The sequence below is a fragment of the Papaver somniferum genome, chromosome 3 (genome assembly GCF_003573695.1).
Source record: "Papaver somniferum cultivar HN1 chromosome 3, ASM357369v1, whole genome shotgun sequence".
In the NCBI taxonomy this organism is placed as follows: domain Eukaryota; kingdom Viridiplantae; phylum Streptophyta; class Magnoliopsida; order Ranunculales; family Papaveraceae; genus Papaver; species Papaver somniferum.
This window is the reverse complement of record NC_039360.1, coordinates 19,714,940-19,787,028: the sequence shown is the minus strand read 5'-3', so window position 1 is coordinate 19,787,028 and position 72,089 is coordinate 19,714,940. Positions and strand designations below refer to the sequence as shown.

Sequence of the window (72,089 nt, the reverse complement as noted above, 5' to 3'; positions counted from 1 at the left end):
TAGTTAATTTATTAATTATGAAGATTCCGTATCGATGTTCACGTTTGTATTGTCTATAATGCCATAATATTTTCAGTGTATTGTTGTATAATATGATTGGCTACATAGTTAGAGACTCAAAATTTTGAAAGTTGTCGACATAGACCCTCTATATAAATATTGAAAAGCATAAGGGACAAAAGACTCCCTTACCTAAGTCGCCTATGGCTTTTCGTGTAGTAAAAAACTACCATTCATAAGATCGAGAAACTCACATTTGAAAGCAAAAGAAAATCCAATCACGCCATTTATGGATGAATTCCATTGCTTTAAAATATCGAATCCAACCATGACTAGCCGAGTCTACCAATATTTTTCCATAAAAAAATTAATTAAGAGATCTTGAACTTTATCTTTCATTTGAGCTACGAGTTCATTTACTAAGAGAGGTCTGTCTCGAAGAAAAATTAGAAAGTCATGAATTACTATTATTTTTGTTAAATGAACAATAACCTACTAAATTGGTGAAGCAAGTTGCTCAATTAGGTAAGTAATGAAGTAGAGTAATCAGTATCAACTCTAGAGGAAATAGTAAGTTTAGTAGTGACTTAAATTTCAGCAAGTACAAGAATAAACTATATTGATATGACTTGATCGTTGAGCACTGATGATGCCAGCCACAAGCATTGAGTAATCCAGGTACTCAACAAGAATATGAATTACCAATGGTGGTTTTTTAAGTGATCTTATCTGAGAGGCTCACTTGTAAAGTATGGTCGACTCATGACATCTAGGAGACTACTCAGACTCGAAATACATATGAGTACAATATAACTTCTTTAAAATAATACTCAATTGTATAATATTTTTCCTTAAAATAATAACATTTCATGGTCCCGACTTCGGCCTTTAGTGCTAAACAAATAAATTTAATAAAACCATAAAATAATACATTGTAAAAGTTCTCCTTAAGTCATACATATTAAATTTTCTCAAAATACGATTCCATAGCTTTGTCTTTCTTTAAAATTCAAATCAAGTTTTATTTTTTACATAGCTAATAGTTTGTAGTGCACTTAAAAGATTCAGAATCACGTTGTTGTATTGCAACAGAAAGTGTTGAAATGTAATTGATATTTGAAGTGCTTGTATTTGTATTGTAATTGGTCAATAATATGATATCTTACAAAATTAGTCTATATTGACTTACAATCTACAAATTGTAGTTCAACCTCCAAACGAGGAATCATTCTTTGAAATAAAAACATATTATTTAATTATAAAATAATAAATGATAACATAAAATCTCTTTAAAATAATAAATTTTCTTGGTCGCAAGCCTATTATTTTAATGAATAACAAGGGCTTGAAGATTTAGTAGTATACTATTTTATCTTTTTTGGCATGTTCTGTAATATCCTGTATTTTTAGCCACTGTTTCGGGTCGGGTTATACCCGGATTAATTAACCTCGTGTCTTAGGTTGTTGTTCCTTGGCCTTAGCCTAGATGGGTTGATTGAGCTAGAAAGGCTACAAGTTAAGATTGAAATAGAATAATTAATGATAAATAAAATTAGGAGAAAATGAATAGACAACTAAAAGAAATAAACATTAGTATTATTAAGATTTTTATAACAAAAAGTTTAGGAAAAGAATTTTAGGGAGGAGAAAACTAAAAGTTATGGAAAAGGAGATAAAACTAGGGTTGTTTTTTTAGAGAGGGAGACTATGGAAAATCAGTTGAGGCTTAATAGAATTTAGGTGGAATGTTTAATCCCTTTTCTCTTTGTGTTTCTTTGTTATACTTTGATTTCAATTTTGTTTATTTTTACATCATTAGGGTTCTGAAATTTATCTATTTAATTCGATAAATCCGATTGATGATCAACTTTTTGATATTGGTAGATAACATTATTGGATATCGCTAGTTTAAATTTGAGAATAATCCACTGTATATTCACAGTTGAAAGTTTGTTTGAATTTGGATGATAGTTTTTGAAATTCTGGACAGTTTCATGTTGCTGTGGTTTTGATGTTCTTAGGCAGTCTTAATGATGTCAAAATGATTTTAGGTCTTAACAATAGTTATAGATAAATGTATTATCTTTCATTGTGATTTGGATTTTATTAATTTGAGACTAATTTGAATTTATGGCGAATTGTTTGATAATAACATGTAATCTGCCCAGTTTTTAGGCTGTCATTATAAATTCAACATCTTTTGTTTGAACCGTTGGTTTACTATGAAGTTTTGGTATGTTGTATATTACAGATTCATGTATGTCCTTGTAAAGTTTGAAGATGATCGGATAAAGTTATCACCATGGAAAATAAAATGTTATATGGTTGCAGTTAACTTGTTTGCATAAATGCTTGAAAGAATTTCATGTTGTTAAGCCATGATTGCTTGTGTTTTTTGTGGAAATGATTTTATAAAAGGAAATGATTTCATGTTTTACCGTTATAAGGAACATGTTTCATGCTAATGGCGGATAATGATCCCCGAGTGCTAAATGAGTAATGATCCCCATAGAAACTTGTGTATCCCGACCATCGATGGCGACTGTCTGTGCCAGTAAACGATAGGTGGATGTCTGAACCAAGGTTTTCTTACCGTGAATGAACGGGTAATGATCCCCGAGAGCAGATGGGTATGATCCCCGTATGAACTTTTGTTCCTGACCATCGAAGGAGGTTGTCCATGCCGATAAACGAAAGGTGGGTGTACAAACCAAGGTTTTCGTACCGTGAACTCATGGTTTCTCTGTGACTGTATTAATACGTGAATAAATGTGTTGAATCATTGATGAATGACTTGTTGACAATTATTTTGGTATTGTAAACTCATGATTTATTGATGACAATATTAAAAAATGAATGATATGTTGAAACTTAAATGGATAATTTGTTGATAATAATATTATTATTGTGAACTCATAGACAAAATACTAGAGTGGATAATTTATCAAAAACATTGTTGGTATTGTGATTGTTGAATATATTATTGATTCGTTGAAAGTTGTACTGTGTTTCTTGTTATATGTTTTTCCTTGATAAAATGATTGTGTCTGTGCATCTTTAGGGAATTGGGAATGCATTCTACTGAGTTGTCATCTCATCCCAATTGACAACCTTGCAGATTTATCAGAGTTGCGCAGTGGAAGCTAGGAATGAGTAGTTTAGTGATTGCGTTGTTTTCTTGTAATTGTTTGAAATGTAAATTTTGAACTAAAATGCTATTAAAGATTCCTAGCTAGTAAATTCAAATTCATCAATTTATGTTTCATAAAACTTTTATGTTTGGTATAAAATTTAAGTAAGACAAATATATATATGCATAAGTCTCTTTCCGAACCGTAACGCTTCGAGTTCGGATCTCCAAATGGGTTTGACCCTGGTCCGAAATTTGGGCTGTTACATGTTCGTTTGGTACCATTTTGTCTCAATATGACGTTTATAACTTTGGTATTTAATATGATATTCAGTCTTTTGTAGGTTGTGTGATATTGAATAAGATGGTTTTGTTATTCGTTAATGAATAACAAGGGCTTGAAGATTTAGTAATATACTATTTTATCTTCTTTGGTATGTTCGTTTGGTACTATTTTTTCTAAAGAGGACATTTATAACTTGGTATCTAATAAGATATTCTGACTTACAGTTTGATTGTAAAATAGTACGTGCTAGCTTCTTTGGATTAGCATTGTCAATATTACAAGATCAGCTATATTGGACATATAAAAGGAGAAAACAATAACTGTTCTAGTTAATAATTTGTGTTATTACTTCTGAATCCTCCAACTTGTTATGTTGAGTCAAACTCTCTGAAAATACTACATATGAAGAATGGAACTCCGGTATCAAATCGATCTATAAAGTTTGGAGGTTTACAAATTCAATAAAGAAAGGTATATTAGAAAACGTTCATATCGCTTTGTCTCTTTTCTGAACCAGGATCAAGCTTTGTTTTTGACTATGATTCCTTCTTTTACTTTGAGATTTTCCTTGAAAATGGTGGGACCATAGGCGTACGATACCGAGGCCCGGATACAATAACAATAACAAAAAATAAAAGTGTAAGTTTAAGGAAATACTTCTATTTGTTTGTTTAAATATGAATTGTGGGTTGAACTGTTGTTGAATAAGATTTACTTGATAAATCATGTGATGGGAAACCAAACTTTGCAAGTATTCTTATTTGTTACTTATTAGATGGCACTACTAGTTGTTCCATATTGGAAAGAAAGACATTGAAAATTTTCTTTAGATGAAAAGATAACATTTATCGAGCAAACTGTCAAAGGATAATCCATGTTTTTTTTTAGATGCTCTCGTAAACACGAGGAATTGTGTTTCACTGTTTTTCTATTTGATATCTTAATTAAATGGAGATATTATTATACATGGGGATTTAGTAGTTTTATAACTTGAGATTTCCCTTTATTTATTATTCTTTATAGTACTTTACAGAACTAACTATGAGCAACTCTTTTGTGTGAAGTTATCATATCTAAATGAATTGAAGAACCCATTACTGCTTGTATAGTTGGTATGGCATATGTATCAGATTTATATTGGGTTATAATATCATGAGTACGCCATGCCAGATAATCGGAGTTAACGGTATAACACTTGTTAGTTAAGCTTTAAAATAATATAGTTGAGATTCTGGCTTTCGTAAGCAAGATCCCGTCTTATGTTGCCATCGAGTAACAATTAGTCTAAGGAGTTGAAACGTGTTTTCACTAGATTGTTGGGTGTACTTACCTTGATGTATTAGTAAGTATTAACTATGGTTGGTCCTTTTCCTTGTCATGAATTGTTCAGGCTTATGCTAGATCGACGGTTGGTGAGGACGCTAACTAGTTAATTGACCATCTGAATTAGACCAACGTGTGATTAATTAAGTTTTCACTTCCAAAGAGCAGTCAGGGAAGAGCTCATTGCTAAAGGTTTTAAATAATATATTATTATTTGTGTGTTCCCTCCTTAATAGTTGAGTGGGAATGCAATCTACTTCTTACTTGTTTTATTTTAAAGTACTGGATGTACATCGACTCTAATCCTAGTGTTATTCATCTTCCTATATGGTTGTGAATATTTTACTTGTTCCCGCAGTGCCTATGGGTGATGCTTTCATATGCAAATGGATGAGACTAAGGTAGTGGTTGTAGTTGATAATGTTGTTGTAAACTGGAAAATTGTAGTTCATTTTGGCTTATAGCTTAACTTGTATGCATACCATTGTTTGCATATGAATTTCTTGCTTGCCACTTTCTTTATTTACTGTTTTATAAGTATTTTCCTCGGATGCAAATAATATATTTATCTGGTTAGTGGCAATTCAGGGTCTTATATGTGTACGTGCATACTTATCAATTCCTTTGAACTTTGTTGAAGTTGCTTTTCTGGAACTGAATAGGTGATTGGCTTAATCCGAGTAGTGCTCGATCTACTCGTTCTTCGTTATGTACACTGCAAGTGCAATCAGTTTACTTGATAGATGATAAGAGATAGTTGCTACTACGGGTAGTTCATACTATTTAAACTAAAATGACGAACTACTGTCGTGCTTGATCCCTTCGAGCAACGAAAAGGATACGTAGGAAGCCGTTATGCGGTTCAACACAAACCTACAAGGTTGGTTGTTCATATCATCTGAAATTATTGGTTGTTGTTTTGGAAGTTCATACCATCTATTCGGAGATAGTTGCAACTCTGTATTTCCGATAACTGAAAATTGGCCATGTTTTATTTTCGGCAACTGGTCATATATGATTTTGCCAATTGCCATGTTTTGATTTCGGCAATTGGACGTATGTTATTTTTGGAAATTGGTCGTTTCTTATTTATGGCAATTGGCCGTCTCTTATTTTCCGCAACTGGACGACTCTTATTTTCGGCAATTGGCCGTCTGTTATTTTTGGAAATTCGCCATCTCTTATTTTGGCAACTGACCGACTCTTATTTTTCGCAATTGGAATCCTTGTGAAATTTCTGTGAGTATTATGGTATGAGACATATGCTCGTAGAATTCTTACCTTGGGACCAATGAGATTTCTGTTCAGCAGAATCTCCAATTTGTTGTTTGGTTGAAAACAATTGTTACCTACTGAGATAAGGATTTTATCAATGAACTTAATTTATTTTATTTTTCACTTGAGTGCCGTATCAGAGAGTCGAATCTTGCCAAGCAGGTCGTAACCCGACCCGTTGGGAACGAAAATTCTATGGTCTGTCAGACTAATGCTCTATCCTCTTGGATGTAGCATTTCTTACTGGTAGAGCATTGCTCGGTTGAGAGAGGGACCGCATTTGTGAGTGATGGATCGACCACGTAACATCTGGATGCTGGACTGACCATTATTTAATTTTGCTTGAGAGAGGAGGGACCGACCAAGAGGTGTGAAAACCAGCCCTTGATGGTCGTGGGACCATCTAATGGTGAGTGGATCATGATTCCCAGTTGCAGGAAGGAGTTTGAACCAAATACAGGCTCTGGATGATTAATTAGGTCAAAAATCATCAAGAGAGGTGAGACTAGTTTTGTCTCGGTTTGTAGATCGAGCAAAAGAGACACACCGAGAAACTTTGAAAAAGTTTTAATATGGATAAAGCTTACCTTCTTAGCACTTTTATGGTAGTAGGATCTCTTGACACTAAAAATGACCATTTTCATTAAAAGGTAAAAAACGAGGTTGTTCTTGGTCCAGAATTAACGTGTTCGAGTACAACTGGAAAACAATTAATCTTGCCACAGACATGACATTTCTTTCGCAGTTAATTTGTTAGTGATATTCGGCTCTGCTCCGACAAGGAAACATTGGGCAAGTATGAAACATCAATGTTCTAAGTAAAGGTGGTGTCTATGATGGACAAAGGTCGGTCAAGATCTTCTCTTGACGGTAGAGATTATGTTAAGACCCACTCTAAGCTAACCATAATTTAAAGGCCATACAACATGCAGTCGCCTAAGTCTCAACGCAGAAAACTCGTGGTCTCTTGGGTTTTGTTCGAAGGTCTAAGACAATAGAATCAGTTTGGGTTAAGTCCGAAAACCCGATAATGGTTAAGTCTGGAACGAAAAATCAGTTGAACAATGGAATAGGTTTAAGATTGATTTCGTTTGTTTTCTGATTGATGTCTCGATTGTTTTCATTGGACAGACACATTGTTCTTAGTGCTCAATCATGGCATAGTGACGATTCAAACTTTGTTTCAAGGTACAAGCAAATTTTCCAGTATGATATGTTTGTTGTTTTCTTTGGTCTACTCTCTATCGTCTCTAATTGATCTCTATCCTGATAAACAGATATGTAAATCAATTTAACGTCATTATTACGCTTTAACAATCACAGCCCATTATTGGCACTAATACAAACTAATCTTGATTAGCGATTTATGCTGATAGATGTTTAAGTTTCTGAATTCAAGTAGATTAATTTACTAATCCTGAAAATTCTCACTCTTCCGTTTTTTTTGTTTCTGTTTTATTGGTTTGGGTGATGGTGTTGTTTAGGTGATCATGTTACTTTTCTTTTGGTTGAAGTCGGGGTCTGTTGCTTACGGTGGTGTTGACGATTGTGGTAGTTTTGGTTTTTAAGGTAACGTTAAGTAGGGTTAGAGTGTTTTTTCATAAAATTGTTGACTGCTTCAAAGAATTAGGGGTTTTGGTTTTTGGTCTTTACAACCTTCATATTCTCTTGGGCAACTTATATCTCAGCATTCACCGCATTCTTTTTTTTTCTGTATTGTTTGGTCTTCTCTAACGTGCATGTATGTTGTTGGACTCATTTAAATATACATGTCACTGCAGGGTGTGCTTTCCAACGGGATAGGGATATATTGCGGTTTATATACCTGAGGATGAAGCTGTTCTTTTGAATCGATGGGGAAAAGTACCTTACTTAATATGTCATGAATCATAGATCTTTGTTCATCGATTGCTTTTGCTAATCTATTGAGGAATGGATGTAGTGAGTGTAATGGTCTCAAGACTTCTGTTTTAATTATAGGGAAGATATACTGATGGGATGCATGTCTGCATTTTACAAGATAAGGCAGATATGTGGGATTGAACCTTTGAATAACGGTGAGTGAAATCACTGAATGAGTATTGTGTTTTTATAATAGAGGGCATCAAACTTGGTTTAAGTGATGGGAAAACATGTCAAGAAGGAGATCTATATAAAACTAAAGGGATAAAAAGAACATGCATGTTATAGGGGCGTCATGGTTTATTAGAGGGGTGGCATTGTATATAGGACAAAAAGGGTCATTACATGATAATTCAAGTGTCCCTCATTCAAAAAAACTGGAAATGACAAATTAATCCTCATAATTGATAACCTAGTTTAGTGATGATAATCAAGTTAAATGTTAATGATTAATTTCACTTATATTAACTCAAAATCAAAACCAAAATCAGATTTTAGAGTTAAAAAAAAAAGTTTAGAGGAGAAGGTCAATCTTAATCAATTGAAGAAATTAACCAACAAAATGAAGAACTAGGACCTGAAAATGATCAGGTATACTTCTTCTAAATTAGTCCCAACTAGCTTTTTGTTGCTCAAAGTTATTTAAAGTACGTATAAAATTCAATTTTTTACATTTTCAGAGCTTAATTACGATTGGAATTTTGCTCATAACCAACCGTAAATCTAAGTTACGGTTCGTAAAAGATGAACTACCAACCGTAACTGGTTAAATTTAAAGAAAACCCAATCGTAAAACCAGTTACGGTTGGTAACTAAATGCTTGATACGAATCGTAACTGAGTTACGCTTGGTAACCAAATGCTCGATACGTATCGTAACTGAGTTACGGTTCGTAAACTAAAATGGTTACCAACCGTAACTGAAGAAAATTCTCAGATATAAGAACATACGGTTGGTAACTGAACTATTACCAACGGTAACAACACCAAAATCTCCAGTTACGGTTCGTAATTGAGTTAAAATCAACCGTAACTCACATAAACCTAGAAATTTCAATTTTCATCTAAAACCCTAATTTTTGATAGAAATTAAACTTAAATTGAACAAAATAAACCAGCTCGTAACTGGGTTTTCAAAACATACCTCATATAAGTCATTACACTACACTTGATTAATTTTCGAATCGTCGATTAATCGAAGACGATGAAATTTTGAGTTTTAATGGAGGTTACAGTTGATGGGAGGAGGAGAAGAGAAGAATAAAGAAAACAAATTTTTGATTTAGTTTTGATTTAGGTTAAAAAATAGGGAGGGTAATCTAGTCAATTTAAACCCCTTATAGGACATCCCCTAACCAACTAGAGGGACATTACTATCACACTGTCGCCCTTCTAATAAACCATGCCACCCCTGTAACAGGCTTGAAAAAGAAAGCGTTAAAAAAGTTTTATGGGCATATAGTCAAAGGATAAATATCCAAGCCATCTCCTACGACAAATTCATTTACTTTATTGTGTAAATTTCTTGATTTGGTAAGAATAATTGCAAGCGTTCAACCCGACGCAAACATGTTTGATCACGTAGGCTCAAAGTATGCATTAATTTACTTTCTCTGAACAAAGTATGTATGTTCGACCTTTTAACTTGACTATATTTTTGAAAGTACGTATTCGTGACATAAGAAATAACCCGTGAAGTAGTCAAATATCAGCTTATCGAGATGGATGCCATCTTTTTCATTGATTTAAAAAAAAGGAAACATATGTATTTTGTTTTTTTGTATTATTATGATTCAGCTAAAAGGTGCTTCCTGTAACACCCCGAGTTCCGGAATAGGATCAAACCCATATATAGATCCGAACTCGAAGCGTTACTGGTCGGAAAAAAAAGATTTATGCATATAATTCTTATAATTTCTTTATTACAACAAACGTAACTTAACATTTCTAACATTAGTTTAAACATATAAATTATTTAATCATCTTTAACAACATTTTCAACGAACATATTATTTCAAATTACATTTCAAACATTTACAAGAAAACAACGCAGTCACTAAGCTATACATTCCTAGCTTCCGCTGCGCAACTCTAACAAATCTGCAAGGATGTCAATTGGGGTGAGATTACAGCTCAGTAGAATGCATTCACAATCTCAAACATGATGTTATTTTAATTATTGTAGAAAAAGTGGTAATAAGATTCGTTCAACTCGAACTTGTGAAGGGTTTTCGAAAATTAAATAAAGTTGTTTCAAAGATAATAAGAAAATACCGAGACCCTGGATTCCACCATTAACCAATTAAGTGATAAATTCTAATCAATATTCATGCAATTATTTCTTTTAAAGTGATCTAATATTTTGCCTCTAATAGATTTTTGAAGTAATAGTTGTAATCACAAAGCATGAAACATCAAAAGTTTTAGAACCAAGCATGCTCCATCAAAACGATTCACAACTACTCAATAAAAATCAATTTTCTATAACCACTCTATGCAAATAATCATGTAAAATAATTGCAATAAATAATTAAATAGAATTTACCACTTTTAATGGAACAATGGCTTCCTCCGTTGCCTCAGCTAAGGGGTTTAGCTCCTCGTATTAATTCACTTGCTCAAAATATATGTTTATAGCTCAAAAAGTGTTTACAAGAGGTGAAACAGTAAAACAGAAAAATTGCAACAGAAATAACTGTTGCAAAGGCGTTGTTCAATTGTTACAGTGAAAGAAAAGGAGACAGTTCAGCTGTTACAGAGGAGTGATGTTGCGAATTTGAGACGTTGTCATCCTTGCAACGTTTGTTCTTCAGCAGCAGCAGAAACACGTAAGTTCCTGCAACTCGATCTTCTCAGCTCTGTAGTGCTCTAAACTACACCAAACTCTTCGTCACCCTTCTTGGGACCCTAAGAAACCTATTTATACATCAAAGGACGATTAAATCTCTCCCAAATCGCTTCGAAATCTCTTCTTTCCTTCCTTGGCAGTCACGGCAATAATCTCTTCCCTAATTCGTTTCACGCGTTTCTGAGCTCTACCAATTATATCAAACTCTTCCTTAGATAGAATATGTATCTTTGGAACGAATTTCTTGCCTTTAATCTCTCTGAATATCCAAAAACAAACCCAACAGGACCGTGTTTCCTTATTCACCTCTGTTTCCCTTTTCCGGCCATTCCAGCCCAATTCGATCGATCCAATTGCTTCTAGTAAACTTGTCTATCCATGAGAAGTCCAGCCCAATCGATTTCCAGTGTTGAATCTCCCTGAAACAGCTCCAAAAATCGAGTCCAAATTTGCCAGGCGTGAACTCATTTTTTTCCCGCCAATTTTCTAATTTGAAACGTGAAGAAGGAATTCCCCCTATCCAATTCAGGTGTCCCTTTAGCACATGCCTAGAAACGGGTTACCTCTTATCCAAAGCGAGAGTCCGAATAGCAAAAGTCCTCCCAGGTGCCTTTAACAACTTTTCGAGCCAATTTCACCGCAAAAGCTTATTTCTCCAAAAATACCTACAGGGACATAAAAAGCCATAATAAATATAAAATCGAGCACTAATAATATATACAATTGAGATTATATAAGACACAAAAATGTTCCTATCAAATACCCCCAAACTTATTATTTGCTAGTCCTCGAGCAAATCAAATAGAAAATAAAATCCTAACTCACTGTCGCTGGCATCGTCGATTGCGTTTAGCGTATGCAATAAGCCTTTAAACCCCTAGGTGGCCCTAGTGGTCGAGTTATAGTCTCGGGAGGGCTTACAAGAGATATACCCACAAAACCTTTACTCCAGACCTTAGCTATCTATGCAGAACCTTGGAAGGAACTAAAGAATCTCCTTGGTTGGCATACTTATTGACTATAGGAAGAAGTACCCTGATGCGAAATTCCAATTGATGTACACGAGTTTTCACTCAAGCATACTAAAATTCAGATAAAGTGACAGAGCTCTACTCAGATAGTCGCACTATGGACATCAATATCCGGAGTCAAAACTAATCACATGGATAGATCAAGAAGATGGATATAGAAAAACATAGATGGTTTTGATGTTTACTAAGTGAACGTCGTTTCCCATATCTGTCTGAAGGCCTCCGCCAAAATGAACCTATCCTAATGGATTGAGATATTAGTCTGACTAATATCAACACACTGGCATATACAAGGGTACCAGTGGTCGATAACCTAACTCTAGGTCAACACAACTGGCATATACAAGGGTACCAGTGGTCGACTTTATTGAATTTATTCCTTTTGGTCAAATGGTCTGGTCTCAATATTTTCTCTTTTTTTCTTTTTTTTTTCATCTTTTTTTCCAACTCTTTGGTAACTACCATTTTTTTTTCATTTTTTTTTCTCTTTTTCTTTTTCAACTTTTTTTTTATGGTATCTCAATCACTCTAATTCACCCTAGCATTGGTAACAACTTGAATCGTGAGCCCCACCTAATCACTTAGAGTACATAGTTTAAAAACAAAATAAAATAAAAATAGAAGTGAAAAGGACTCAACGAGATATGGTGAAACTATCATGTTATTTCTAACACCTGAGCTCTGTGCTTTTATGAATAGACTCTTTGGATGTTTCCATCTAATCAGATTGGTTCCTCAACTCCTACAACCAAAATGCTTCCATCCACTTAGATTGGTTAGTGCCATCCTTAATAAACATAAATTTCTAGGCTCTGGAGTTTATTAATGCAACTAAAAAGTTTCTCCCATACCCCCAAACTTAAATCTAACATTGTCCTCAATGTTCTAAAGATGAAATTAAAAGCATGAACAAGGAGAAACGGTTACTATTTGAAGCAAAAGAGTTAAGGAAGGATATTACCGTGTTGCATGAGATTGGGTTACCTCCCAAGAAGTTCTAAGTTTAAAGTCTTCAGCCAGACATCAAGTTTCATAAAATGGCTAGTTACCTTTCAAATCATATATCAGTAGTCGAAATAATTGTGGGTCATCAAAACCAAATAAAACTGCCACTAATATGAAACAATTGCACAGGATCAGAAAAAATAACATAAGGAGCATAACCTCATTGAAAGTTTCTTGCAAGACAACTGGATTGGGCTTCATATGAGTGTCTTAAAAAATAGATTCATCCAAAAAACGGGACTTTAATAGCTGGATTTCCTCCTGGATAATATCAGGAGGATCGGGTTGAGGAGTCTGAATAGACTCAAGTGATACCTCACATGCAGTAGGCTCGAGTCCCAAGTTAGGGACTTCTATCTGACGAGCACTACCCCCAAACTTAGAATTTTGGGTGTCTCTAAATAGACTAGTCAAAATATTCCTAACTTCTAGACCATCAGGTTCCTGAAAAAGGTCAATTGCTTTCTCTGAATTATAATGGGGTGGTTCATTCTCTAAATTCTTTTGAGGTATACTAGATGTAGGACTTATATGTTTCATATCCTGTATGGTCAACCCTAGAGTTTCTTTATTGTCTTGAAGCACGATTTCTGGCCTGCTGTCCTGATTGGATGTTATAATCACAGGCAAAGTCTTAGATGGCCCTAAGAATGCAGATTTAGGGTCCAACTTAGGAGGCTCTTCTAAACAAGGGATTAAGGTAGACTCAAAAGCTTGTAATGGTTCGAACCTAGCTTTCCATTTATCAGTATCTAACATAGGAATAGAATCCAACATAGCATTCACTTGTTCAATGTTGCTATCTTCGTCGAAATCCATGTTAAAGTGGGCTAGACAACTCTCTAATGGATCTTCCGATGCGATATTTGGTAATGACTCCTGAAATAAGGTTCCTATCATGTTTACCTCTTCAATGCACGTGTCATCTAGCTCATAATGTAGCTTATTGACATTAAAAATATTTAACTCAATAGTCATATTACCAAAAGATAGATTCATTATACCATTTCGACAGTTTATAATCGCATTAGACGTATCTAAAAATGGGCGACCTAAAATCACAGGTATCTGGTTCTCTGGGTCAGGGACAGGTTGGGTATCTAAGACCACGAAATCCACAGGATAAATAAACTTGTCGACCTCAATAAGAACATCCTCGATAACTCCTCGAGGAATTTTGACAGACCTATCAGCTAACTGCAGTGTTATATGAGTAGGTTTCATTTCACCAAGACCTAGCTGTAAGTACACATGGTACGGCAGTAAGTTCACACTGGCTCCTAAGTCAAGTAAATCTCTTTCTACCCGGTGTTTACCTATTGTGCAAGCAATGGTTGGGGAACCTGGGTCTTTGTACTTTGGAGTGGTAGTGTTCTAAATGATTGAACTTACATGACTAGCTAAACAGGCTTTCTTATGGATGCTAAGTTTTCGCTTTCGCGTACGCATATCCTTAAGGAACTTGGCATAAGCAGGAATTTGCCTAATTGCATCTAATAAAGGAAGGTTTATGGTAACTTGCTTAAAAACCTCCAATATGTCATTAAAGTTCGATTCCTTCTTTGTTGGTGATAACAGCTGGGGAAATGGGGCTCTAGGCACAGGATCAGACCTCTCAGGAACCGAGTCAGCATCATTGGAAATTTTATCAGTCCCCTCAGTTAGCGGTCCTGAGGGATGAGATCCTGAGGGGTGAACTATAGTATGTTCACTATCGGGCATGTTTACCTGATTGTCTACTACTCTACCACTCCTGAGGATTCTAATAGCATTCAACTGATTCGATGGTTGTGCACCTACTTCATGAGATCCTCTAGGGTTGGGTTGAGTTTGACTAGGAAACTTACCTCTTTCTCTTAAAGACTCATTTATATGACTAACCTGGGTTTTCAACTCGGAAATAGCCTGAGAGTTAGCCTGACCTATTCTCTTATTTTCTTTTATACCTTGAGCAACAGATTGCTGAAACTGCATAGTGTTACGAGTTAACAAATCAAGAGACTCTTTTAAACTCATAATCTTCTTATCCGGAGGGTTCTGAAACTGTGTCGGGGCTGAAGGATTCTTAGTATAGCCAAAATCTGGGGGAGCTTGAGAGTTACTAGACTGACCTTGATTCTGGCCCTTAGACCATGAAAGGTTGGGATGGTTTCTCCAGCCAGGATTATAGGTTTCTGAATATGGGTCAAACTTCTGACGGTTATCAAACCTAGTGTTATTATAGAGAGCATTGGCTTGCTGTTCAACAGTATTGCCTTCCCAAAAAGGCTCTATTCTACCACTAGTATGACCCACTTCTAAAGCTTCTAACCTTTTTGCTATAGCAGCAATTTTTGCATCTGATTCGTAGTTTTCTTCTACCCTATTAACGTTTCCTCTGCCTAGAAGAATTGTTTTCTGGGGTACCCTATTACTTTCCCATTGTTGGGTCTTTTCGGCAATTTCATGCAAGTATGTCATCGCATTATCAGCTGTTTGGTTTTCAAACCCACCTGTACACATGGACTCTACTGTAGTTGTGGTGGGATAATCTAAACCCTCATAAAGGATCTGAACTAACCTAACCTTTTCTAAACCATGATGAGGACATTGGGCTAATAAATCATTGAACCTTTCCAAATACCTATACAAAGATTCTCCCTCCTGTTGTGTAAACGTGCAGATTTGCGTCCTAATAGACGAGGTTTTGTGCCTAGGGGAAAACTTGTTCAAAAGGGCGGATGTAAGTTGTTCATAGGTTTCAATTGATTCGGAAGCCAAACTATACAACCACGACTTGGCTTTATCTTTTAAGGAAAAGGGGAATAACCTGAGTTTTAAAGCATCATCATCAAGGTTTCTAATTTTCAGGGTACTACAAATTTCCTCAAAGTCCCTAACATGGAAATATGGGTTTTCATTTTCTTTTCCTAAAAAGATTGGGAGCAACTGTAAGGTTCCAGGCTTAAGTTCATAATTTGCTTCAGTTTCAGGTAACTTGATACACGAGGGACGAGTAGTCCTAGTAGGATTCAACAAGGCTTTCAAAGTTGCCATTTCTGGCGCTATTGGACTATCAGGGATTTTCTCTTCAAACGAACGTTCAAAAACGGAATCTTCACGAATCGGACTCTCTAAATTGAGGTAATCAAGACGCTTAGAACTACTAGGTTTCTCTTTAACAAATCTACCTAGGGCGTCTCTTTTACGTTCAGGCATGCAACAGAATAAGGAAGGGAATTTTATGCAAACACAAAACAAGGATGACTCAACCAAATCAAACCTAAATTTCTAGCAAACAAAAAGCATGATGGCTCCACTTAGATTGTCACTAGACCGGCTTCTATTCTTTCAAAAAGGAACTCGTTACAATCTGAGCAAACCCCTCTGGAATCATTCCGAGTCAAAGTAAGTTGAATAAAGGCGAGGGAAGCTCAGTGGAGCTTTGATACCCAAGGCCTCACCAGTTACAAGGCGGCGCAGTCACACATTCAACTCACAGAAACCGTCAAGAACTTCGAAGTATGCTCAAAAGAGTAACCAATATTCTTCGAACGACTTTCCTATTAAGCTCGTTACCCTATAGGTCTCGTTATAGTCAAAATTTTAGGCTTAGGTTCGCGTTTGGTTTCGTGTTCCTAAGGCGGGCAAGAAGAGAACGGTGATGAAATCCGAACCCTTATCTTGTATGGACAGTCCTTGCCCTTTTCTAGGAATTAAAATCAACCGTATTCAAGTCTTCAGCATATGTTCACCTTAAGGAATACAGTAAACCCGCTGACAGGGGATTCGCGGGTATTTCGAAAAACTTACCTCCCGTACCAGACGGGCGAAGAACCGCTGAAGTCGACTCGGGCCACAACTCCTATGTTATGTACGAACCCGAGGGGCCGAGGTGATATCGTAATCACCGTCCTTCCCTGCACACAGTTTGTATTTAAACCAACCCTTCCTTAGGGTTTAAAAATAATAATGTCCAAAGTCCAATGTCCAAGTGTCCAAAAAGAAAAGAAAAAATTACAAAAATAGCAAACCCTAATACAGTTCTCTCTCTCTTTTTTTTTTAATAAAGAAAAATAAACAAACCCTAAAAAAAATATATCTAAAAAGAAATTGTCTTCTTTTCCGTTCTTTTCGCTTTAATATTTTGCTCTAAGTCTTTATGCTTTAAGTTCCAGTCTTTACGAAATCACCAAACTCCTTGGCTCAATTCGCTTTATGATCCAAAACCTGTAGACAAAAGACAAATACCCAAAAACGTAAAAAAGAACAAAAATAATAAAAACCTAAAAAATAAAAAATAAAAGAAAACTAAGTCTAAAAACCCTAAAAGCAAATCCGCGTCGGCGGTGCCAAAAATTGATGTTATTTTAATTGTTGTAGAAAAAGTGGTAATAAGATTCGTTCAACTCGAACTTGTGAAGGGTTTTCGAAAATTAAATAAAGTTGTTTCAAAGATAATAAGAAAATACCGAGACCCTGGATTCCACCATTAACCAATTAAGTGATAAATTCTAATCAATATTCATGCAATTCTTTTAAAGTGATCTAATATTTTGCCTGTAATAGATTTTTGAAGTAATAGTTGTAATCACAAAGCATGAAACATCAAAAGTTTTAGAACCAAGCATGCTCCATCAAAACGATTCACAACTACTCAATAAAAATCAATTTTCTATAACCACTCTATGCAAATAATCATGTAAAATAATTGCAATAAATAATTAAATAGAATTTACCACTTTTAATGGAACAATGGCTTCCTCCGTTGCCTCGGCTAAGGGGTTTAGCTCCTCGTATTAATTCACTTGCTCAAAATATATGTTTATAGCTCAAAAAGTGTTTACAAGAGGTGAAACAATTAAACAGAAAAATTGCAACAGAAATAACTGTTGCAAAGGTGTTGTTCAATTGTTACAGTGAAAGAAAAGGAGACAGTTCAGCTGTTACAGAGGAGTGATGTTGCGATTTGAGACGTTGTTCATCCTTGCAACGTTTGTTCTTCAGCAGCAGCAGAAACACGTAAATTCCTGCAACTCGATCTTCTCAGCTCTGTAGTGCTCTAAGCTACACCAAACTCTTCGTCACCCTTCTTGGGACCCTAAGAAACCTATTTATACATCAAAGGACGATTAAATCTCTCCCAAATCGCTTCGAAATCTCTTCTTTCCTTCCTTGGCAGTCACGATAATAATCTCTTTCCTAATTCGTTTCACGCGTTTCTGAGCTCTCCCAATTATATCAAACTCTTCCTTAGATAGAATATGCATATTTGGAACGAATTTCTTGCCTTTAATCTCTCTGAATATCCAAAAACAAACCCAACAGGACCGTGTTTCCTTATTCACCTCTGTTTCCCTTTTCCGGCCATTCCAGCCCAATTCGATCGATCCAATTGCTTCTAGTAAACTTTTCTAGCCATGAGAAGTCCAACCCAATCGATTTCCAGTGTTGAATCTCCCTGAAACAGCTCCAAAGATCGAGTTCAAATTTGCCAGGCGTGAACTCATTTTTTTCCCGCCAATTTTCTAATTTGAAACGTGAAGAAGGAATACCCCCTATTCAATTCAGGTGTCCCTTTAGCACATGCCTAGAAATGGGTTACCCCTTATCCAAAGCGAGAGTCCGAATAGCAAAAGTCCTCCCAGGTGCCTTTAACAACTTTTCGAGCCAATTTCGCCGCAAAAGCTTATTTCTCCAAAAAAGCCTACAGGGACATAAAAATCCATAATAAATATAAAACCGACCACTAATAATATATACAATTGAGATTATATAAGACACAAAAATGTGCCTATCAATATAACTCTTATAATTTCTTTATTACAACAAACGTAATTTAACATTTCTAACATTAGTTTAAATATATAAATTCTTTAATCATCTTTAACAACATTTTCAACGAACATATTATTTTAAATTACATTTCAAACATTTACAAGAAAACAACGCAGTCACTAAGCTACACATTCCTAGCTACCGCTGCGCAACTCTAACAAATCTGCAAGGATGTCAATTGGGGTGAGATGACAGCTCAGTAGAATGCATTCCCAATCTCAAACATGCATAACAATATCAATGAGCATATAACATGGGTATAAAACAAGATTACGAGCGATCAATTATAATATATCGAACCAACAAGATTACAACACAAGTATTATTTTCAATAAATCATTTCGTTCATCTATTCAATCATGAATTCATAGTACCAATATTATTTATGACAAATCATCTCATTAAGATTTTAAACATGCGTTCACGACATCAATAGTATTTACCATTAACGTTTTCAAAAGTTCATCCATTTGAGTTTCAACACATCGGTTCATAACACGAATAATATTTTAACATTTCATTCAATTAGACTTCACACACGTATTCATAACACCAATTATGTTTCCAACAAATCATTTTTCAACACATGATTCACAAATTAATATTTCACCAACACACCAAGAGTTCACAATATTTACAGTATTATCAACAAATCATTTATCGAATCATCCATTTAGGATTCAACTTATCAATTCACAACAACAATATTGTTTTTAACAATTCATTCATTTGAATTTCACAAATAATTTCTTAACACCGGTTATGTTTCCAACAACGCATTTAATTTAGATACCAAGCACATTATTCCCATATTCATAAGTCACCTCAAACTATGAGTTTGCAATACCAAAGTAATTGTTAACAAGTCATTCATCAGTGATTCAACACATCTATTGACTTATTAATATAGTCACAGACAGACCATGAGTTCACGGTACGAAAACCTTGGTTTGTACACCCACCTATCGTTTATCGGCACAGACAGCCTCCATCGATGGTCAAGAACAAAAGTTCTTATGGGGATCATACCCATCTACTCTCGGGGATCATTACCCGTTTTATTCATAGTACGAAAACCTTGGTTCGTACACCACCTATCGTTTACCGGCACGAACAGCCGTCATCGATGGTCGGGAACACAAGCTCCCATGGGGATCATTACCCATTTAACTCTCGGGGATAATTACCCGCCGTTAGCATGAAACATGTTCCATATAACGGTAAAACATGAAATCGTTTCCTTTTATAAATCATTTCCACAAACAACACAAGCAACCATGGCTTAACAACATGAATTTCTTTCAAGCATTTATGCAAACAAGTTAACTGCAACCATATTATATTATATATTTTATGGTGATAACTTTATCTGATTATCCTCAAATTTTACAGGAACATTATTGACACATTCGTATACAACATAACCAAAATTCACACCAAACCAACAGTTCAAACAAAATATATTAGTTTACAATGGAATGCTAAAAACTGGGCAGATTATACGTTATTACCAAATAATTCACCATAAATTCATATTAATCTCAAATTAAGCAAACCCAAAGCATAATGAAAGATAAGAAACTTATCTACAACTTTTGTTTAGACCTCAAATTATTTTAACATCATTAAGACTTCCTAAGAACATCAAAACAACAGCAAAACGATACTGTCCAGCATTTTCATAAACTATCATCCAAATTAAAAGAAACTTTCAACTGTGGATTTACATTGGAAAATTCTCAAAATTTAACTAGAGATACCCACTTATGTTATCTACCAATAACCAAAGTTTCGGATCATCAATAAGATTCATAAAATTATACATATAAATTTCAGAACCCTAATTAAATAAGATTAAACAAATATAAAATCAAAGTATACCAAAGAAAAACACAAAGAAAAAGGGATTAAACATTCTACCTCTCAATTGTTACAAACTCCTCTTGATTTCTTCTCTAAGAATCTCTAGATCCATCTCTTTCTTCTTCTCCTTAGACTTTTCTAACTTCTAAAATTCTTTTCCATTTACATTAGTAGAGAACCTATATATTAACTATTATTTTTCTTAAATATTTTAATTATCTTTTCATTTTCCCTTGATTTTATTTATTATTGATTATTATATTTTCACCCTAACTTGTAGCCTTTCTAGTTTAAACCACCCACCTAGGATAAGGTTAAGGAACAACAATCTAAGCCACAAAGTTAACTAAATCGGATATAACCCGACACGAAACAGTAGCTAAGAATACATGGTATTACACTTCCACAACTAAGTGTTTGTAGTCATGAGTTTGTTCTTTTTATGCTTAGTTTGTTTAACTAATCAGCAAACCATCAACCGACAGAAAGTCAAAGGCTTACTTACATTACCTATATTAACTTCTCAGAAAATTCCATTGTTAATGATTGTGAAGATGTGCATTGCAACAATCTGCAAGAGTAGAGATGGATTTACATTTTAATGTTGGGGGAAAATGACAGTGTGCGATACCCGGCATGCCAAGATGAGAGTATGTTAATGGGTTGGTAACGCGTCCATTTTGGCTATCAAAAAGAATATCTTGGCATGCATAAGTTGCCGGCTATCTCATAGCTGGAATATCTTAGTAATAATAAGGAAAAACTTCTAATCCAAACTAAAATATGTAAGCTTGAGAGAAATAGAGATGCTGCTAAATTCATCCATTATAAACATAAACATAAAAATAATATGGGTGAGGTCAATGAAGTAATTTGTATTTGTATTCGTATTTCTTTTCTTTCTTTTTTTTGATTGGAAGAAAAGATTTTATTAAGAATAAAGTATATACAAGAAACCCTTAAATAATATGGGTGAGGTCAACTAAAATCCTCCCCTCAAGTGAAGTCGAGATTATTATGTCCATTTTCATCAACAACTTGAGATAAAGGTTGAGCCCCGACTATAAACCGGGGTGATACCTAATATCTTTCAATGTCTTCGGAATACTACGTATATGAGATTATTTTACTCAATATATACATCTCATTCTTCGTCATTAGTGGGATATACAAATGCAGGTTATCTTTCTGCATAAAGCCATTTCTCAAAGCCCAATCCTTCCGTAGGTTTCTTCCCCATGACAGCCCCAATGGCCCGTCCTTCTGATCCCGTTCCGTAACGTGCCGGGTCATACCCAATTTGAAGATAAATATATCCTTCCTTCCTTCGAGGCTCTCAACACAAACATTAATAAAAAAATAAAAAAAAGAACTCTCTCCAAACACTAAATAGTTTGCTTCCTCGAAAGCTTTTCTGCAAATCGATTGGATTTCGTTTCTGCAAATTCTTCTGTAAGTTCTTCTTTCTCTTCATCTTTTCATGTATTTTCATCTTCAGTTTTTTTGTTTGCTTCTTCCAGTTTTCATATTTGATTCCAACTTGTACGCCTTTTTTTACTTAGCTACAAACCCTAACCCTAAATTCTAATCCCCTTCCCGTTCGAAGAGTTTCAGAAACTCGAAAATGAAAGTTATCTACCTTTGATGACAATATGGGTTATGTTCTTTCAATAGATTTGAGAAGAGTTTAATTTGGGGTTTTGGTTTGATTTCTGAGTTTATTTTTGGCTGCGAAAGTTAAAATTAGGGTTTCTCCCTTTTGGGAAAAAAAGTATTTGGGTCTCATTTTCGGATTTATTTGAACATTCGGGTTGTTTATTCGATTACATTGTTTAACTTGATGTATAATTACTGAATTGAAGTTGGATTATTAGGTCATACTATTTTTATTTTATTTTTTTTTTCGATTTGGGGATTTTTATTTTTGTCGGGGTTTTACTTTGTTTGTTTTGTGAGATTGGAGATGGTTGAGGTTTATTCCAACAGATTTGTCTGATCTTTCATAGCTTACACTGTGTGATGGCATCTCCAACATTTTTTTTAATGTTTGAAAATATATTCTATGGGGAGGCATGGAGATAGATGGTGGTTTTCTACCACCTTAATCTGTAGTTGATCTCCAGCAGAACTTGGGAATTTTCTTGTTTTTTTTTGCTTCTTCTTTTGTATGGAGTTATGTTTGCTGTTGGATTCTCTTCTTTTCTGATAATAGTCAAATTACTGATGGAGATGTTTCCTTTTTGTTCAGGATTGCATTCTATGGTTATCCTTGCCTTTGACAGGCAGAGTTACTGATTTTTGGATTTCCAATGGTGGCAAATGGAAATGCCTCTGGAAAAGGCGTTAGTTACACCATTGACCTCGAAAACTTCAGCAAGCGCTTGAAGGCATTTTACTCTCACTGGAAGGAAAACAAGACTAATTTCTGGGGTGCCGCAGATGCAATTGTTATTGCAACACCTCCTGCTTCGGAGGATCTTCGCTACTTGAAATCATCTGCGCTGAACATGTGGTTGTATGGTCTGGAGTTCCCTGAAACTATTATGGTTTTCATGGACAAGCAAATCCACTTCTTGTGTAGTCAGAAGAAGGCATCACTGCTTAATGAAGTGAAAAAATCCACAAAGGACACCATTGGTGCTGAAACTGTGATGCATATTAAGTTGAAGAACGATGATGGATCTGCATTGATGGGGGATATTTTCCAGGTTATTTCAGAGTCAGGTGATAATGGCTCCCCTGTTGTTGGAAACATTGCGAAAGAGGCACCTGAAGGTAGTCTGCTGGAGTTATGGAGTGACAAACTGAAAACATCCAACCTCCAACTTGTTGATGTAACTAACGGGTTTTCGGAGCTATTCGCTGTCAAAGACAACACCGAGATTACTAATGTCAAAAAAGCTGCATTTCTGTCTTCTTCAGTGATGAAGCATTTTGTTGTGCCAAAACTTGAGAAGATTATTGATGAGGAGAAGAAGGTTACACATTCGTCGTTGATGGAAGAAACTGAGAAGGCTGTTCTGGAACCTGCAAAGGTCAAGGTGAAGCTGAAAGCAGATAATGTTGATATTTGTTACCCTCCAATCTTTCAAAGTGGGGGAGAGTTTGATCTCAGGCCCAGTGCTTCTAGCAATGAAGAGAATTTGTATTATGATTCAGCAAGTGTGATTATATGTGCTGTTGGTTCTCGCTATAACAGTTACTGCTCAAATGTGGCAAGGACATTTCTTATCGATGCAAATGCAATGCAAAGTAAAGCGTACGGGGTTCTCCTTAAGGCCCAGGAGGCAGCAATTGGTGCTTTGAAGGCAGGGAGCAAAGTCAGTGCGGCTTATGAAGCTGCCCTTGCAGTGGTTGAGAAAGATGGTCCCGAGCTTGTTCCAAACCTGACGAAGACTGCAGGAACAGGAATTGGATTGGAGTTCCGTGAATCTGGGCTGAATTTGAATGCCAAGAACGACAGGATATTGAAAGCAGGGATGGTGTTTAACGTTTCCCTTGGGTTTCAGAACTTGCAAGCACAGACAAACAATCCAAAGACAGAAAAGTTTTCTTTATTGCTTGCTGATACTGTTCTTGTTAAAGAAAATATTCCAGAAGTTCTGACCATGATCAGTTCAAAAGCCGTGAAGGATGTGGCTTACTCGTTCAACGAGGACGACGAGGAAGAAGAAGCAAAACCTAAAGCTAAAGCAGAGCCTAATGGCAGTGAATCTTTGTTGTCTAAAGCCACTCTCAGATCAGACAACCAGGAGATGTCGAAGGAAGAGTTGCGAAGGCAGCATCAGGCCGAACTTGCTCGCCAGAAAAATGAAGAAACAGCAAGGAGGTTGGCTGGGGGTGGATCAGGAGCAGGAGATGGTCGTGGTGTAGCTAAAGCTTCAAGTGATCTAATTGCCTATAAGAATGTAAATGATGTCCCGCCTTCAAGGGAATTGATGATTCAAATTGATCAGAGGAATGAAGCTATTATCTTGCCGCTCTATGGGAGCATGGTCCCGTTCCATGTGGCGACAGTCAAGAGTGTGAGTAGTCAGCAGGATAACAGAACTTGTTATATCAGGATTATCTTTAATGTACCTGGGACAGCGTTCACTCCTCATGATGCAAACTCCTTGAAGTTTCATGGGGCTATCTATTTGAAGGAGGTCTCGTTCCGCTCCAAGGACCCGAGGCATATCAGTGAAGTGGTAAACATGATCAAAACTCTTCGGCGTCAGGTTGCATCGAGGGAGTCAGAGAGGGCAGAGAGGGCCACCTTGGTCACTCAGGAGAAGCTGCAACTAGCGGGCAACAAGTTTAAGCCAATGCGGTTGTCTGACCTCTGGATACGCCCTCCATTTGGAGGAAGAGGTAGAAAGCTTTCTGGTACTCTTGAAGCTCATGTCAATGGTTTCCGGTATTCAACTAGTAAGCCAGATGAGCGTGTTGATATCATGTATGCGAATGTCAAGCATGCTTTCTTCCAGCCTGCAGAGAAAGAGATGATTACACTCTTGCATTTTCACTTGCACAACCACATTATGGTGGGCACTAAAAAGACAAAGGATGTTCAGTTTTATGTTGAAGTGATGGATGTTGTGCAGACCCTGGGTGGTGGAAGGAGATCTAACCATGATCCAGATGAAATTGAGGAAGAGCAGCGGGAGAGGGATAGGAAGAACAGGATCAACATGGATTTCTCGAACTTCGTCAACAAAGTGAATGATCTATGGGGGCAACCCCAGTTCAGGGGGATGGACCTTGAGTTTGACCAGCCACTTAGGGAACTTGGCTTCCACGGTGTGCCCTACAAGGCATCGGCCTTTATTGTCCCAACTTCAAGTTGCCTGGTGGAACTTATCGAAACACCCTTCCTAGTGGTGTCCTTAAATGAGATTGAGATTGTAAATCTGGAGCGTGTTGGACTTGGTCAGAAGAATTTTGACATGACAATTGTGTTTAAAGACTTCAAGCGCGATGTTCTTCGAATCGACTCAATTCCTTCAACTGCGCTGGATGGCATCAAGGAGTGGTTAGATACCACAGACCTCAAGTACTATGAGAGCAGGCTGAACCTGAACTGGAGGTCTATTTTGAAGACGATCACAGATGACCCCGAGAAGTTCATTGAGGATGGTGGATGGGAGTTCCTAAACATGGAGGTAAGTGACTCTGGGTCTGACGATACTGAAGATTCAGATCAAGGGTACCAGCCTTCGGATGGACAGTCAGATTCTGAACAATCAGACGATGATTCAAGTGGTGGATCACTGGTAGAGTCAGATGAAGATGAGACGGAAGAGTCAGAAGAAGAGTCAGATGAGGAGGAGAAAGGGAAGTCATGGGAGGAGTTGGAAAGAGAGGCTAGCAATGCAGACAGGGAGAAAGGGGTAGAATCAGACAGTGAAGAAGAAAGGAAAAGGAGGAAGATGAAGGGATATGGGAAGTCTAGGGTCCCTGATAGGAGGGATCCAAGGGGTAGCAGCAGTGGTCCTCCCAAGAGAGCCAAATTGAGGTAGAGAAACACAACTTCTGTTTATCTCAGTAAATTACCAAGATGTGGTGCAAGCAGCAGAGGTAGTAACGTGTAGTTAGTTTTTATTTTTGGTGTCATCTACTTCCTCCTCCCTCTTTTTGTTTCTTTTTTCTTTTTTTTTTGGGGGTATTCAATGAATGAACCTACGTACGATTAGTAATTAGAGGATGCACCTACTCCGTCACTTATTTTGATCCAAAAGAAAATCTTCATCGTGTTGAATCAATTTTTCTGTTGCTCATTGTACTATTATTCAGACCTAAGGGACCTGCAACACCATTAATAGGTACCATTAGGAAATCCACTTAATGGAGCAGCACTCGGCCAACTGTCCTTGCTTGTTATACGCCTCCAGCGATGTCTGCGTCTAGATCATGAACAGATGAACAGATTCGGTCGGGTTTTGGGGTCGACCGAGTTGCATCTTCCAGGCATCCCAACTGGTAAAGTAGAAATTGACATTTAGTCCCAAAGTTACTGGGCTTGGGACGCTTTAGTCCTCTCATCTCAGGCCTAATACTCTCTAGTCCAAAAAAGCCCCGCCTCAAACAATTTAACCCAAATATGGACGAGTTAGTCCATAATTGTGGTCGATCCCGATTTTCCTGTATTTCCAATATCCTGTAATTACCCTTGAGACCATTCCATATATAAAACGAGGATTTTAAATCGAAAATTTCAGATCTCAAATATGAGTTCAAAACAGGGAGCCGGACAGAGAAGAAATTCGTAGGCGATTTAACAGTTTCAGAGAGAAATTTGTTTGCGATTCAACTTCAGATTACTGGTAAAGTGTAGTTGTGGGATTATTTTTGGACTAGAGATTTGAATTCACGTCAGATTTCAGAGATAGATGATCCAGAATTGAACTTTACAAGTAACAGCGATTTAACAGTTTCATAGAGGTTATGTTGGATTTCACGAATTCCTAATATTTAACGGAATTCAAATTCAGGTTAATTCTGTTTTTGCTTCATCGTTGAATCTCTTTTCTAATATTTAGTTTTTTTTTTTGATTTTATCAGTTGATGATATGAATTCAATCTGTTACATCTTTTTGTTTGTATGTTATTGATTTGATTTTTGGTGTATTTTAGCTTTTGATTTTCGGGGAATGATTTTGATTACTGTTTTTTGGTGTTTGGTGTTATGATGCATGATATGAAATCGAACTGATATTAGATCATATGTTTTTGGTTTATTCAATTATGTGTTAAAGTAAGATTCTGAAGCTTTTGTTATATCTTCGATTAATCGATGGAATAGTTTTGATTTGAAGTTTACTATTATTTGATTTTTGCCTTCGATTAAATGTGTACTTTCCTGTACACTCTTCAAGTTTTAGGTTATGCGAATCTGAAACTATTATTATATCTTTTGTTATATGTAGGTGTATCAAATATGTCTGAGAAGTTTGTTCATGCTGTTTTGAAACTGGGTGAACATTCTTATGCGTTTCGTGTTAATACTTTAATCACCGTTGATGAATTGAAGCATTTTGCCTGTAAGCAGTGGAGGTCTTTGTCCCCTTTGAGTATACGTTTTTCCTATATGGATACTAATCAAGTAGTTTTTATACAAGGTGATATACAACTTCAAGGTTTAGTTGCTCTTGTTATTCAGATGAACAATGAAGATTTCTATTTGAATGTTGATGTGATTCCGAAGCATACTGGTTGTAGCACTAGTTCAAGGTCTTTGTCTCGTTCTAATACTGGTTGTAGCAGTAGTTTTGGTGCTAGTACTTCTAACTCTTGTGTAAGTGAAAGTCCTATGCTTGTAAGGGTGGTCGATCATGACGTGGACAAGGCCAAGCCTCTCATTATCGATGAATGGCGTTATGTTTTTGACAATATTGGTAGAGAATTTGTGGGTGGTGTTAAAGCTGTAAGGATTGCTGTTGATCAATACAAGATGTGTACTAGTTACAAGATTCTTATTCTTAAAAACGACAAGACTCATTTTACCGCGAAGTGCGAAGAAGATGGTTGTGGTTGAAGGATTCACTTTGGGCATGTGAATGGTGATATTTCTCGGTTTGTGCTGAAAGATCCTAACGTTATTCACAGGTTAGTGGTGTTCACTTGTTTTTTTGATCCATGTTATTGATTTTTAGGTTTTAATATGTAGACTTTTTTTAGGTGTACATTGTGGTGCACATTACTTATTGTAGGCTTTTTTGGGTGGCACATGTGGTGTAAATTTCATATTCTTGCTTGGTATGTGCTTTCTTTTTGCATGTGTGTTGTTGTTTTTGAGATTTTATTAAGTGTACAATGTGGTGCACATTACTTATTCCAGATTTTTTTTTGTAGCTGTGGTGTTGGTTTGAGGTTGAAGAGTCCTGTGGTGACAACCAAGTTAGTTAAGCATTTGATCGCTGATAGTATACAGGGTGATCCCACTTTAAAACCGAAACAGATCATGTCACTCTTTAAGAAGACTTATGGGTCCAATATTAAGTATCACCATGCATGTAGAGGGAAAGAAGCTGTATTTGAAGATCAATATGGTGACGACGAGAAGTCGTATAGCGATTTAAATTGGTATGTGAAAGCCATTGAGCAAACTAATCCTGATAGCTTTGTGAAACTTGAAGTTGATGAAGAAACTGGAAGATTTAAACGGATTTTCATCTGTTTCGGTGCTTGCAAGCATAGCTATAGGTATCTCAATCCCATGATTTACTTGGATGCTACTTTCCTCATTGGTAGATTCAGGGGTACTTTGATGGCTGCAACATGTGTCAATGGAAATGATGGTTTTTACCCATATGCCTTTGCTATTGTTTTATCTGAAAACAAAGACAATTGGTTTTGGTTTCTGGATAATCTTCAACAAGTGATCGATGATCGTCCGATTGTTTTCCTTAGTGATCGTCACGAAGGACTTCTGCAGGGCATTCCAAGAGCATTTCCTGGTTCATATCACAGCTATTGCTTTTACCACATCAAGTGCAATCTCCCTATTAGAAAAGGTGATGCGAATTTCAATGCCGTTATTGATTTGTTTTACAAAGCTGCTTACTCTTACACAACAACGAACTTTGAAGAAGCTTTGCGGGGCATGCATGCAATTGGTTTTGGACATGTTGCTAATTATCTTAGGACCATTCCAAAGGAGAAATGGGCAAATGCATTTTTCCCTGTATGCAGATATGCTGCTCACTCTTCATCTATTGCCGAGTCATTCAATAACTGGATTCTTGAGTTCAAAAAGCTGCTGCTTTTGCTCTTCTCGATGCGATACGGTGAGTTTTATGTTTAGTGTTTCATTCATTTATTTTTTACTGTCGCACACATGGATTTGCTTGATGTGTACATACTTGTACACATGTTATATCTGTGATTCTGCAACTGTGTGTACATTGTTGTACACATGTTTTATTGTATTTATTCTATATCATGTTTTGATTTTATGTTTTGTGTTTTTATTATCTTAGTTTGAAGGTTATGCAGATGAATTCTAAGAGAAGGGTAGAAGGTCTTGAAAATTTTAACACTAGGCTCACTCCCGTATACGAGGATTTACTAAACGAGAACATCAACATTGGTCGTACTTGGACTGTTGTTGAGTCTATGGAAAGATTGTATGAAGTCAGGTCTCCCCGCACTCATTCTGTAGATCTGTTGGAGAGAACTTGTACGTGTCACAGGTGGCAAGTAAATGGTTTTCCCTGCGCACATGCTTGTGCTGCCATTCAATCTACAAGGGAGGACATCTATTCATTTGTTGAGCCATACTTCACCACTGAATGGTACAACAGGACATACCAAGAGATCATCTTGCCAATCCCCAATTATGACAAGCCGCAGTCTTATGATCCTAGTGATAGGATTATTGTTCCTATTCTGTGCCTCCACCCGGTAGACGAAGAGAACAGCGTTTCAAGAAGGCTTGGGAGAAGCAAAAGAGGCCTATGATGTGCACAAAGTGCTTCACTCTTGGTCACCACAACAGAGCTACCTGCCCCATGCCTTGATGCTTTTTATTATTTTGATTTGTTTGAAAGATTCTATGTTTTTTGGTTTTTACTTTTGGTAATGTCTTTTCATTTTTCTATTCATGGATAATTAGTGTCAGGATCTGTGTACCATTATGTACACCTTCCTGTGCACTTCACTTTTCTTACCTGTCTTTTTACATGTGTAGCATTATGTACACCTTGTGTACAATGGATGCTACTAGTTTATTTTGTTTAGTAATATTCATCTTTTCAGTTCTAATGCCAGTAATTAGTTTTTATTTTTGTTTAATGATTGATACTAGGTTATTTTTTCTATTTTATGTTTCTGTTAGTACATGTGTACCATTATGTACACCTTCCTGTACCATTGCCTGTCAGATTTTCTACTCTGTCAGAAACTGTGCACAATCATGTACACCTTAATATTTCCTAACCTGTAATACATACTTTAGTACTGACACAAGTCTATTTTCAAAACATCAATATTGAAACTAATAAAAAACATTAATTCAAGGTCTTTATAATAGTGATAAGTCTTAAACAGAAAGTTGAAAACTTAAATTTGTCTGAAGATTAAAAATGTTTAGAAGAAATTCAGAAAGTGATCTTGAATGAAGATTAAAAACTCTTCTTCCTCTTCAATGGTTGCTTTCCTGTAGTCTTGCGCCACTGATTATGCTCCTCGTCCTTCGCTATATCCCACACCTTTTCATACCATCCGACTTTTGTCAACATCTTGGCCACCAATTTTGATCTCATTTGCTGACAAATGTCTTCGGCCCTCTGCTGACCTTTTTCCATACCTTTTGTTGTCTTCATACTTCGTTTCATAAAGTAACAAGTATATATTAGACAGTCCGGGTTGATTCCTTGTGAAGGGCATGTCATGATGTTTAATTCGTGCTCTTCTATAGGTGGGTGACCCTTCAATGCTCTCTTCTTATTGAGTTCCACTTGTACCACATCTGCTAGTTTCTTTGCATCGTCTTTATGACTGCTCATTTTCTGAGTGTAACGAGTTATACCATTTCCATTCCTTAGCTTCGAAATCAAAATTCAAAAGCGACCAGTGCAATCCCATCCTCGTTTGATCTGTAGAGTGATTGATAGGGATTACAAGAACTTCCAGATTCTCAGGCATGTCCCGTATGAAATCAACCACAAGCTTTTGCACCTCGCTGGTGACATTATACTTGACATAGTACTGCAATTAATAATTTGTTAGAAAACAAAATTAATTAGGCTCACCTTAATCAGAAAACTAACAAGCATGTACACTACTACAGAAAACTAACAAATCAAACATTGTAGGCCTGAAAACAGACCGTATATCCATGTATGATATACAGGTGTACACCTATGTACACACCTATATAAATCTAACAATCAAGAATTAGCAGACCATGTGTCAATCATAGATGCATATTGGTGTACATCTATGTACATAGCTAAATAAATCTAACAATCAACACTTAACAGACCATGTGTCAATCATATATGCATATTGGTGTATATCAATGTACACAGCTAAAGAAATCTAAAAACACATAGAACACGCCATGTCAATTAGGTGTACAACTATGTACACAATATTAAAGTAACTATATATGACATTTCTTATTTGTTTTGAGAAACTTACACATGCAGTAGGACTCATAATTTCACAGCTCAGGTACTTTTTGTCATCTGGATGACGAATGCTATCTCTGACAAGTGCTCTTCTACGTCGATGGATGTAGAACTGGAGTACCTCTTGGTCCAGATATTTGTTGAACATCAGTTCACGAAGTACTCTTCCAACAATCAAAATATCTTCCTTGACTGTTGGATCATCCAGTCTTGTTAGTTGCCAAGCTACAGAGCTGCGGAAACATAAAGGAAATGTTAACATGGTGTACAAAGTTGTGCACATAATTTTTTTATAAGATTCAATCATGGTGTTTTGTGAACTTACTCCATGCTTGCATAGTCGAAGAATTTTTGTACCCTTTTTTTGTCCTGTCCTGGTTGCATAGCATGGTATAGTGGTGATAGACGAACATCTGGCAATGGATTGTGAGGACGATATACATCTCCCTTTCTCTTTATTGGGGCAGGATAGCCTGGTTCTTGTCCCTCTTTGATCCCCTTGCCTTTTGGATCTTTTTATCACAACTCGTTTGGTTTTACCCTCGGCAGTGAATTCAGGATCTAGCTTTCTTTTTGCATTTCTCTTTTGTGGTGTCTTGGACAACTTGCCAGCGGCTTGTGTCTTCAACATCTCTGCTTCCTTCATCCTCCCTGCTCTTGTCCTCACTGGAGTCGTCTTCTCTTCTTCTACCTCTTGGCTGCTAAAAAATTCACTAGGATTTTGTTTAATGAACTGCACTGCTTCTTCAATGATCCTTTCTCGTACATCTTCATTGGATAATGATTTTTGCGACGACTCTTCTTTTGGATCTTCTTGGCTCAATAATGCAAAGCTTGGACAATCGTGGCGGATCAGGGTTGCCATCTTTTCCTTCACTTCAGATGGTGCCGTTCTGTAACAACCTTTTTCAAGCTTTACGAATACAGTTTCAGACAAGTTATCTAGAAGGTCCTCAATTGATGTATAAGTCTCATTCTGTGATTCTTCTCCTTGTGTGAGTAAAAGGACTTCTTTAGGATCCAACTGACATATGGCTTCAGCTGCAATTATAGTAGCTTCATCAATTTCAGCTGTTCGAGTGCCATCCATCACATTCTGGTCATCAAGGTTCACTTGGTCTTGTTTATCTTCATTGATTACACTTGTCTTTGGCATAGAAGTACTGAAAAATGAAATTTTTATGAGAATTTTCAATGGTGTACAGAGTTTTACACCAATGTACAGGTATGTACACAAATTCAGAAGAAGTCATAAAGGTGTACATCCTTGTACACACATACTGAAAAAAAAAATAAATAATAAGCTGAGATCATTTTCTTTATACCTTTGCTTGTTAGCAGCTTCACACCCAGCTACTTTGTCAATTTCATCAGTTTGAGCAGTATCCTGGTCATTAAGGTTCATATGCTCTTCTTGACCTTCAGGGATTTCAACTTCCTTTGGCAGAAGAGTGCTGAAAAAAACAAAAAAAAACACTAAGGTGTAATCTTGATACACACACAGAAGAAATCACTAAGGTGTACATATTGGTACACATATATAGAAAATGAGAAGAAATGCGAGCTACACATATACCTCGGCTTGTTACCAGTTTCAGACTCAACTCCTTGGCTTGTTCCATCCTTGCCATCCTCTTCTTCATTTGCCTCATTGGTCTTTGGTGAAGGAGTGCTAAAAAGATTCAAGTTTTGAGAAAAGTATTAGCTTTCACACACTGGTGTACGACTATGTACACACATAAAAAAGAAATGACTTGCAAATTTAAAAAAAGTGATGTTGTACCTTTGCTTTTCAGGAGTTTCAGACGGAACTTCATTCCTTTCAGATTCAGTTCCATGCTCGTCATCACCACCTTTGCTACCCTCTTTGTCATTGTCATGATCATGCATATCACCACCCTTACTACCCTCCTTGTCATTGTCATCACCATCATCATCATTATCATCATTATGATCATGCATATCACCATCTTCATTGTGCTCCTCCTTGTCATTGTCATCACACATCATCATCATTTCCTTGTGCTCCTCCTCAACCTTGTCATCCTCCTCCTCCTCCTCTCCTCCTCCTCAATCTCATCATCTTCCTTGTGCTCCTCCCCATCATCCTCATCCTCCTCCTCCTCCTCATCCCCTCATCTCCTCATCCTCCTCAGTTTCAAGCCGTATTTCCTTTGCACATTTAAAGATTTCATGCAAAGTGTAATTACGGAAGTCATTAGCTTCTCTTTCTGTCAAGCTCATTAGACCAACTTCATTAAATTTTTGTCTTTTCTCTTCAATGAAACTAAGAAGCCTTTCTTGCCTATCCATAACTTCAGTAAGCTCCTCATCCAAATCCTTTCTTCGCATATCTGAAATGCGCAGCTTTTCTTTCACAGCATCTATGCTATTTTCTTGTTTCTGCCTCCGGTACTCATCCAAAAGCAATCGCTCTTCATCAGTATAAGCCTTCACCCATCCTGGTTGCATCTGAAACCATGCCAAAGTATCAACATTGATCACATGTGTACAATTTTTTACACATGTTGTAAGAGTGTCAATTGTTGTACACAAGACAAATTTCTTAAAATCTATCAACAATGTACAATCCTGTACACCTTATTAAAGGTTATATCAATGTACATATACTATTATAAGAAAGTTTTTTGAGATACCTTTTTCATGGCATCATTCAGGTCTTTCTCGATTGTATTACTGACGTCGCTGATGATCCACCTAAGAAGCCTTGGAACACCTTCCTCATTGCTTGGCTTCATGATTTTGTTGTGTTCAGCAAACCAATGTTGCATTAAAAAATAGGTGAATAGTTAGAAATGTAAGAGAAAGGAACAAACACAATGAACATAATTATTTAAAATGGTGAATGGATATATCAGGTGTACAAATGTGAACTCACCAACAGATAAAGCACATAACCATTAACTTTAAGTGGTGAATCCTGATGTTTCTTAATGCTCTCCATGAGATACTCATGTATATGAACTGGCCAGCAAGTTCTCTTCATCCTATCCAAAGACTCAAAAAAGTGTGCAAACTGGTTCTTGCTAATCATACTTCCGTTTGCCTGGGTAAAAAAAACCGTGATACACAAGTACATAGTAAACAACACCACTAAGTCTTCAACATTTCTTTCAATCTCCATTTTCGACTTTGGTTTTAGCTTCATGATACGTACGATTTCCTCTTCCACATCTTTTTTTCCCAGCTCAGTTCGTTTCTTAAGAGTTAATCTGTTTATCAGCGGACCGTATTTATTTTCAGCTGCAGTTTTTACATCTTCCCCTTTTTCAACTTCCATTGGCACCATCTTAATCCCATAAAATAGAAACAAATCCTCAGGTTAACTCTTTACTGCCACTTGCTTGTTCTTATTGGTAGTATCAAACATGAAATAATGTCCCCCTGAGTCACAAATTTCATGGCGGTACTGTCTCACAATTTTCAGAATTGAGTTTGGGTTCTTAGTCCATATATCATCTCTCTTTTTACTTGTATGTTTCTCATCTTTCCGGTCTGCTTTTTTGTGGACAAAGATATCTACAACAGGCCAGAATGGTCCTTCTTTTTGCTTCTCTAGTTGATAATTGGTGAACCATAATTTTTCTCCTCTTTTTGTTTCATCTTCCTCAAGGTTTCTATTTACAAAGTCACTGAAGGCATGGAAACTTGACCTATATGGTTTGTTGGTATCTACGAAAATGAACCAAAAAGAATAATACATTCATTATACTCATACAAGTACAAATCATATCACTGTACGCATAAATAGGACCATATCATACAGGTGTATAGCTGTGTACACTCCTACAGAAAACTAACTAAAGCAACATTTGTTCCCACACAACATGCCATAAATCAATGTGCGTGTACAAATCTTTACACTCATACATAAATCTATCAAAAACATCTTTAAAACACACACAACAGGAAAAATAAAGGTGAAATAACATGCTGGTGCAAAGATGTGTACACCAGCACCAAAAACGATGGGATAATATGTTGAGAACATACACATTAGTCCATATGAAGATGAGATAGCATGTTGGTGCAAAGATATGTACACCAGTAAACCAGTACACTGCTACAGTTACATCTTTAAAACAGACAGAACATAACATGAATCACCGCAACAGCATTGTGGTGTACTAGTATGTACACACCAACAACAATTCCAATAAAAATTGCTAAAAAAACAGATAGAACTGGAAATGAATCACTGCAACAACATGGCGGTGTACATATCTATACACACCAATAACAATTCCCACAAAAATTGCTAAAAAAACAGATAGAACTGGAAATGAATCACTGCAACAACATGGCGGTGTACAGATCTATATACACCAACAACAATTCCCACAAAAATTGCTTAAAAACAAGATACAACTAGACATGAATCACTGCAACAACATGGAGGTGTACAAATATATACACACCAACAATAATTCCCACAAAAATTGATTAAAAACAAGATACAACTAGACATGAATCACTGCAACAACATGGCGGTGTACAGATCTATACACACCAACAACAATTCCCACAAAAATTGCTAAAAAACAAGATACAACTAGACATGAATCACTACAACAACATGGCGGTGTACATATCTATACACACCAACAACAATTCCCACAAAAATTGCTAAAAAACAAGATACAACTAGACATGAATCACTGCAACAACATGGCGGTGTACAGATCTATACACATGTACAAGAAATTGAATAAAAATTGCTCAAAAATAGACAGAAATAGACTTGAATGGTTATTTTTTTTTTTGAGATAACAGATGTTGAAGGCTTTGAAGACTTTGGAGGCTTTGGAGGATTTGAAGGCTTTGATTTCTTCTTAACTGTTGATGTTTTTGAAGTTTCTGGTACTGAAATTGATGTTGAATCTTCTAATGATCTCTTCAATCTCGTTTTTGGTCCTGTTGATTTCCGAATCTCTTCTGCAGCAACTGATGGAGTTGGGGATGAAATTGGTGTTGAATCTTTTAATGTTGACTTTGATCTCGTTCTTGGTGATGTTGATTTTTGAATTTCTTCTACCGCAATTGATGGAATTTCTTTTTCAGTTGATGTTGAATCTTCCACTGTTGGTCGTGCTTTTTTCTTTAAGGATACTTTTTTTTCCTTTCAACATGATGTTACTCCATCTAGTTGTTTTGATTAGTAAGATGTTTGAGTTTTTGATTGAAAGTTTCTGTGAATTGAAAATTTTCTTGGGTTCAAAATGTTGAGGTATGAGTTACTAAATTTTTTTTTCTTCTGCTATTCAGTCTTCAAAAGAAAAAGAATGAATAAATGATTTGTCCGTTACGCCGTTTAATTCAGTTTTTTTTTCCAAGCTACGTGTCACAACTACGTTTATGGTGTCAGTTATAAAACTGTATCCATTCGATGCATGTGTGGTTTATTAAAAGCGTGCGAAGGATAGCATCGTCTTTATACATTATTTGGACTAATCTGTTCCTAGTTGGACCGGAGTGGACTAATCTGTTATTTTTTGTGCGGTTTTGGACTGAACCTTTTTTCCCCCTTGAATATGAGCCGAAGAACCATTCTGTAGTTGCGGCCCCTGATCCCCACAGCCATGGAAACCTCCAAGTCTATCAAGTGAGATCATGCACAAATAGGAGGCATCAAGTGAGCTCATGCACAAATAGGAGGCATCTTTACCACCTAAAGCAGCAGCCATGTTCGCTTGCTGACATGCCACACAGCTAATCCATTTCAGATAAGCTTACATTTAGTAAAAAAATCATTCTTATTCCGTAAAAAAAAAGAATCATTCTTATTCAAATTGACAAAGGCGCACATTTATACCAAAAAAAAAAGGAGAGATCCTTTGCTCCAAAAATCACAATCATGGATGAAAGAAACGAGCCACATTTTCTATTGGGAGACGAGGTCGAGGGCCGGTACTAATAGTGACAAATTTCAACAAATAGGGTATTTGCTACATTAAACATTTATTACAATGGCGATGATTAGCCAATTTCACTAATTAAGCCATCCCATAATTTTACAGTAAAAACATCTGGAGTTGCGAAATATTTCATTAAATAGCATGTCGTTGTTGTCTTTCCCTTATAGCTAAGTGGTATAGCGTCAGTTGTAGGAGTGAAATATCGCGCATTCATTACGTATGCGAAACAAGGATCATCTAACATAAGCGAAGATCACCGCACATAGCAAAATTGAGATGACGTATTTGATGATGTCAACATAGTCACGAGTAAAGTGTGATGATCTGTGCGGGTTGAACAAATGTACATGAGCGATTGTAACGCACAGCGATTCCGAAAATAGGGGATCTATTAGTTGTCATCCACAATGTAAAATCCTATATAAAGGGAAGCGATATCATGTAATGGGAGAGATAACAGAGGGTGTGTTAGACAAGAAATTAGGAGAGAGAAAGTTTATTTGGAGAGAAAGTAAAGTCTTTGTATTACCTTGTATCCAACAAAAGATTTTATTGGGTAAATGAATGATTTTTCACCGTGGTTTCTTAGTATATTGTTTAGATTCTTGTATGGATATGGTTGTAGGATTTTCTGCAACTACATTTTGGCGCTAGAAACAGCTCGGAGTGATATACCTTGTTGGTGAATTCGTTTAGAAATCAAGTCTGCGGAATTTTAGATCTAACATTTTTCTTTAAACAATTGAGATTTTCATCATTAGAACCTTTCAATTCTTTTTAAAATAGTCTTTGATTTGTTAATACAAAAAAGTGGTGATGGTACGAATTGGATCTACTGCTGAACAAACGGAGATAGCTAGGAGGAGTAAAGGACTTGCTGAAAGAAGAAGGGGAGAAATTCCTGAACAACCAGAGATAGGAGAAAGAGAAAATCAAAGAAATGCAACTCCAATTGGACCTCGGCGTACACAAGAGCAGAACAATGATATTGATTACGGTCGAGTGAGTATTCATACTGCACGAGCGAATTCTACCGAAGAAGAGGAACAAAGAACTGGAGATGCAGGAAGGATTGAAGGAAACGAAGAAATTATGACGATTGCAGAACTTAGACAAAGATAGATTGCACAACAGAGAAGAGAAGAGGAAGAGCCTTCGAACTTGATGCGTCAGAATGAAGATCTAAGAGAAGAGAACCTCATATTGCAAGAACATAAATCAAGAAGCACTACACGATCAAGATATAGGACAAGCAGAAGTTCATCAAGATGAAGCCAATCTAATCAAAGAGGTGCTGGCCGAGAACAACCTTTAGATAATATTGATGAAAATTTACAGGTAGGTGATAATTTACAAGATCAACGTGATGAGAGACGCATATAATATGACCGATACGATCAACCGCGTGAGAATCATCACCGACAAGAAGGTCAAAGGAACAACGTACGTCAAAATACAGGCGAGCTATATCGCACACACTATGAGTCAGGTAATGATGAAGAAAATGATCCAGAACAAGGAAGAATTCTATTGCATGGTAGAGAAATATTGAGAGCTCAATATGCACGCGAAGAAGAGGATGAAAGAAATAATGTTATTCGTGAACGTATGAGAGATGAAAGAGAAAGGCTTAGGCAAAGAAGAAAAGAAGCTGAAGAAAGAGAGATACAAGAGGCCATGCGCCAAAATAATCATGAGAATAGATTGAGGCAAGCGAGATTAAAAGACCTATGCGACAGGAATTGGATCAAACTATGAGTGAAGAAATTCTTAAAGAAATGGCAGAACTAAGAGAAATGATGACTGCGCGAAGAAATGGCGGAAGAAGACAGTTAGAGGAAGCAGTAGAGGAAGCTGGAAAGACACCCTTTGCAAGGAAAATTCAAATTGCAATAATACCACCTAAGTGCAATTTACCAGTATTCACAAGTATATTTGATGGAAGCACATGTGCAGTACAACACATAAAAGCTTACAGTCGATCTCCGTTGCAATGGGAAGAGAATGATGCAGTATTGTGTAAGTATTTCCCTGCGAGCTTAACAGGGGAAGCTTTGCAATGGTTCGAAGGGTTGCCAGTGGGGACCATTAGATCATTTCGTTATTTGCAGAACGTCTTTTTGGGATAATATATCAGTAATAATATGTCAAGACCAGGGATTAAGATAGCTTTTGGACTTCGCAGAAGGATCAATAAGAGTTTACGTCATTTAACCACGCGTTGGAGAACCATGTTAGTGAAATGGCAAGACGAGTAGATGAACGAAATCTTATACTAGCCTTCATCAATGCTCTTTTTCCTACAGATTTATTGTATACACAGATCTTCAGAATAAAAGATACCATAACAATGTCATCGCTGCGCGAATTTCAAGAAGAGTATATAGCACTTGAGGAGAAGCAGAGAGATATGGAGTCTTACCCAGTTACAATACCTAATGCGAATAATGGGAACGCAAGTTTACTTCCAAGAATGACAAATGTTTCCGCGAGTACATCACAGGGAAGTCAAGGAAAGAACATTACAGAGGTGGAGCAAAAGCTGGTAGCCATGGGTAGCGCAGATCAAGAAGAATTGGAAAGAGAATACAAAGAAAAACAATTTCAAAATCGCGGAGGAAATAATAAGATTCAAAGAATGGATAATCCACCAGAAGGCTATGGAGGCCAACAACCATATTATAATAGAAGACAAGGAACTGGAGAGGTGGTCTGGGAACAAATAAACTTGCCAAAGTTGAATACTACAGTGGACAAAATCTGGGAAGTTGTTATATTAATGGAAGAAATTCCTGAACCACATAATGTAGGAGATGATCCACCACCAGGGAGAAGGAGCAAAGAATTCTGTGTGTACCATCGCTTTCATGGTCACACAACAAGTAATTGTAGAAATGTGAGGAAAATCATATTGCGAATGATTGAACAAGGAAAACTGGACCACTTCTTAGCACATCAGCCACAGAATTTACCACAACCACCACCAGGAGGAAATGCATATGGTGGGGAGAAAGAAAAGAATACATATGTAATCGAAGTTGGTGCGAAGGCAAAGAATCTATGCTGTAATTCGATTATACATTCGTTCAAGAATATAGAAGACTTTCATGATAACATATTAAGTCGGGTGCATGCGAGAGACAATGATGGAAGAGAAATCTTTAACCTTGCGAAAGTATCACCATTAAAAGATTGGCAAAAGCAGACTATTTCGTTTAGTGCGGAGGAAACACCAGGAGCAGGAGAACCACATGAATGTCCATTAGTAGTGAGGTTATGGATTAATCAGAAGGCTAAAGTAGAGGATGATGAAGAAGACGAAGCGAATACTTGGGCTATAAAAAGAATACTCATAGATCCTGAGAGTTCTGTTGATATCCTATTTTATCATACATACAAGACTACGGGTGGAAGAGATGACGAATTAATTCCTCCAACCTTTAAAATTTACGGCTTTAATGGTGCTGCGAATAAGCCAAAAAGAGAAGTGACAATGCGAATTCCTCTACAAAGTCTTCCAACAGAAATTGTATTTTGTGTTGTTGATGTTGAGTCACCTTATAATGATCTGATTGGGAGGCCATGGCTGCATAATATCTTAGGTGTGGCTTCGACATTTCATCAATGCATAATATTTCCTTTACCTCAAGGTCTTGGCATAATAAGAGGAGATATTAATGAAGGTAGAAATTGTCTGGAAATTGATATTGACAAATGTGAAGAGCGATTATGCAAACGAAGAAATTGGAAAGAAGCATGCTAAAGATAGTCAAAGAGGTGAAGATTAATGGCGGATGAAGTGTCTACAATTGGAAAAGCAGATAAGCAGGGTACTGAGGTAGAATCTTCTGCGAATAATAATGTTAAACGAGCCAGAAAGATTACTTTTAAAGAAGGAGAATGAATGCAGAGGCTGAAGTTATATTCTCAAGAAATGTGCGAAGATTATATCATAGTGGAGATCGATGAAACCATGCGAAGTAATGTTCTGAGGAGCATCTGCGAACTTAAAGAGATGCAAAAAGATGAATGAAGCAAGCGAATAGTATGAAAAGCGCAAATATTTTTATTCATGAGTAAGAAATCAATAAGAATTCTGTGTACTAGAGTTGTATAACTCAAGAATAATAATGGAATGAAAAATTCTATTTTCATATGATGATGTCATATCAAGAGAAGGCAAATGTAAGATCTTGAAGTAAGACCTTAATAGAAGGCAACAGAAATAAAAACTCTAACTAGGGAGGCTAGGCATCCGAATGTGGCGTGCAACCTAGTTCGCATAAATGCAAGAGCCAAAAAGTAAGACCTATCGCACGTCATAATCGGGGAAAACCTGGTAAGCATGACTCAAGGGAAAGCTACATTGACCCTGGAACTTGATTCATGGAGATTTGGGGTGAGAAAACGAAAATGCCCATCCAGGAGAGACACCTAAATCGAAAGATTGGGGTAATAAGATCTTTCCTAAGGAGTGCAGAAACTCGATCAGGGCGCCGAGGTACACGGTTGAGTCAAGAGTGCCCGGGGTGTCTGGAGCGTACCTTGCCACTCTTGACAAGTCCTGACTATAATGCACTCGGTCCGAAGATACCCCACTTAGGGTTGCAGTCTCGTAACCATAAAACTTATCGGTGGAGGGATAAGAGACTGCGAAATCAACTGGTTGTTGTATTACCGGATGAGAGGATCCAACCTTAACCCGGTAGAGGTAAGCTTTCTTGAAGGGGCAACCAGGGGAAATATACGGACGACACCCTCCATTAGGGAGTTGAATTGTGTCAAAAGACGTAAATGTCATGAGGCTTTTTACTCATGGGAGTATTAAGGCTTGTCATATTTACGCACATAAGAGACCTGAAGAGGTAATAATACAAGAAAAATATAAGGCGAGATCGATGGGTCGATGCATTACAGTGTAAAGACGTCCTGCGATTTCGTCGCACAAGAACAAAGAAATTTTTGGGCAAAATAAGACCTTTAATTAGGAAGGCAAAATAAGACCTCGTGAAAAAAGTAAAATATATGCTAACTTTGTTTTGCAGGAAAATGAATGTGCTGCGAATAACTTCGCATTAGGACGACATTATGTTCATCGTCCTATCAATATGTGATATCTAACAGAGGCAAGAATTGGAATACAAACATAAGAGGAATGTTATTTACCCCATTTGATAGTCTCATGCACGTGCGGTAAAAAATGACATTTTAAAGAATGTTAAAGCTATGTGCGAATACAAATATAAATCAAAGGGAACATATATTAAAGGAACATAGATTAATACTTAAAAGGTGCTCATTCCAAAAGACATGTTCATTCCAAGAAACATGAAGATATACAAGAGGCAGAAAAAGAATTTACAAGCAAGTGAAGAATGACTAATTTTTATCTTCATCATTTCGCTCGGCCTCAGAATCACTTACTTCTTCTTCGTATTCTTCATATTCTTCTTCACTATCAGAATATCAGGAACAACTTCATTGGGGGGAACGTCTGCGAATATATACTTAGAGAGAGGAATATTATTATCAACACAGACTTTATTAACAGCTGCATCACGACCGCGAGTGGCATCCTTGCCATTATTTGAAACAGTAAGGATGTAATTCTTCTTTAACTTCTGATACTTGGAGTTACGAGCAGATAATTGCATCTCTAATTCTTCAATATTTTCAAGATAGTTCTTCTCTTTCTCTGCGAAGAACAAATAAGCAAGTTAGAGTTAAAAAATATATCATCCTCAAGAAATGACAAGTATGACAGAGCAACAAATGACCTTCATGATTGGAAATAATGTCTTTAACCAGTGCGGAATGTTTAGATTGAAGGTTCACGTTTACGGCTAAACCCTGCCTAGCATCATTAAGAACCCTAGCATCCCAACTAAATTCAGCTTCACTTTCTATAAGAAGTTGAGATCGAATTAAATTTCTTTCCTCAATAAGTGCGTTATTTTCGCTCAAAGCTAAGTCACGTTCAACTTGAACTTTAAGGACAGTTTCTTGGAATTTTTTTAGTACCTTCGCACCCTTGAGAGCAACCTCATCTTTTTCACTAATGAGTTTTTTATTCCTTGCTTCCAAAATCTGAATTGTCTCTTTATTCTCACAATGACGATGTCTGAAGTTATTGAGTGTAGTCAATAGGGGTCTATGATCCATTCTAAGAGCAGTATACTTCAGTCTTAATTCTTCCAAATTAAGATTCTCAAATCCTTTGGTAGGATAATTGTTTAAAGAAGAATTGAGATGTTCTAAAAGAGTTTCCTCATCGGGAAAATTAGATGCCTCATCAGAAAAGTTATAAATGTCTGCGAACATAGAAAAATAAGAAGTGCGAATTATCATATAAAGCAAGGAAAATGAGAATGATAAACATTACATACCAATAAGTTCATCATTTATTTCTCGGATTTCTCGAATACGCTCAGAGTTGGTAGAATTTTTAGCTTTAAGTTTGGTATTTTCTCCCTTCAGCTTGAGAAGTTTCCTTTAGTAATCTGAGGAAACCACATAAGATAAGCGAGATACTTGCGAAAATATAAGGAAGTTATTATGTAATAAAAAAAAAAGAATAGAAGTAATAATTAAAGAAAGTGCGAAGATGTGAACATTACCATAGAACCAAGTGCATATTGGAAACTTGTGTTTATTACAGAAGCAGCTCCGCGAAGAGATGGATCATCCAAAATGGGAGCATCACAGACTTTAGAAACCATTCCAAAAGTGCATTATAATTCATCATCATTAATAGCTGACATTGTATCAGAGAAAAGGGTAGATAAATCTTTCATGGAGGAGGAGATCGATGGATCTTCAGAAGCAAGAATATCATCATCGTCGGATTCTTTACGCTTCTTGGAAAGATTCGAAGAAGACGTTCTGGATGAAGATTTAGACACAGGTTTCTTTGGTTGATTCTTAGCTTTACCCATAGTTTTAACACCCGAAGTTTCAACCTGCGCGAATAACCAAGATAAAGAACAGAGGTAACAATATTGTTAAAATTAGAGAAAGAATGTTCCTTACTTCGATATTCTACAAAGATGACACATCGTGCGAAGTCTTGGCACTCTTAGCCATATTCTTTGACTTAACAATCTGGAATTGAAGGAGTACGAAAATAAGAAACAAAGAAAATAAAGCTATGCGAAATTTAGAATACTTCTGCGAAAATCTCATACCGCTTTCTTATTATCATCTTCGGACAAAGACAGTTTCCAAGGCTGATAAGCAGAAAATTTCTCAGGCAGGGGAAGGTTGCAACCATCAGAATCTTTGCCCGACACATAAGGACCTCCTAAGATTACAGGACAATTAAGCCAGCATGTGTCATTAGACCTGCGAGCAGTATTATTGGATTTGTCGTTCCAATCTACATCTCGCATAATCTTCTCGTCTTCAGAAATGCCATCTTTTCTTCTTAAGCGAATGGCCCACTTGGTTGATTCGTTCTTCATGATCGCGACATAGTAATGTTTGAAGAAATTATCAAGAGTATTATCAGCAGGGTCGATAGCTTTGTCACGGAACAATTCATTTCGCACCTCATAAGAATTTGAAGTTCCTAATCCTGCTGCGCAACGCGAATATTCCAAAGCTATTCTAATAGCAGCACCACTCAGCTGAAATATTCCCATTGCGAATCGATCATCAGCTAAAATTTCGTAGAATAAGGGGATTTCTGGATTATACAATGGGATATGAAGATTATTCAGAAGTTGTCCTAGTGATACGATAATCCTTTGATTAGTCCATTGTTCGGAATTGATTAACTCAAGATTGAGTTTGGATGAATAATCAGATTCAGAAGGAAGGGAAAGCGAATAACCTTTGGTATCAAATTCTTTCCTGAGTTTGGTGAATTCTATCTCCATCTTTTTGCTAGCAGGAGCCATTATAAGAATGGGAATGATGGGTTTATAAGTAAAAAAAAAATCTTGATCAAGATCAAGATCAAATCAGTGAAATTGAGATTAGGTTACAAGGAAAAGAGGGGAAAACGCGGAGAATAATAAAGAAGACGGGGAAGAGATGATAGACTGTAAAAAAAGATGATGAAGAAAATTGCAGTAACAGGTAAAAAAGAAAGAAGAAGTAAAAAGAAGAAAGAAGAAGATGAAGGAAGACATATAAGGAGATTTACTCTCGTTTTCCGAGGTTTATCTCATTTAATGCGAAGAATAAATGGATAGAAAGAAGCGGTTATAAGGACGTGTCAGATAATGAGTGGTCAAGAAGACACGCGTAAAGTAGGAAAGCTCAAATTCCGGAAGTGTGTCGGCAAAGCAGAATATGAAAAGTTGAACATGTGCGATACTTTAGGATGGAGATTTATCATACCGCTCACTCTAAAAAGAGAACGAAATGAGAAGAGGCAAAATGTAGGAGTGAAATATCGCACATTCATTACGTATGCGAAACAAGGATCATCTAGCACAAGCGAAGATCATCGCACATAGCAAAATTGAGATGATGTATTTGATGATGTCAACATAGTCACGAGTAAAGTGTGATGATCTGTGCGAAGTATAAAGTGTGCGAAGTTGAACAAATGTACACGAGCGATTGTAACGCACAGTGATTCCGAAAATAAGGGATCTATTGGCTGTCATCCACTATGTAAAATCCTATATAAAGGGAAGGGCTGTCATGTAATGGGAGAGATCTCAGAGGGTGTGTTAGACAAGAAATTAGGAGAGAGAAAGTTTATTTGGAGAGCAAGTAAAGTATTTGTATTACCTTGTATCCAACAAAAGATTTTAATGGCTAAATGAATGATTTTCACCATAATTTCTTAGTATATTGTTTAGATTCTTGTATGGATGTGGTTGTAGGATTTTCTGCAACTACATCAGTCTTGTAAACTAAACTGAAGGTCCGCAGTTCAATCCTCCTGCGTGAGGGCATGACATGATGCTCATTGTTTTTTTTCTACAAATTTAAATCCATCCCATTTTTGGATCAAGAAGGTGATTTTCTTGTATCAAGTTGTTGAACTGGTTAACTGTAGTGTCGATACTCTGGGTTCTCCCAAATTTCGCTAGATATTGATGGAGATATCTGATTCTTCAGCCGAAATGGAGCCATATGATCATCCGACACTGTGAATTTATCGGCAAAAATTTCCACCTTAGTTCAGATGATGTGAATTCTGTAGGCCGAGGTGACAGGAATTCGCAAAGCACAAGCGACATCATCAAGTGCACCCAACTATTGAATCAGTGTCAGGTTGTGTAGCTCTTTTAATTCAGGAATTTTTGTTTAGGCAGACTGTTGTTTGTCTGGAGATGGTTAAGTTGATGATTGTTCTCCTCATGAGTATTTCTAGACTCTACAAACTCAAATTGGAAACCAAATAATGTTTGGTAGACCTGAGAAGAGGGATCCTTGAAATGCATTGCTTAAGCGAAAAACTTGAAAATTGTAGTTTCTGGTGATTCTGATTTTTGGCTGCAAAATTATGCAAATGGGCTTTGGTAAAGAGATCCAGACCACTTGTCAATGATCACAATTCACAACTAGAAAAAGAATAGTACATTCTAAGATTTCTTCATCGTGACAAACCGAAGATGAAACAGGTTCTGATTCTACTAATTCGGAAGAAGAAAAAGAAGAAGTAATGACAAATACCCACCTTCTCAATTCATTAGTAAGTTTCCAGCTTCAAGGTAGACCGCGATTAGAAGAAGAAATATTAGGCTTGAAACATTTGGCCAATTACACAACTTGTTATAGCTGAAGCTTGCTCATACTGAATTCTACAGGTTGATGGTTGATTTTATTGAAGCAGAGAACAAGTGATTTGGAGATATGGTTTTTGAGAACCTTAAAATTGGTCGGTCACTAGAGTTCCCGAATACTCGAAACAAAAGTAAAATACTTGTTGAGTGCAAGTAAGGAATATGCTCATGTTGCAAGCAAGCAGGCATTGACATTACGAGCTAGAAAAGCTGAAGCTTCGAGAAATCAAGAAAAGCTGGAACACAAGGATAATATGATGAAGCTTCTGGATCTAAAACAAATTCTTGATCAATTAGAGGACCAGAGGAACACCTCGACAGAAAAGTTAAAGTTGGTAGAATTAGAGAAGAACAGCTTGACAGAGAAACTATATTAGAGTTGGCAGAAATCTCTTACTTCAAAACCCCATCCAGTACAATGCAAGTGATGATTCATGTTGTAAAATCAAACCTCACAGATATCATGCCTTCAGATGGGTTCTAGTCTCATTTTAACTGAGCTGATATGAATTTTCAGTTTTTATTTTTCCTCCAGATTGAAGAGGTGTCAACTGCAGAACATCAAGAAGACCAACTGTTACCTGAACTAGAACAACTTGGTAACCTTAGGATAGATTAGTTCAAAGAAGAATCAAGAACAGGAAAGCGTGAAGAAAAGAAAAAACATAATCCCTTAGAACTCAACTTCAATCAGAAAAATGAGGAGAACGATCATAACCCAGGTTATGGTTCCGACAATTATTTTATAAATACTGCAAATGGTGAATCATGTACACACTGTTATGAATTACCAAAGAAAGCCAAAACTACTGAAGAAGTTGAAATGGTGGATGATATGGTATGAGAAAACAAGCAAAGGATAAATGTTTCGGTCGGTTTCTGTTTCATATGAAGCTTAATGAACATCATGTTGCAGGGAGGAAATCTTGCTCAAGTTTATAACATACATGGACTTACTATTATTCTAAATCATGCTAACAAAATAGAACCTGATACAAAGCTGTAAAAAAATATATTTTGTGTGTGTAAAATTGTTATTCTAGTTCATGAACTTCAAGCTTCTTATTATCTAGCTGATGATGTGAACCACAAATAGATTTTCAATAAATAGAGATAATACAAAGTTATGCATCGCAAGCATCAAACAAGCAAGTTCTGTAAAAGAAAAAAGATAGAAGAGTATCTTGTTTTATATATAAAGTAACTAAGGGATAATAATGCCATCAGTTTTGCTGCCAAAAGATTCAGTTTGTAACCCTCTTAAAGATTGATTTTCTTCCTCCACCTTTAAGACCTGTGTCTCCGACTCCGTAAACTTCCTCTTACAACTCTCCATCTGCTTTTCATTTCCATTCTTTACCCAAAATTCAATTCCATAATTCAATGAAAAGGTTGCTAGAACCTCCAATTCCATATGCATTCTATCTAACACTCCAAACTCATCATCTTCGCAGACTTCGTTTTATAATCTGAGTTTATTTTATTTATGAAGTTCAAATCATGGGTTTGATTCTGATTTCAGTTTTATAATCTGAGTTTCGAGTTAGGTTACTCTATTCGTGTAATCTGGTTGTATTGATTTTCTAGGTTTTTTTTTGTTTTTGTTTTTTGATCTGGTTTGTGTTAATGGTATTTCCACCATTCAGATCTAAAAGTTGTTGAATTTACAATGAGTTTGGTTTTTATTTTTTCTTCCAGATATTGAGAAGATTAGTCAAAAGCAAGGAAGCAGGAAAAATTAGATTCAGATTCTGGGAGGTTCTCAAGCACAACAGTTTCACGGTAAACTAGATTTGTACTCCGTTTATGTCCCTAAAGCAAAGTTATTCAACCTTTTTCAGTAATATATAATGCACTTTCATGTCATTGATGTTACAATTTGGTGTTCTGTTTTTTTGGCTGTTGCAGGGGAGCCATCTAAATGACATTGATAAGATATTAGATTGGTACTGGCATTTGGTTAGGTTAATTCTTCATTTTGCTAAAAGGCCTTTCAGCATTATTTCAATTTTTATTTAACTTTTCATGCTTATACAAAAGATAAGAATCTGATTTACCTATCATCCGTGAAGCATCCAACGCAATTGCATTAGGGATATGAACTCCGGTGAGATTTTGGCAAAGCAAAAGTTTCATTAATACCAAATTCGGTAGAAGATTCTAGCTTTATTATGATTTGCTAATTGCTATTAAGGTTACTAGGGGTAAATGGTGCGCTAATACTTTCAGTTTTACTAAGACTTATATCTAAGTGATTTTTTTGTTTTGGTATAAAGGTTGATGGGAGGTCAAATGCTTAAACTTGGGGTTGCAAAACATCCAAACTCGTATTTAAATGGTGTTGGAATTTATGTTAGCATCTCACCTTCTTTGGGCTCAGATCAAGATTGGATTTGATCTTGTACTAGGTACCTCCCATGTAGACGATGGATTGTGCGGTCACATAACTAAGGTAACCTCACTTATCCATCCATTCGAATATGAAATATTAAGAAGGTTTTTATTTACACTTTTGAATGTAAGGGTAAGACCTGTACCTTAAACCTTATTTGTTGAAGCTCTATCAGTATTTTGTATTCAAATTACTTGCTTTATCATGTTCAATTAGCTATCATTTCCTAGTAAACAAACTTGAGCAACTAATTTGATTGCGAAGTTCTTTTACTGTGTTGCAGTATGATTGCATCTATGGAGATTCAAATGCCAATTAATAGAAGCATTGATAAGCAGGATCTTCGAGCACTTATGAAGTGGGATGATGTCCATCTCGATTTTCCATGTTGGAAGAAATTGAAGCGTCCCCTCCAACTGATAAGTTGGAGCATATACAATTAAATTATAGTCAGGTATACAACTTTCTGGAATTTTGATACTATTTTGTTGTTATATAACTTTTAATATTGATCATTGTCCACTAAGATATGGAATTGGATCCGACACCATCTTAAGACCATGGGGTTCTTTGCTCTGCAGACATGGTGAAGATCCCTTAATATTCCAAATAATCTTATGCCATATATCCAACATGTAGCTGTTGGTAGATTGCTTGAGTTGAATGTACACAGAAGGATGGTATTATGGTAAGAAGGAACTTATATATCTGTTTTCATATTCTTGTTTGTTTTTGTTTGATAGTTCTGTAAGGAATTCAATTCCTAATGTCTAATGTAGTTATGTGTAATGTGTGTGATATGGTTGATGAATGTGGACTGAACGATTCCAATTTATTAGTGCTTGATTGTTTTATGCTAATGTTTTTGTAAATTAAACATATCTGGACTATCAGTTCCAATTATTTTTATGATCAATTAGAGCAGAGTATTAGATTGTGTCCAAGTAGTGAATTCTAGGTGAGCTGCAAGTTTTTCAATCATGTACTGCTGTGTGCTTAATATGTTTTTGTGGAATGATGTTTAACTTAATCATGTACATTGTATATTTTCTTGGTATGTCTTATATTTGCTACTTGCAAGTGTCTTGTATTGGTGAACTTTCTTCATTTGGGTGTGCATTGTGAGGCAAATAGATGAGTTAATCTTTTAGTTTGATCGACCGTCATTCCATTTCGTATGTCAGTACGAAGTGTAATACAAAGTACAAATCCTTTTCTGCATTATTTGGATTTGCACTATTAGGAAATGGATATTCATGATATTTCAATGACTATTACCTAGTATCTTTCAATTGTATTACTTTCCAATCTTACTTTTATACTCGTCATATAATGAATGTCTGCCTTACCGTTTCTTTGGTTCATTTGTATGCTTTGTCTCTTTAAACCTGCATCCGAAGTAATAAACTTTCTTCGGTTTGGTGAGTATTGATGAGCGATAAGCACACTAGCAAGTAGATGAATTAATCTTTTAGCTCAGTTGATGGTTATGCTTAATACGGTTACAATTATGTGTTATATTGTATAAAAGAGCCTTTGCTGAACTATTTGCGATTCTATATCTGGATTTACATATCTCTATGATTAATACCTATTAGATGTGTCAACTGAATATTCTTCTCTTGAGACTACCTATATGTTTGCGCATTGAATATCCTTTTCACTACGGGATCAGTAGTCTTATCCTTCTTGTTCTTCCTTATTTTGTCACTGGGTAAGAGAGAGAGAGAGTTAAGGAATTGTTTGATTTACTGGTTGATCAGCAATGTTTTCGATGTGCATATTATTGAGTTTCTTTTCGTCTGGCATGTCAGCGGTTTTTCAAGTTGGCTAATCTTGTTAATGTATGTATGATTTTGTAGGAGGAGTCTGCTGCAATCAGGGCTGCAGGAAAGGCGTGGTACCAAACTATGATCTCAGACAGAAGTGGCTTGGAGTGTCTCAGTGATTCTCTTGCAGTCATAGTTCAGTGATTCAAAGTACAAAATACAACCTTTTGTACTTTGAATTGTGCTTGGTTAAATTTCATAATGAATAGAACTACCTTTTGTTTTTGGATAGTTTGCGGATTGAGAAATTGTAGGCCTATATTTCAGGTTTCATTGTATTGCAGGCCTGTGTTTCTGTATAAAAGTGTGTTGCAGGCCTGTAAACTGGAAATCCAGGCCCCTGATAATGGACCTGGACTATCCGTTTTTTAATTGTAATTTAAAGAGTTTGTATATTTGTAACAAAAAGTGTTAGTTAAAAAGATCACGTGTCATCATCTCAGTGTTGATGTAAGAGGATGATACGTGTCATTCAAACATTTGTTACAAGCAATAGGTAACACTAATAGATGTTACGATAACCGTGACAAAAGAGACAAGTGTCTTCTATTGAATCGTTGCAAAGTTCATTCACACCAATAAATGTTAGAATTGTTGTCAAATTGGACACGTGTCCATAAAATTTGATCAATCGTTGCTGTTTAATTGTGATTAATAAGTGTGACTTTAAATAATAATTGTCACAGAAAAAAGCGTTGCAACAAATTACAACAATTATTATGGTGTAGTGGTAGGTGTGACAAATTTATTTAGTAGCATAAATAATAACGTGTGACAAAAACCCGGATATGGTGTAGTGGTAGGTTCCCAATTCTCGGAATCATACTTCCTTATGATCGGAAATACATTGGTATGATTCTTAAGAGAAGGTTCCGAAACATGGAACCATGTATACCACCAATATTGATAATAATAAGTTGTTGGTTATTAAATTTTCCAAGTGAAAATAACAAACAAATATTGTGAAAAATATTGGTTCTTACCTCCAGAATTCCCCAAAATGCATTAAAACTATCTTTGACACACGTCGAGCAATCACCGAGGACCATATAAATCTCTGATAAAATCGAAGACCCCCAATTATATATTGGTGCTTGCTCTAAATTTTCTAATGCTTCGAGAAACCAATTAACACCACTGATCTAGCATTTGGAAATAGACATTGGCCTAGTGTCCACAATACAAACAGACGTTCGAGCTCATCATAATGGTCGGGGAACAAATATTCATTACCAGCTACCCTGTTTTCATTTATTTTCCTGGCATAACGTATAAAAATGCTTTCAACCCAGCCACTTTTAACCCATGCGCTTTTAGTTATTTATATGAAACATTCCCTTTTACATCACTTGAATATAAGGGAAGTCTTTGTTTCCATTTATCTTCTGATAACCAATTTAGTTTGTTAAATGGAAGTAAGTTTCCAGCACATGGAATTCCCGTTAACATGTACAAATCTATCGGTGTAACTCCTATTAACAATAATTATTCGTAATTAGAATTTGTTGATTTTTATAAAACAAAAACATAATCTAAAAATTAAATTACTAGAAAAAACTGACTCACCGCATTCAAAGTCCTTGAAAAAGAACGTGTTTGTAGTCTTCCATCATTGTTTTAATATAACTTGAACTCCTTGAGTCATGTGGTTTCTAGGTTGTATATGATATAGATGTCGCCAAGGATATCTTCTAACTCTCTCTTAAATAACAGTGGGAAGTAATTGAAAAATGCGTGTAACTCAGCCCATCCACCTCTTAGAGTTACTGAATTAACTCGCTCCTCATGGCCAGATAGGTGATTAGACAAAATACCTTCACCGGCTACTTGTCTGACATTATTAAACTCATAATTTGTATCCACAACAAAACTTATTCCACTGGCTGGGGTACTAGTACATCCTTTGGCTTTTCAATTTCTTTTTCTTCTCTCCATATTTGTTTAAAACAAAAGATAATTGTTTAAGAAGAAGATTTGAGAAAAGTTGAGAACAAAAGAGAACAAGATGCGGTATTTATAGGCGTTAGAAAGTCCAACGTTGGCGATATTGATTATAACGCCAGCGATAAAGATGTTATCGCTGACGATATTGCCAATAACGTTCGGTAGAAACTCGATCGCTCCATGATTTTCTAATAGTAGCATAATTGGTTTGCCATGCCACCTGGTATGCCAAACTGTTTTTTTTTGGATTATCCTAACACAAACCAAGATTCTGGCCCACAACAATCACCAAACAGTATACATTCCTTCTCAGTCAAACCAATCTTCGTACACCTTCACAGCATCTGCATACAGACACATATTCTTTTTGTTTTAGAAAGCCACACACTCAACACGTGCTCAACAATCAACGGACGTAATATCAAATACCCGATGCACCAAAAAACAATAAGACAATTTTCATCTCCACTTCCTCGTCTTCATCTTCATCGTCTGTTAACAATCTTTTCCATATCCACACAAAAAGAAAGAAGAAGAAGTGATAATTAATAATAAATAATCAATTAAATACAAACCAGAAGAAGCAGAAGAAATTGGAACCAGAGAAGGAGAAGAAGGAGAAAGGAAATGGGAACAGGAGCATCAAGAAACTCAGATAGTTCACATGGAAATGATGGTAGTGAAAGAGGAGGAGAAGATCATTCTGGTGGACAACTTTATGTTTCACTAAGAATGGAGAATTATAAACTAAATGGCGATATTATCCCTCATGTCTTTGGTTCTGTTCCTCTTATTGGTTCATGGGATTCTTCCAAAGCTGTAAGTATTAATTATTACTTCACTTTAGTGTTTCTCACTAATTTCACCATCAATCTCAATTTTCAACAATTTTGAACAATTTTTTATGGTGATTTTGTGATTCTCGATGAATCTGTAGTAATAGAGGATTCAATTTGAATTTGAAACAATTTCTCATGATTACTGGTGAATTTGTAGTTGGCGATGGAAAGGGAATCAACATCTATGTGGATATTGAGTTTCGTTGTTCCACCAAATCATGGTAAGAAGTGATCGATACTTTAGTTCGCTGTTTATGGTGTAAGAATCTGAATTTGATTTTGATTAAATTTCTTTGTATTTGTTTGGCTGTGAGTAGAGGCATTGAATTTTTTGTTTGATTTAGGGTTTAAGGAGTGGTATATGATTTTGATTGGATTTTTGTTTGGTTGTTTGATTGTGTGAGTAGAGACATTGGATTTTAAGTTTTTGTTGAAGCCCAAGTATGCAAATACACCATGCATTATAGAGGAAGGGTCAAATAGATTACTGTCAGGAGGGATATTGCAAGGAGATACAAGGATGGCGGCATTTAGGGTTGATACTGAGAGTGATGATTTGTTGGAGTATCGTGTATTCGTTGAGGCGGATAGAGTTTCTCCGTTTGACCTTGCGGCTAGTTGGAGAGCTTATCAAGAGAATCTTGAACCATCAACTGTGAGGGGGATTCCTGATGTTAGTATTAATGCAGCACCAGAAGTGGGCGTCGAGGTATGTATGGAAATATGTTTGCTAGCTGTTTTCGGTTCTTGTAATTTTGATCAGTTTATGGATTCATGAAAGAATGATGAACTTAGACTTTTTGGGATCATTCACGACAATATGAATCTTTGATATGGTTTTCAGTAAACAGACTTTCGATGCCGCAAACAATTAGTTTTAGAGTTCTACTGTTACTATTTATCTGCAGTTACGTACAATGGATCAACATGTACGTGCTTAGTAGCCTTGGTCATGATCCCATGAAGCTTGGAAACTGCCACCAATGCAAGTTCCTGGTGATCAGCCATCACAATGAACAGATGCTCATTTCCTTTTCGTTTCGTCAAAAGTCTTTTCTGGTTTGTTGTAGGTTTTACCCGGTATACTTGTTGTTTAGAGGGGAAAGGACAATGTCAAATAAATAGTTGTAATTTGAGATGATCCTTTTTTTTGCAATTTTAGTGACACCCTTTTCCCCTTGTTTGGTACAGAGTGGCTCTTCAGCAAGTTTGGAGCTTGATCTAGAACATTATGTTGTTCCTGCTCCAGCGGCTTTTGCGAACTCAGGCCTTGTTTATGCAGCTAACTTTACAGAAACTCCAAGATCATTAACTTGTGCTGGGACATTTTCCAACTCGGAAAGGCCGAGCAGTGCCTCACATTCACATAACACTGCTGGTGTTTCCACTGATCGAACTGCTACTAGAAAGGTTATTTGTGCACTCTTCTTGTGACTTCGTCAACTTAGACAGATGAGAGAGATCTTACAGGATTTTATGGAGCTTTTTGGTAGAATTGTTAATTGTTGTTCTCGAATACACTAAGTCCAAGGGTGACAGGGTCGTGTAGTTCGGTGATACTAGTTTCAGATGCTGATCCAACTAAACACTTACTCTGTATTTTCTGTTCTTTGTAAACTAATGCACCAGTTAATTATAGATAATATGTGATAGTTGAGAAATTACACCCACATCTATATGAACAGGAGTTCAGCTAAAGTAACTAGAGTTATATGGATCAAGAAGACTATAATATTGGATAATACAGTCTGAATATTAGGTCATTGAAGTGTTTTTACATGGCCTTTCTCTTCAAGTGGTGCGGTGCACATGCATGCACTGGACGCTAGAAAAATTGTTAGGTCTAGTTTATCTGGTCCTTAGTGATTCATTTCCCATCCTGAAATTTGAGTTTATTTTATTTGCCTAAAGTAACTGTGGGAATGTATGTCTCCCATGCTTGCATTATGACCCGTTTCTTTCACTTTTCACTTGCATAACAGTTTTTTCTCGATTGCATGTATTCTGAATCTATTACTCAGTAGTTTAATATTATGTAGGAAATGGAAGTCATAGTCCCAGATCCTTCCAAGATTAATCCAACTTCTGGCATGGTCGAGTCGAAATCAGTGGGCACATTCTCACCATTTCAGAGGCAAGATAGTCATAGGGGACTCTTTGTTGATAGGGGTGTCGGATCTCCAAGGCTAGCTAAATCAGTTAGTGCAAGCACTTTTGCTACTAGTCTTAAACTTGATTCTGATTCTAAGGTTAGTATTACTTTTACATTTTTTTTGTCCTTTTCATTCTCACCAAGAACAATAGTATTTTCTTAAGAAACAAATATGCTGCTTATATGTTGGAACTTGCACTAATATCATGTCTACTGGTTACTAGAAGAATGCCATACCAGAAGCTGCTGGAGCTGTTGCGGCTGCCGCTGTAGCTGACAGGATGCTTGGACCAAAGGAGGACAGACATTTGGCAATTGTTCTGGTTGGTTTGCCTGCCCGAGGAAAAACTTTCACTGCTGCTAAACTTACGAGATATCTTCGTTGGTTGGGTCATGAGACCAAACATTTCAATGTTGGAAAGGTAACTTTTCCTATTCCTAAAGATATTCTCCTGCTCTTGACTTTTCAGCTGATGACTATAAGTGTCAATGTGACTTTATGTTTTTTGCCTGTAACAGTATCGCCGCCTTAAGCATGGAACAAATCAGGTATTCTTATGCTGCTCGGGCTCTCGTCATATGTATTTTTATTTTTATTTTCCTTTTACTGGTTATCTATTTGAAATGTCTTTCTTGAAGCATTTCTCTTAACACTGAATGAGGATAATAATGTTTGCTTTGTCACAAGTATCCCAAATGGAAAAAAAAGTAACATGCTGTTGTTCACGCAGACTGCTGATTTTTTCCGAGCTGACAATCCAGAAGGCATGGAGGCACGTAATGAGGTGAGCATCATCCAAACATTCTAGTTTGTATTTATAGATTTTATAATGTCACATTTTCATGCTTCTGAAACATCAAGTACATACTCAATGTTTTCTTGATAGATACACTTTTTTGTTTAGAAGTCTCAATGTGATTTAGTTAAACTTTTTCTTTCAGTCAATTTTATGGTTTCAGTAGTTATTTGAGTATTTCATCTTGTAATGGCTATATCGTGAGGTCCTATCTGGAGTTTTGCCTCAGATCAGATGGTCATGCTCACACCTAATTAAGTTTTTCTTTTTTGCAAATAGTTTTAATATGTCACATTCCACTAGGTAGCGGCCCTTGCAATGGAGGATATGATATCTTGGATGCAAGAAGGTGGACAGGTAAACGACTTTATGTTAAGGCTAGGTAGGTCATGCTTGTTGGATCCTGTTCAGTTGCCATTGAATTAATATTTTTTTTATCTCTTATCCAACCATGGTACAGGTTGGAATTTTCGATGCCACAAACAGTACCAGTAAACGAAGGAATATGCTCATGAAAATGGCTGAAGGGAATTGCAAGGTACAAAGTCATTGCCATTGGTTTCCGGAAGACATCTGAATTATCTAGAATTTCAGTTGTTTGTATCCAATTTCATCTGATTTTCTGGCTTTCGATCGGTGTTATATTTCACCTATTAGGAGATAGTTCTGCAGCAAAACCTGAAACAAGGATGAAGTAGTGTGACAATGATATTGTATGATCAATTATCTTTTTTTCAGGGTTTCTAGTTGATTGTTGCAATCAGTTCTACCATGGCATAAGGTCCACAATAAATGTCGGATTAGGTGATTGACAATGTAGTAGCGCAAACTACTTCATATGGTTGAAACAGAGAATATGAGCGGAAGGATTATAGTAGATATGCAGTCCTACTTCCCAGCTGACACAATTTCTGTGTTTTCCTTATAGATCATATTTTTGGAAACATTATGCAATGACCGGAGCATTATTGAAAGAAACATACGTCTTAAAATTCAACAAAGTCCTGATTATGCAGAAGAGTGAGTGTGGTTATAGCTTACACTTTAAGCTCCGTCTATTGAAATCCTTCGGAAAAACTGTGAACTCAGTATCATGTGCTGTTTTGCAGGCAAGATTTTGAAGCTGGATTAGAAGATTTTAAAAGTCGACTAGCCAATTATGAGAAGGTGCTTGTTCTAATGATTCCTTTCAGGAAGTTTCAACATTATTAACATTGTTGTGATTTTGATTTCTATGCTGGTCCTTTTAAACAGGTTTATGAGCCTGTGGAAGAAGGCTCTTACATCAAAATGATTGATATGGCAAGTGGTCAAGGTGGGCAGATACAGGTAATTGAGTATTGTTCTTTCTGCAGTGTTCCTTAGTTGATCAGCTTAAAGTGGTGATTTTCTCGTGGTATTAGTTTGCAACTTTCTAGTTTTTACTAAAGAAATTTATCTTTAATCAGGTGAATAATATCAGTGGTTATCTTCCAGGAAGGATCGTCTTTTTCTTGGTAAAGTGGAAACTCATCAATATAGCAACCAAAGTTGATATTTTGTCATTTATTTTCTTATCAATAATATTTATTCATCACTTACTCTTTTCATTTTCATTTCCTTGACTAATTTAATCATAATCGGTCTGGATAAGTAATAATATTACCAGCGTGCCAATTAACGAAACATGTCCTTGCACTAGATTACCATGCATCTCACACCACGTTCAGTTAAGGTTTGGACTATTATGTCTTTACTAACTACTGAATATTTTTGTTTCAGGTTAATACACATCTCACACCACGTCCAATATTGCTTACCAGGCATGGACAAAGTCGTGATAATGTTAGAGGCAGAATTGGAGGAGACACAGTCATAAGGTGCATATTCTTGGATTGTTGTATTAAATCTTCTTTGCACAATCCCTTGATCGAGAATATAGTTTGTCCCTATACCCTCAAGCTTTAATATCTCTTGTTTTTATAGTCTCTCTAAAGAGTGTGATGCTTTAATTGTTTGAACAGTGAAGCTGGGGAACTATATTCGAAAAAGCTAGCAAATTTTGTTGAAAAGCGACTGAAATCCGAGCGGACTGCATCTGTAAGCTCGCTTTAAATCTATTGTGTATCTTGTGCTCCATTTTCACTTGTTTATACTTCACACTGATGTACCATATCAAAGTACTCAGTAGACTGGGTTTACGCAAAATTCATCCATATAAAGCATTGTATAACTCGTAGTGGAATGATTCAGATATGGACTAGCACACTGCAGAGAACAATTTTGACTGCAAGTCCAATTGTTGGGTTTCCAAAGGTTAGTTGGTAACAGCATTAGCATCTTTCATCTGTATAACTAGTATTAACCAGTTATGTCGATCTATAGTAAGCTAATGCTACTTTTAAATACGCTACAGATACAATGGCGTGCGCTTGATGAGATTAATGCTGGAGTTTGTGATGGAATGACATACGAAGAAATAAAGAAAAACATGCCCGAGGAATATGAGTATGTTGCTGTCCCTCCATTACCGTGTACACTTATCTTTATTATCCGTTTTGTTTTCTTTCCTCTTAATGGTGGTATGTAGGAACACTGTTTATTGAAGCTCTAAATGTTGTCTTCATGTTATCTGCTAATTTCAGGTCTCGTAAGAAGGACAAGCTGAGGTACCGCTACCCTCGGGGGGAATCTTATCTTGATGTTATCCAAAGGTTTGTGCAAACTCCATCTTTGAAAATCACGTTCCAAACAACTTTATTCCACCTAGCTTGTTCCTTACAAATGTTCTTCCATGTTTCTGCAGGTTAGAGCCAGTGATTATCGAGCTTGAACGACAGCGTTCACCTGTTGTTGTGATTTCACACCAGGTTTGTCTATGGGCTATCCCTTCACAGTATTTTAATGTCAAGCTCTCTCTCTCTCTGGCTCTCTCTCTCTAACTATTAAATCTGAACTTTTGTAGGCGGTATTGAGAGCATTATATGCATATTTCGCTGACAGGCCTTTGAAAGAAATTCCACATATTGAGGTAACCTTATGAATGGCTTAAAATTTCTCATGCGATATGTGCTTCTTATCGATCCATGTAATAGACTTGATATTCTGCATTTTCCAGGTACCACTCCATACAATAATCGAGATACAAATGGGGGTCACTGGGGTTCAAGAGAAACGGTACAAACTCATGGATTGAACTTGTTGTCACACATCCTTGAATCTGTAACATGTAACTACAAAAATGATAAATGATAAAACCACAGGGAGGTGCAAAATAACACTGCAGCAATTCTCAATTTATTTTTAACCTTTCATTCATCTAACAAAATTTGTAATAAAAATAATGAGAATTTGCTTTCGTCTCTCTTTTTGTATTTTGACAAAAACTCACTGTCAATTATTAGAAGGGTTTTATATGCTTGTATTTTCCGAAATAGTGAGAATGGTTAATATTGATCACTTCCACATTAGCCAGAAATCTATGATTTCTTTCATTTTCCGAAATCCAATTGCTATGATTTCGTGGCCGCAACTATTTTCAAGTCTACAGGAAAACCAATTGCAAGCATTATGCAAGGGACATTTACAGAAGCCGAACCAGCATGGGCCATCTGGTTTCATGGTACTCACCGGCTCACTACGACTTTTTACCCATCACCCACTTCATTTGACTAGTTTTTTTCTACAGTGCCATTCTGGCTCTGTCATTATGCATTTGTACGTGCAAGTTTTTTTTATTACGGAGACACGAAAATAGAGTAATAGTGGGAGATATTAAATCAAGAAAGGAGAAACAGAAAGCCAAATGTAAGAGGCGGAGTAGTGGGGTTGGTGCGGCGTTGGCTAGAGTTTAGACCTGCTACAGAGCCCCAAGCTAAAAAGTTAAATTAAGAATTATTTTCTGAAAGAATATTTTATAAGCAAAATTACTTTATTAAAAAATATACTGACCACAGTAAGTTTTTGAGGAAAACAATGCATCCACACATGATATCCCATTGTTCAAGAAAAAAGACATGTCTCTCTCTGCCTACATCGCGTGAACAAGCATTGGTATTGCCAAAGTACTCGAACCATTTTTGGTAGCTTATGTGTGAAGACTTAATGAGAGTGTTGGATTTTTTTCACTCTACCTAACTTAGCCTTTTGATGAAATGATGCAAGTTTGCAACCCCTGGAGCAATGTTACCACAGTTTGACAATTAGTTGCTGTTTTGACGATTAGCTGTTTAATTACCACCTAAAGTGTCCATTTTAAACCAACACCTGTTGAGATAAATGTCATGACCCAGACGGTCAGAAATGCACACGTGATTCGAAAATGAAACCATCTTTGAAGTAGATGTAGAGTTTGTGCACGAAATGAGACTCCAGCTAGTTTTGACCGCTGAATTGGGCCCTGGAAAATAATTAAAGGCCCCTAGTTATAGGACAGAAAATGTCATGAAATAATAAATGGTGGTTATCCCTTATTCTAATTTTTTAAATGGCTAAACTACTCCCAAATCATTAGTGGTAATAAAGTTAATTAGTTTAGTTAGATTAAAATCAGATTTAGGGTTAAAATTTTGATAAGAAAAATTGCGTCTTTATGTTGTGGAGAAGAAGAAGGTGAGTTTTTGAGGGAAAATTTGGGGTTAATTGAAATGAGTGATTCTAGTGGAGGAAGTGATGTTGGTGAAGGTTTAAACAACACACATGATTGTGTTGATGGTAATGGATTGGATATATGATGAAGACATGTTAATAGAGGAAGCTTTGAATAATGGTGCAAATGAAGATCTTATTGCTCAAAATGAAGGAACCAATCCTCAAAATGAAGAACCCTAAGCTCAAAACAATCAGGTAAACTTCCTATACTCTTTAAATTGTATGAATGATGCTCCAAGTTGACGATTCATGTACACTATGCAACCTCTCAAAGTGAGGGTCGTTAAGTCGAGAGGGTAATAAATGAACGACTTTAAGGAGTCGTCAATTACTTGACACAACCTTTGACGACTCAAACCTGCAACTTTTACAGGTTATGAAAAATCGTCAACCAAATGTGATATAATTGACGACTCCAGCTAGTTAGGTCACATAGAGTCGTTAACTTAATATGTTTAGAACCCAACGACTCTAAAACTTTTTACTCTCTGAAGATGTTACTCTTAGGGTCGTTAACTTGGCATTCCTATATGCTGACGACCCTGACGAGCCATTTCATAGTATAGTAGTCATTTCATAGATCAAGGGTCGGCAGGCAAAATTTATAAAACCAAACGACCCTTCAACATCGTTAATGACTTCAAAATTTTGACATGACGACCCTTCAACATAGTTAATGACTACAACCATTTGACATGACGACCCTTCCTATTTTTTAAACAGAGAACGAATTTTGTATCATACAGAGTCGTTAGTTTCATAAAGGGGTCGTCAAACAAAGAATCGTTAATGCTTTAGAAATATATTGACGACCCTATCACTATTTGGGACAAAGAGGTGGTTCTGCATAAGACAGAGTCGTTCGTATTTAAAAAGGGTCGTCGAGAAGAATCGTTAACGATTTAGAAATTCCTGGACGACACTATACTAGGGCTGAAAACCAGGTTTAAGGTCGTTATCTACTAAACCCCAATGGTTAACGATTTTTCATCAATTGAACATGCATATCAAAAATTGTTAAGCAATAAAAAACCGTGGTTAACGACCCTGAAACTGTAACTGCAGTTTTGCATTTGAAAACCTAATTTTTCAATCAACAAATCAAATTAAACGCAAATCCAACTTAGATCAGTTTTAGTTCACTTACGACGATGAATCAGTGAGATTTTTTTTTCTTCTCAGAAGTCGTTAATGGAATGGGAGACAGAGGGAGGGAGGGAGGGAGCGGAGAAGAAGAAGAATGAGAGGAGAAGTAGAAGAATGAGAGGAGAAGAAGTTTTGATTGAAATGATGATTTGGGCCAAGGTTAGTGGTTAATGAGATTTTTAGGATAGTTATTAGAGAAGACTAAATTAGTATTTTCACCAATATTTTGGAAGCTCTCTGCTTTTTATGGGATGGGTATAAATTGGATGAGGCCCCTAATTATTTTCCATGCCCCAATTAAGCCATGCTAGTTTTCTATCAATTACCATTTTGGAAGCAGTATATCTTGCTGTCCTTTGTTTTATTTTTGAAATAGTGCACTTTTCCTTTTATTTGTTCCTTCTTTGAAAAATCTTATAGGGTTTTGACTAACCACTTTCTTTGCTTAGTATTCTTTCCTCCTTACAATCCTGAAAAATATTGATTTCTAGACAAAACTTTAAAAGTCTCTCTAAGATAATGAGATATGCTCATTATATATAGGATAATGCTAAGCTCATTGAATTAAGTAACACTTAGAAAATTCAATGTCTCAATAATTGTCCATTTTTCAAAACATTGCTTGAAACTTGAACTTAGAACAAAGGGTTTAAGACAACATAGAGACACATACAGAGAGAGATAGAGATAGAGAGAATTAAAGAGAGTTAAAAAGAGAGAAACCCAATGCAAAAACAAACTCGAGAAGAAGAAAAAAAACTAGTTGGGATTTGAGGAGAGGAGATAAGGAGGAGGAAGAGGAGGCGGAGATGTCGATTCCGAGGTCGAGGCGGTCGAGGTGGTACTCGAGGCACCACCATTACAACTCTCACTTCTACTCATCTCCAACAACAACAACTAGAACTCCTCCTGCTCTTCAACTCCTACTGGTAGTAGCATTAATTTCACTTCATCATGGAATCCAACCAGTTGAGTCTTCTACTTCTATATCTACCAGTACTAATCATGAATCACTTCTGCTTCTTTCATGGATACAAACTTCATCATCATCATCTGTTACTTCATCACTAAACTGGAATCCTCAAGATGCAAACCCATGTAACTGGACATACATAACATGTTCACCACCACCACAAAACACTGTCACTGGTATAAACATTCAATCACTCCCTTTAAATCTTCCATTTCCTTCTGTCTTCTCTTCGCTTGGTTCTCTTGAATCGTTAATCATTTCAGACTCAAATCTCACTGGAACTATCCCTTCTGATATTGGTAACTTTGTTTCACTTAAAACACTTGATCTTAGCTCAAATGGGTTAGTTGGTATTATACCATCTTCCATTGGTAAGCTCAAGAAGTTACAAGATTTGGTTTTGAACTCCAATCAACTCACTGGGAGAATCCCAGCGGAGGTTTGTGAGTGTGAAAGTCTTGAGAATCTTGTTGTGTTTGATAATCGTCTCAGTGGGAATCTTCCCAGTGAGATCGGGAAGCTCGAAAATCTTCAGGTTGTTCGTGCCGGTGGGAATAAAGATATTGACGGCAATATACCAGACAGTGTGGGTGATTGTAAGGATTTAACAGTTCTAGGTCTTGCGGATACGAAAATTTCAGGTTCTTTGCCAGCTTCATTGGGTAGACTCAAGAATCTCCAGACATTGTCAGTCTACACGACTATGATTTCAGGGGAGATTCCGCCGGAGATCGGTAACTGCACTGAGCTTGTCAATCTTTATCTGTATGAGAACAGTCTGTCAGGTGCACTTCCGCGAGAACTCGGTAAGCTTGGCAAGTCAGAGAAGATTTTACTTTGGCAGAATAATTTTGTTGGTTCTATTCCTGAAGAGATTGGTAGTTGTAGTAAACTCAAAATGATTGATTTTTCACTTAATTTTCTTTCTGGGAGTATACCTTCATCTATTGGTAAATTGTTAGAACTCGAAGAACTAATGCTTAGTGATAACAATATATCGGGATCGATACCTTCGGTTCTTTCGAATGCTGTTAATCTAATGCAGTTGCAGCTTGACACTAATCAGATTTCGGGTTTGATACCACCTGAACTTGGGTTGTTGTCAAAGCTTAATGTTTTCTTTGCATGGCAGAATCATTTAGAAGGAAGTATTCCTTCTACATTGGCTACTTGTAGTGACCTTCAAGCTTTAGATTTGTCACACAATTTTCTCACTGGAAGTGTTCCGGCTGGCCTATTTCAATTGCGCAATCTGACGAAGCTTCTCTTAATTTCAAATGATATTTCTGGTGCAATACCACATGAAGTTGGTGATTGCAGTTCCTTAGTTCGGCTTCGGCTTGGAGATAACAGAATTGGAGGAGAGATTCCGAAGGAAATTGGGAGACTAGTGAACCTTAACTTCCTCGACTTGTCTGCGAATCATTTGGTGGGTTCTGTTCCTGACGAGATTGGAAATTGCACAGGATTGCAAATGGTGGATCTTAGTAACAACTCGCTCAGTGGGACGCTGCCTTCTTCTTTATCATCTATAGCCGGATTACATGTATTAGATGTTTCTCTCAATCGTTTTGTGGGTAACATTCCGTCGAGTTTTGGGAAGCTTGGTTCATTGAATAAGCTCATCCTTGGCAAGAATTCGTTTTCCGGACCAATACCTGAATCGCTCGGACAGTGTTCAAACTTGCAACTGCTTGATTTGAGCAGCAACAGTTTGTCTGGTGGAATACCTGCTGAATTAGGCCAGATTGAGGCCCTCAGCATTGCACTTAATTTGAGCGGAAATGCGCTTTCAGGAACCATCCCAAATGAAATATCCGATCTTAATAAGCTCGCAGTGCTTGACATATCACACAATAACCTTGCAGGAGATTTAAAACCGCTCGCGCCACTGGAAAATCTTGTCTCGTTGAATATTTCCTTCAATAATTTCACTGGCTATCTCCCAGATAGCAAGCTATTCCATCAATTGTCTGAAACAGAACTAGGTGGAAATCAAGGTCTTTGTTCTTGGGGGCACAGGTCATGTTTCATAAGCAATGCTGCTGGGATGGATTCAGCGAGAAAAAGTGCTATCCGGTCTAGAAGATTGAAGCTAGCAATTGCCTTACTGATCACATTAACAGTGGCAATGTTAATTTTAGGAACCATGGCAGTGATTCGAGCACGGAAAGTTGTTAGGCATGACGATGAATCTGAACTGGGTGCAGGAGATCCATGGCCGTGGCAATTCACTCCATTCCAAAAGCTTAACTTCTCAGTAGACCAAGTACTGAGATGCCTAATCGAAACTAATGTGATTGGAAAAGGGTGTTCTGGAATGGTTTATAAAGCAGAAATGGATAACGGTGAAGTGATTGCAGTGAAGAAATTATGGCCAACAACAGTGCATACACCTAATAACAACAACAACGACGCCTGCGGTGGTGTTGGAGGAGGTGTTCGAGATTCTTTCTCAGCTGAGGTAAAGACTCTTGGTTCTATAAGGCATAAGAACATTGTCAGATTCTTGGGTTGCTGTTGGAATCGAAGTACAAGGCTACTCATGTACGATTACATGCCGAATGGGAGCTTGGGTAGTTTACTTCATGAGAGGAGTGGAAGCTGCTTGGAGTGGGACTCCAGGTACCAGATTGTTCTTGGTGCAGCGCAAGGCCTGGCTTACCTGCACCATGATTGTGTCCCTCCCATTGTTCATAGAGACATCAAGGCCAATAACATCCTTATTGGTCTTGAGTTTGAACCATATATTGCAGATTTTGGACTTGCCAAACTTGTCGATGATGGTGATTATGCTCGTTCTTCAAATACTGTTGCTGGATCCTATGGATACATTGCTCCAGGTTTGTTCTCTTCTTTAATTTTTCAGTAGTTTCACTATTCATATTTCAGAACACGCACGAGTTGATAAAAACATTAAATTCATCATCCATGATCTGCAGAATATGGGTACAGCAGGAAAATAACCGAGAAGAGTGATGTATACAGTTATGGTGTTGTTGTAATGGAAGTGTTAACTGGAAAACAACCGATTGACCCGACGATACCTGACGGTCTTCACCTGGTGGATTGGGTGAGACAAAAGAGAGGGGGAATTGAGGTCCTTGATCAGAGATTACGTGCAAGACCAGAATCCGAGGTAGAAGAGATGATGCAAGCGTTGGGTGTAGCATTACTATGCGTTAGCCCTATACCAGAAGAGAGACCTGCAATGAAAGATGTAGCCGCCATGCTCAAGGAAATAAGACACGAGAGAGAAGAGTATGCTAAAGTTGATGCACTTCTACTAAAGGGATCACCCGCAACAACAACAACGACGACGACTACTAATAATGAACACAGGCGACACGAGAAAGGAGCCCCAACGTCGTCAGCATCAGCATCATTGCCAGGTTCACAAGGGCAAAGTAATAATACAAGTTTTTCTGCATCATTGTTACTGTATTCGTCTTCCAGCATTGCTAAAAACGGTTTCAAATAATTGAAAAATGACAGTCAAAAGTTATAATCAAGGTATATTACTACATCTTAGGGTATTATCACTTCCGCAGTAGCTACTCTTACTTCAATAAAAATTAGTACTATACTAGGCTTATCCTTAGCCAGAGTCCTTTCTGATTCTACTCCTTATTCTTACAAATACAAACTCAAAGAAAGAAGAAAATGAATGAGATTTGTCTCCTTTTTTTTCTTTTTTTTTTTTTGCTTTGCTCAAATGAAAAGCTAGCTGGTTTATGGTCTTTGAAAGCTCTTTTTCCTACTTATCTGAGCAGTGGTGTCGCTTAGGCTCCGTTGTAAAAGGTGCTGGGCAAGGCGAGGCGCCAAGCCCGTTGTATCGCCTCGCCTAGCGCTAAAGGCGCCCAGGAAAAAAAATTGGTCATGGTTTGGCGCGTGGGAGCCTTTTTTTTCCAGGCGCTGTCCCCAAGCTAGTTCACCTTTGGTTTCCAGTCAGTTAATTTGGAACACTTTGTTGGGTGTGGTATATTTCAAGATGCCATCGTCCTTCTGCCCAGCAGTGTGCAAAATGACACCGTCAATGTACTATGTAAGGAAATAAAAATAAATACAAAAAGACAAAGTTAACCCTCTGAAACCGGTTCCCCTACATAATCTCATCTCTCAATGGATTAGTTTTCACTTTTTCGTTTAAAAACCTAAATCTCTATCGCCATCTTCTTCTAACCCTAAGAATCCAGCTTCCCGAATTCATCACTCTGTTGTGATTTTGATGAGGAACTTAAATATTCTCCCATCATAGATCTGTCATCCATTTTTTTCTCAGATGCACCTAACTCATCTCAGTCATTCTGAAGTAAATTAACTTTTCTTATGTCGACTCGTCAACAACCTGAACAATTTCTTTACCTTGAATCCAGTCAGAGTGATGATGAGACGCCTATTCATATTACAAGGATCAATATAAATCTTCTGTTTAAGAGACATAATACTATTAAAGGAATATGGGTTTTGATTTCTCTCACAACTGTGTAGAGATTGATATTATCATTTTTTATATATACTGATTGCAATTACATTGCATGAGTGAAGATCCTAATACTATAAATATATCAAAGGAATTAAAACTAATTACAACAATTTCTCAATCACATATTGTTCTCTGCATGTATTAAACTTTTTTCCATATTCTTCTTTGCATGACATCAATCACATATTATTCTTGCAGATACTAATCTTCTTTCCATGTTTAGATTGCATGTACTTATCTTCTTTCCATGTTTAGATCATTGAGTAATGGTAGTGATTGATGTTCTCTTCCTTGCCATATATTAACAGTGATTTGTGCCGGCGATTGGAAATATATACGTGAACAAGTTTATCAAGGGACTGATAAATTTAATACCACGTAATACCCCCCCTAAGTTGGAGCGGGAGAGCCCGAACGAACGCCCAACTTGCTCACTAGACGTCCAAATTGCAGAGCTCCAAGTGGTTTGGTAAAGATGTCCGCAAGTTGATCAATAGACGAAAGATGTCTCGGAAGAATTAAACCATTAAGCAACTTTTCACGAACAAAGTGGCAGTCGATCTCTATATGTTTAGTACGCTCATGAAAAACATGATTCTGAGCAATATGGATGGCTGCCTGACTGTCGCAATGAACATGAATAGGCAAAGGACAGAAAACATTCATATCCTTGAGAAGATACCGTAGGCATTGAATTTCTGCCGTGAGATTGGCTAAGGCACGATATTCAGCCTCAGGAGATGAGCATGCTACGGTGTGTTGTTTCTTAGATTTCCATGAAACAGGACTATTACCGATTGTAACTAAGTATCCAGTAGTGGAATGCCGAGTCATAGGGCATCCTGCCCAATCTGAGTCGGTGTAGCCTTGTAAAGAAAGAGAACTAGTAGAAGCCAGAAAAATTCCATGGCCAATAGTTCCCTTGAGATATCGTAAGACACGATGAGCAACGTCCAGATGGGCAGTGCGAGGATGTTGCATGAACTGACTTAAATAATTCACTGCATATGTTATATCTGGACGTGTGACTAAGAAATATTGCAAGCAACCTAAGTCCTTAATAGAGAAATGAGAGGCAAGACGCAATTTGAGTGAGTGAATAAAAGAGTCGTCTGTACCAGTGATAATTATGTCATCGACATAAACAAGGACAAAAATAGAGGTTGAACCTCGATGATATGTGAAAAGAGAATTGTCACATAGAGATTTCTTGAAACCTTCAGTTAATAAAACTGAGGATAGTTTTGTGAATCACTGACGAGAAGCCTGTTTAAGGCCGTATAGAAATTTATTTAGCTTAAGAACTTGAGACTCACCTTTACGAGCTAAACCAGGGGGAATTATCGTGTAGACTTCTTCATCCAGATCACCTTGAAGAAACGCATTATTGACGTTCATCTGATGTAAAGACCAACCCTTAATGGATGCAATTGACAACAAAACGCGAACAATGAAAAGTTTAGTTACAAGTGCAAAAGTATCAGAATAGTCAATACATTCCTGTTGAGTATAACCCTTAGCGACAAGACGAGCTTTTTAACGTTCAATAGAACCATCAGAGTTAAATTTGATTTTGAAAACCCATTTGCATCCAATTGCCGTTTTACCCGGTGGTAGGTCAACCATGATCCAAGTGTTGTTAGCTTCTAAAGACAAAATTTCTTTTGCCATAGATTCTCGCCATTTAGGGAATTTATTTGAGAACTACAAAAGTCAAGAACGCCTGATGGAAAGGAGTGAATTTATCGAATGAGAGATAATCAGTAAGAGGATAAGCGAAAGCTGTTTTGCAGGTTGTAGCTGAACAATAATAATCCTGCAAGTAGAGTGGTGTATTTCTTGTATGATATGGATGAGAGTCATTAGGATTAACATACTCAGACGATGGAATATCAACCAGAATTGGAGATATTTCTGACGTTTCCGGAATGGCAGAAGTATCAGGATGCACGGGAGGAGGTGCAGGAGATTGAACCACAGGAATAGCAGTGGTTGGGGGAGATTCTGTAGGTAATATAAAACTCGGTGGACCACAGTGAGCTGGAGAACTAAGGGAGGAGAAGATTCTGAGATATGCTGTGAATCAACACACCGTAGATGAGTTATGTCCAGCGAGGATGATGATATATGTTGTGTATCAGCATCTGGGGCAGTAGCCGTGTCAGGAACAGATGAAGAGATATGATGGGAATCAGAATAACGAGACTGAGAAGTTTCAGACGAAACCGATGGCGTAGAAAATATGGAATCAAAGTCTGTGTATTCATTGACAGGGACAGATTTCGATGGAACTGAAGTATGGTTAGAATCATGAAAAGGAAAAATATTTTCATGGAAGATAACATCTCTGGAAGTATAAATAGATTTTGATTCAATATCATAAATTGAGTATCCTTTCTGACCATAAGGATAACCAATAAAAATGCCTGGCTTGGCATGTTGATCAAATTTGTGAGAAATCCTAGTATTTCCCGCAAAACAGAGACAACCAAATACTCGCAGGGATGAGTAATCTGGTGGTTTAAGAAGTAGCATCTCATATGGAGTTTTATGAGATAAAACAGGTGTTGGCAATTTATTGATGATATATGTAGCAGCTAGTATACATTCACCCCAGAAACGGAGAGGAAGATTCGACTGAAATCGTAAAGCTCTAGCCACGTTTAATAAATGCCGATGCTTGCGTTCAACAACGCCATTCTATTGTGGAGTGTATACACAACTAGTTTGATGGAGAACACCGTGTTTGTGAAACCAAGACTGAAGTTCATTTGATTTGAACTCGGATCCATTATCAGACCGGAAAGTCTGTAATTGAGGAATGATGGTGGATTCAACACTAGAAGAAATGCTAGATATTTTGCGACCAAACTGTTTAATAACAAAATGAAAGAAGTATTTGAGAAAATTTAAAGTTTCTGATTTTACTTGCATTAAAAATACCCAAGTACATCTAGAATAGTCATTCACAAGTCTAAGGAAATACTTAGCACCAGAAATAGATGGGGTTGAAAAAGGTCCCCATATATCAGCATGAATCAATTGAAATGGATGTGAAGATAAAGAAGTACTATTATTAAACTTTAAACGAGTTTGTTTAGCCCTGGGGCATACATCACAGACATGACTAGCATTTGAACGAATAAAGGGAAATTGCGAGATAAAAATTTAAAACAATCCACACCCGGATGGCCGAGATGGCAGTGCCAAGTATCAACTGGCTTATTTGCAACTGAAGATAAAGCAAAAGGTTGAAAACAGAAGTGGTAAAGTCCGGAAATCTGCCTACTCCATCCAATCTCCTTGGCTGTTCGACGGTCCTGAAATATACAAGACTTGTGTGAGAATTTGATGCAGCAATTTGCTGTGCTTGTCAACTTACTAACATATATTAAGTTGAATTTGAAGCTTGGAATATGAAATACATCAAGAAGTTTAATAGATGGTGATAAATCGACTGTGCCAACATGAGTTACAGATGTATGTGAACCATCTGTTAGTTGAACAGTGAGTGGTTTGGTGACCACAGAATGAGAAGAAAAAGAAGATAAATATGAGCATATATGATGAGTTGCTCCGCTATCAACTATCCAAACATTTGTAGAACAGGAAAGAGTAATACCTGCAAAG

General features: G+C 36.7%; 4 protein-coding genes, 1 long non-coding RNA gene and 1 pseudogene across 8 annotated transcripts; all 6 read left to right on the top strand.

Moving 5' to 3' along the window:
• Positions 1–15,371: 15,371 nt before the first annotated feature.
• LOC113362380 lies at positions 15,372–15,471 on the top strand (annotated as a pseudogene).
• Positions 15,472–21,813: 6,342 nt separating this feature from the next.
• Positions 21,814–26,223, top strand: LOC113355448 (FACT complex subunit SPT16-like). Its single transcript, XM_026598305.1, has 2 exons — positions 21,814–21,931; positions 22,728–26,223. Exon 2 carries the CDS (start codon positions 22,789–22,791, stop codon positions 25,978–25,980), a length of 3,192 nt encoding a protein of 1,063 aa, XP_026454090.1. The 5' UTR covers positions 21,814–21,931; positions 22,728–22,788; the 3' UTR covers positions 25,981–26,223.
• Positions 26,224–28,421: 2,198 nt separating this feature from the next.
• On the top strand, positions 28,422–29,264 carry LOC113359114. The gene is made up of 2 exons (XM_026602801.1): positions 28,422–28,543; positions 28,658–29,264. Exons 1-2 carry the CDS (start codon positions 28,422–28,424, stop codon positions 29,262–29,264), a joined length of 729 nt encoding a protein of 242 aa, XP_026458586.1.
• Positions 29,265–48,387: 19,123 nt separating this feature from the next.
• Positions 48,388–52,047, top strand: LOC113355447. 3 transcript variants are annotated; one of them, XR_003362461.1, is made up of 6 exons: positions 48,389–49,054; positions 49,181–49,379; positions 49,549–49,724; positions 49,948–50,118; positions 50,246–50,352; positions 51,527–52,047. It is a non-coding gene; the product is annotated as an uncharacterized LOC113355447 (long non-coding RNA). The 3 variants fall into 3 exon arrangements; XR_003362462.1 differs by having other exon boundaries at positions 48,388–49,054; positions 49,181–49,724; positions 51,530–52,047; XR_003362460.1 differs by having other exon boundaries at positions 48,388–49,054; positions 49,181–49,724.
• Positions 52,048–53,946: 1,899 nt separating this feature from the next.
• Positions 53,947–60,663, top strand: LOC113355446 (6-phosphofructo-2-kinase/fructose-2,6-bisphosphatase-like). 2 transcript variants are annotated; one of them, XM_026598303.1, is made up of 22 exons: positions 53,947–54,256; positions 54,434–54,497; positions 54,684–54,985; positions 55,468–55,686; positions 56,316–56,525; positions 56,653–56,850; positions 56,948–56,977; positions 57,160–57,213; positions 57,529–57,582; positions 57,686–57,763; positions 58,154–58,245; positions 58,335–58,392; positions 58,480–58,554; positions 58,674–58,721; positions 58,987–59,084; positions 59,229–59,304; positions 59,458–59,520; positions 59,621–59,712; positions 59,850–59,918; positions 60,011–60,074; positions 60,170–60,235; positions 60,323–60,663. In XM_026598303.1, exons 1-22 carry the CDS (start codon positions 54,065–54,067, stop codon positions 60,398–60,400), a joined length of 2,280 nt encoding a protein of 759 aa, XP_026454088.1. In that variant the 5' UTR covers positions 53,947–54,064; the 3' UTR covers positions 60,401–60,663. The 2 variants fall into 2 exon arrangements, with proteins under 2 accessions (XP_026454088.1, XP_026454089.1); XM_026598304.1 differs by having other exon boundaries at positions 56,656–56,850; positions 60,323–60,400.
• Positions 60,664–63,608: 2,945 nt separating this feature from the next.
• Positions 63,609–67,614, top strand: LOC113355445 (receptor-like protein kinase 2). Its single transcript, XM_026598302.1, has 2 exons — positions 63,609–66,816; positions 66,916–67,614. Exons 1-2 carry the CDS (start codon positions 63,810–63,812, stop codon positions 67,452–67,454), a joined length of 3,546 nt encoding a protein of 1,181 aa, XP_026454087.1. The 5' UTR covers positions 63,609–63,809; the 3' UTR covers positions 67,455–67,614.
• Positions 67,615–72,089: the final 4,475 nt, after the last annotated feature.

Coding starts and splice junctions, on each gene's coding strand:
- LOC113359114 (XM_026602801.1), top strand. CDS start 28,422: ATGTCACTCTTTAAGAAGACTTATGGGTCCAATATTAAGTATCACCAT. Junction 28,544..28,657: donor TCGTATAGCGATTTAAATTG/GTATGTGAAAGC, acceptor TTGCAAGCATAG/CTATAGGTATCTCAATCCCA.
- LOC113355445 (XM_026598302.1), top strand. CDS start 63,810: ATGTCGATTCCGAGGTCGAGGCGGTCGAGGTGGTACTCGAGGCACCAC. Junction 66,817..66,915: donor CTATGGATACATTGCTCCAG/GTTTGTTCTCTT, acceptor CATGATCTGCAG/AATATGGGTACAGCAGGAAA.
- LOC113355448 (XM_026598305.1), top strand. CDS start 22,789: ATGGTGGCAAATGGAAATGCCTCTGGAAAAGGCGTTAGTTACACCATT.
- LOC113355446 (XM_026598303.1), top strand. CDS start 54,065: ATGGGAACAGGAGCATCAAGAAACTCAGATAGTTCACATGGAAATGAT. Junction 54,986..55,467: donor CACCAGAAGTGGGCGTCGAG/GTATGTATGGAA, acceptor TGTTTGGTACAG/AGTGGCTCTTCAGCAAGTTT. Junction 58,246..58,334: donor AGTCCTGATTATGCAGAAGA/GTGAGTGTGGTT, acceptor GCTGTTTTGCAG/GCAAGATTTTGAAGCTGGAT.